We start from the raw sequence: 71,804 nt of genomic DNA, 5'->3' as shown, positions 1-71,804 counted from the left end.
CTAATATCTTTACTGTAATAACAAATCACAGTTATTTAAGCTGAACATTGCACAATGATCATAAATAGCATGCATGAAAAAGACTGTATTTTGTGTTGATCCAGTTGAGGAAACCTGAGAGGCAAAGCTATCATTTCAAATGTCTTTGTCTGCTTTTTTTCTCAATTACCACATTCTTACCATTGTTGATTGCAGGTTTACATGAGGGGAGTCCTTAAAACAAATAGTGTCTGTTTACATGAAAAGCTCAGTTTGGTTCACAGTTACAGCCTTCCTTAAAAGTGTGCATGCTCTCTTCGCAGCATGACTTTGCTGTGGAGAGAGCATTCACTGTAGCTGACATACTGGCTGTTACAGAAATGAAGACAATCAGTCCTTTCAGTCAGTCTTTCTTATAATATCAAATGTATATTGAATCCACCACCGCCGCCAATTCTATTGGAGACCTAGACTCCAACTGTCTCGTCTGTAGTAGAAGTGCTGTTGCAGGATGCACCCTCTGCTTCTATGTATACTTGTTGTTGGAAGAACTCTGATCAAAAACAGCAGACCCTAGAAAAGAATTTGAAATTGTAATGGTGAGCTATTCCATCCCATAAACTTCATCCGTACTTACCATGGATACAGATGGGTTATGACAATATTCTTTCTCCAGTCTATGCCTTTGTAAAAGTTAGCCATCCTCAAAGGAGATCAGTACAGTCTCGGGGGTTTCACCATTGCAAGATATAATAATACCTAAAGAGAACAATTTCCTGAAGCATTTTTTTCTCCTCCAAGATTTACCAGACTTATTTGCCAACATAATCAATTACCCCCCTCTGGCCCTGCTTCTGCAATCAAGCATTATAATTTTTGTTATATTTGAAATGTTCTTCCACTCAGTCAAGGAAACAATAGAAGTGAAATGGCACTGGTAGTATCAGGTTGGATCCTACCACCATTGCCGTTGGTGAAAGAAAATTAGGAGGGGACCCTGTGACCACACACACACACATGCACAAGATTATGCTGGGTATCATGGGATTTTCATGGACAAAAGCTACATAGGATGGGGGATGTAGTAAGAAATAGAAATGGCCAAGATCAAGCAGAAAAGCTAGTAAGACTTGGCCCATAGTTTCTAATACTGGATGCCTTATACCTAAAGATGGGAAGGAAAACCTAAGGCCAGAGTGTATCTTAGATCTTCTTTCCAGGACCAGTATACATTTAGGTAGGCTAGGAAATGGCCGTCACCTTGTATATTGTAAACTATAATCCTGAGAAAGTTCTAGCCTGTGGTTTAGCTCTCCCAGAGGCTTTTCATAGGCAGAGAGTTTTGAACTCATGGACAAAGTTTTCTCACCTTACCTCTCTAGCAGCAGCCTGAAATGCCCCCCTTTAGGCCTGTTCCTGGGGTCCCCTGTCCCTCAGGAATGAGATTTCTGGGGGCATTTCAGGGTGCTGCAGGAGGGGTAAAGTGAGAAAAATGCATTCCTTGAGTACAAACCCCTCTGCCCATGGAAAAGGTCTTGGGAATCCAAGCCCAGCCCTTTCCTTGCCATGCTAATTTTTGGCCTGGCCAACTCCCCTGCACATTGGAAACAATGAAATCAATCTACAGGAGCTGTGATTTTAAAAATCTGTTTATTCTTTAATTTGAAAAACTGCATTAATTTTAGTATGTGCATGCCAACTCCCCTCCTCCAAAATCAGTCAAGATTTATCTTAAATTAATTCCTCCCTTTCCCTTCAAAGTAGCCCTAAGTTCCAAATATACCACTTAGAGGTTTGCAAACCTACAGTAGTTTAATGAGAAATTTAGTCTCCAGAATTTTTAAATGGATAAACTTCTTAATACAACCCAGAGATAAATATCAAGTCATAAGAAGACCTACTCTTTAAGACTTCAACCTCCCTTACAAATAGGGTTGCCAGGTCCCTTTACCATCCTTGTACTCCTGTGGCACTACTCGTGCATGTGCATTGTGTGTGTGTGGTCCCGTACTGGTGCAATGATGTCACTTCTGGGAAGTGACGTTATTGTGCAAGTCTAGGGAGTAAACTCGCGCTTCACAGTGGGTCGATTTTGGCCCCAAATGGGCCCAATTTGGCAAGTTTGGGTTCCAAATTGGCTCACTGCAAAGTGTGGGATGGATCATTCTCAGGGTGGTGTGATTACATCACTTCCAACAGTAACATAATTGTGCAAGGCTGGGGAGCTCGCAAGCTTCACAGTGGGTTGATTTGGGCCGCAAATGGGCCTAATTCAACCCGTCTTGGGCTCAAATCAGCCCTCTGCAAAGCACAGGCACGCTCTTGGGGCAGCGAGATGATGTCAGTGATGTTGTTGCGCTGGCCCCAGGAGCACGCCCAGGAGGGCTGTTCCCCACCTTTCCCCCTATCTGCCAGGTAAGTGGTGGATGAGGGTGGAAGGTGGGAGAGGGAGATCATCCAGCTCCACTGGAGAATCGGATCCTCACTTACAAACATACACAACCACTGCAGTCATGTTCTAAGGCCCTGCTTTAAATGCCCTGTCTTTTGAGATTAGGTGGGTGGCAACTAGAGATGGGCACGATCTACATTATGATCCCAAAAACCCTACGATAATGGCGATCATGTAATCATGACTCAGCAGATTGTGATCGGCCATGGCCAACGATGCAGTAGTCGGGAGGGGGCTGGATCAGGGCTGGATCGTGCTCGGATCGGGAAGCCAGACACTCAGGCACCAGTCATCTATTCCCGGGGCAACGGAGCCAGGGGAATGCCTGAGCTGTGTTTCCCCTCCTTCTGTCGCCCTGGAAACCTGAATGGAAGCCCAGCTTTCCTTGATCAGCAAGGCTTCCTTCCAACCATGGAGCAGCAAAGCAGTCACCAATTGGGAGAAGACAGCCAGGGGAGGGAGAGGGAAGGGGGTGTTCTGTAGCCATGGGCACTCCAATCTCATCCCTGCAAACCCTGATAGGCAGCTCTGATGGCCAAACACAGACGGCCAAACACAAACACAGATGCTGCCGGCATTACCCACTATTCTTTTCTCACCAGCGCGCTCTTTTTGGCCTGGCAGGCGGGCACATGCGGAGTGCCGCCGGCGAGCGACCAGACCCCCTGTCCCCTGAGGGGAGGCGGCTCATCACCGTCTCCCCATGCCCGCCGGGCCCGGTGGCCGCTGCCAACACCCACCTTCCATATAGCTGGGAATAGCAGCACACCCTGCTTTGGCCTCCACGATCCACGGATCGGGAACGGGAGATGATTGGTGTGGATCGTTTAGTCGGGATTGTCACTGGCGCCGATCCATGATCAGCTGGATTGGCAATTTTTTTTAGATTGTGCCCATCTCTAGTGGCAACCCAGGAGAGGAACTTCTTGGTCATAGCACCAAGACTTTGGAACTCTCTCCCCAGGGAGACATGTCTGTCTCTTTCTAATGACATCTTTTCCCAGCAGATGAAGTCTTCTTGTCTTCTGCTGGCATTCTTTCAACAATCCCTCCTTTCTGCTGTATGTTTCCATTATTCATGTTTTTGCATGGATATTTTAACACTGGTTTTAATTGTTTTAATTATGGTTCTTGTTTGGTTTTAATGGGGTTCAAGCTATTTTATTTTTATTGCAACTTAGAAGTTAGTATATCAGTCTTCAGAGAAAGACGAGGGGATTGTTTAACAGTTCCTTTAAAAAAATTGCTTTGGTTTGATCCCACCGTTCATTGAAGGACGTTAGTAGGGTAAATAGTTCTCCCCTCCTCCCCATTATTGTCATAACTAAAGTTGACAACTCTGGTTTGGGAAATCCCTAAAGTTTGGCAGTTGTGTCTGGGGCAGGTGGAATTTGGGAAGGGGAGGGAGCTCAGCAGGAATGTAATGGCGTAAAATCCATCTTGCAGAGATGCATTTCCTCCAGCAGCACTCATCACTGTTGTATGGAGTTCAGCTGTAATTCTGGGAGAACTCCAGGACTTTTCTGGAGGTTAGCAATCATCACAACAGCCCTGTGAAATACATTTTGCTGAGAGAGAGAACGACTGGCCCAAAGTCATCCAATGAACTCCAAGGCAGAGTTGTGGTTTGGATGTGAGTCTCCCCAGTCTTTGTCTAATACTATCACCATAATACCACACCAGCTCTCGGGATTTAATTTGTTTCACTTCATTTATATCCTACTTTTCTCCCCACTGCAGGCCCCAGCATTTTCCCCTTCTCCTTTTCACCCTCACAAAACCCCTGCAAGTCTGGCTGAGAGTGTGTGATTGGCCCAATGTCACCCATTAGGTTTCCATGACGGAGTGGGGATTTGACCTTGCTTCCCCAAAATCCAAGTCTGACAGTTTGCTTATTTGTATAAGCAATTATTATGAGTAGAAAGAAGTAGGAAATAATTTCAACCAGAGACTGCACTGTAAACTGAACAGATTATTTCATAACTTATGTTAACTGTTAGAGAAGTGGCAACTTACATTTGTATAACAGTTACTTAAGGAACATTTTAATGCTTTTATTGGAGTAGTTTGGTATATTACTCATTTCTAAAGATTTTGAATAAAAACATTGGAAAGCTTAGCACTGTTTCATAGCAATGCCATACCTATTCAGAAATCATGTATTAACAATATATGAACAATATGATTAGGTAAATCTAATCTCAATAAAAAGAGCACACCCAACAGGAGACTGCAATAACATCTCAAGTCACAAGAGAAAGACAGAAAAACAGTGAAGAATTATATGGAAGGGGAGAAGAAAACAGATGAAAATCAACAGAAGTGTGCACCTGTTCCGATGGTGATAAGGAGCTGCACTTTGTCTACACGCTGCAGTACAAAAGAAACTATGCAAAATGCCAAGAGCTGGATCAGCCAGCTTTACTGTGGGTATGAAAGAGAGGAGTGGCCCACTTTGACCACCCAAAAGAGGCTATATTGGGGATCGTGAGACCTATACATACAAAAACTGGATGGAACAAGGGATTTTGGAGGGGAATTATACAAGACTGAGTAGAAAAACTGGCTGGAGCTAACTCTACAGTTGGAATAAAGCTTAGAAACACAAGAATTCCTTTTGCATACTGAATAGTACAGCTAGGTGTTTACTGGAAAAAAGGCATCCTTTTTAGTTGTCTCCCTAAGGCATCTTTGACTTCTTTGTTCCTTAGGCTGTATATTAGTGGATTCAACATTGGAATGACAATGGTGTAAAAGACAGACACTACTTTGCCTTGATTAGGAGAAGCCATGGCCCCAGGTTGGCCATACATAAAGAAAGCTGTCCCATAAAACAAGATTACAGCCATGATATGAGAAGTACATGTTGAGAATGCTTTGTGTCTCCCTTGAACAGAAGGTATGCGCAGGATTGTAGTAACAATATAGCCATAGGAGATTAGGACAATCGTGGATGTCACAACTATGATAAATCCACACATTGCTAGGAGTACAATTTCATTGACAAAAGTTTGTGCACTGGAGGCATGCATAACAGCTGGGACATCACAAAAGAACTGGTTGACCTCACCTGATTCACAAAAAGGCAAGCTGAAAGTGAGAGCAGTCTGTGTGCAACAATTTAGAAGGCCAAAGAAGTATGAAACAGCCACCAGAAGTGCACAGATTCTCTTGGACATGATAGAATGATAAAGCAAAGGGCTGCAGATGGCGCTGAACCTGTCGTACGCCATGACAGCCAAGAAAAAACACTCAGTAGTCCCAAAGAGAGAGAAGAAGAACATTTGAACAGCACACCCATTGTAGGAAATGCCCTTGTTCCTGGTTGCAAAGTTCAGCATAGCTTTGGGAGTGATGACTGAAGAATAGCAGATATCTAAGAAGGATAAGTTCTTCAGGAAGAAATACATAGGGCTGTGGAGTTGTGCATCAACAGTGATGATGGTGATCATTCCAATATTCCCCACCAAGGTGACGGCATAAAGCAGCAAGAAGAGGAGGTCCAGACCCAGCTGCAGTTCAAGTTCACCTTGGAATCCTACTAAGATGAACTGTGAAACCAGGGTGCAGTTCTCCATGGTTACACAGTTACACAGAGAAAGAAGGGTTTTGTTTTTTCAGATGAGCAGCGTTCCCGATTTATCCCAGTGCAATCATAGTCAATTTTGAGATTTCAGCAATTCACCACAGAAGCCCTCAACATTTTACAGGATATCCTATTGGTAGCTTTTTGAGGGGGAGGGGGGAACAGCTCCTTGGTGCAATAGTTACCTTACTTGAAAAATTTTCATCCCTGAAAGAGAAAAACAGGTGTGAGCAAAATCATACTGAGAGATTAGGTTTAGGAACTATCAGGAAGGGAAAGATTTCTAATATTATAATATCTGAAGAAGGGATATCTGAAGAAGGGAGCTTTGACTCTCAAATGCTTATACCCTGAAGATCATGTTGGTCTCTAAGGTGCCACTGGATTAAAAATCTGCTAATCTATATATATAATTGAGTAAGCATGTTTCAGACAACTCATTTTATACCCTGGTGCACCACCAGAGGGCGCTGCCACAAAGGAAAGCTCAGGTAACTCACCATATCGCTCCAGAAAACATACCTTGGTGGGAAGCCCAGGCAGGGAACAGAAGTGGAGCAGGTAGCAATACCTTCCCCATGCCTTAACCCAGCTGATATTAGGAGCAGAGCAGCTGGCAATGCCTGTCTCCAGCCTTAACACAGCCAGTAATAGGAGAAGAGAACTTAGCAATGCTCACCCCCACATTAGGTGTGGAGCAGGTGGTAATGCCCACCCCCCCTTCAGCCAGCTGGTATTACAAGTAGAGCGGGTGGCAATGCCCAACACCACCTTAACTCAGCTGGTATTAGGAGTGGAGCAGGTGGCAATGCCCACCCCCACCTTAACCAACAGGTATTAGGATAGGAGGTGGTGGCAATGCCGACCCTCACCTTAACCCAGGCTGGTATTAGGAGCAGAGGAGGTGGCAATGTCAACCCTCACTTTAACCAAAGTAGTATTAGGAGCGGAGTAGGTGGCAATGCTGCCCCTCCCTTCACCCAGCTGGGATCAGGAGTGGAGTAGGTGGTAATGCCTGCCCCTGCCTTAACCCAACTGGTATTAGGAGTGAAGAAGGTGGCAATGCCCACCCCACATTATCACAACTGGCATTAGGAGAGAAGCAGGTGGCAATGCCCCAATATCCACCCCCACCTTAACCCAGCTGTTAAAAGCAGAGGAGGGGCAATGCCAACCCCCACCATAACCCAGGTGTTATTAGGAGCAGAGCAGGTGGCAATGCCCACCCCTGTCATAACCCAGCTGGTATTAGGAGTAGAGCAGGTGGCAATACACACACCCTTCTTATCACAACTGGCAATAGGAGCTGAACAGGTTACAATGCCCACTCCTGCCTTATCACAGCGGGTATTAGGAGCAAAGGAGGTGGCAATGCCCACCTGCCTTCATCCAGCTGGGACCAGGAACGGAGCAGGTGGCTATGCCCACTCTCTGCCTTAACCTAGCTGGTAATAGGAGCAGAGCAGGTGGCAATGTCCACCCCCCCTTCACCCAGCTGGGATCAGGAGCAGAGAAGATGGTATTGCCCACCCCCTTCACCCAGCTGTGATAAGGAGTGGAGCAGGTGACAATGCCCACCTCGTGCCTTCACCTTGGTGGGATCAGGCACAGATCAGAAGGCAATTCCCTTCTTCCCTTCACCCAGCTGGGACAAGAAATGGAGCAGGTGGCAATGCCCACCCCTTTCAACCTACTCGAATAAGGCACTGAGCAGGCAACAATGCCCACCCCATCTTCACCCTGTCGGTATCAGGCATCAAGCAGGCAGCAATCTCTACCCCCCCCCCCTTCAACCTGCCATAACCAGGAGCAGAGAAGGTGGGAATGTCTGCACCCTCTTCACCCAGTTGGGATCAGGAACAGATCACATAGCAAAGGCCGTCGCCTGCCTTCACCTGTAGGGATCAGGCAAGGAGCAGGAGGTAGTGCTCACTCCTCCCTTCACCCAGCAGGGAACAGGTGGCAATGCCACCCCCTTCACCCAGCTGGGATCAGGCTTGGAGCAGGTAGCAATGCCTGCCCCCCTTCACCCAGCCGTAATCAGGTGCAGAGCTGAAGGCAATGCCCATTTTCCCTTCATCCAGCTGGGATCAGGAGTGGAGGAAGTGGAAATGCCTGCCCCTCTTTACCCAGTCTGTATTAGACGTGCAGCAGGTAGCAAAGCCCACTACTCCTTCATGTTGCTGAGATCAGTTGTAGAGCAGGTGGCAATGCCTATCTCCCGCCTTCACTGGTTGGGATCAGTGATGGAGGAGGAGTGAATGCCTGCCTGCCCACCCTCCCCTTTCTAGAGCCGATTGTATTTTTTCCCCACAACAGGCTTTGTTTCTAGTACTCTAATATATGCTTAAGGAGAGAGGGCTAACTAGCCTTATCACATTCTCTGGTGACCGTATCATATCATACACATTCACACTGCATAGGTTTGTCTGATGAAGGGAGCTCTGACTCTCAAAAGCTCATACCCTGGAAATCTTTTTGGTCTTTAAAGTGCTACTGGACCTGAACCTTGCTCTTCATCTAGAGAACAACATGGCTACCCACCTGGGTGGTCACTCATCCAAGTATTGTTTAAACGTTCCTTAAAAAAAATATTTTGGTTTTATCCCACCCTTCATTGAAGGACATTAGTGGGGTAAATAGTTCACCCCTCCTTCCCTTGTCACAATAATATCACTCTGGCTTGGGAAATCCTGAAGTTTGGCCGTTGTGTCTGGGGCAACCACCAAGAAAGACTCTGCAATGGCAGGCACTGGCAAACCACCTCTGCTTCTCACTTGCCTTGAAAGCCCCTTGTTGGGCCCCCCTGAGTTGGGTCCTTTTTTACTAAACCAGTTTTCCTCCTTCCTGCACCCCATCCCACATGGCTTTTGTCCGTGCAAGTCCAGCATAGTCCTTTTTGGGTGATCAACAAATAACCCTTGTTTCTTTAACTCCTGTAGGAGAGCTGATTGGATCCAACCCAGAATGTTTATACATACACCTTGATGTCTTAGGGCCAAGCTACAAGTGACGAATGGCACTTGAACGGCAAGTGGATTAAGTGGAGGGCAAGTGAACAGGGAGAAATAAACTTGCTGTTCAAGTGTCATTCGTCACTTGTAGCTTGGCCCTTAGAGTTTGTACACATCATCGAACGAAGAGGTACAGTCTGAATATTGGTGCTAGTTTTACTTGTTCAAGAATCCCAACACTTTTCAACACATGGGAAACAATACAAAATTCACCAAGCTGCTGTGTCATACACATCGAAATGACAGCATTCCTTACGGGTTTCTAGGGATATAAGGCTTCCGTATCAAAATATCCAGTTCAGGATTTATTGCATTGGGCCAAAGGCCATTGCAAACAATAAAAGTATCAAAATATCATGTATGTCGCAAAAAGAGACACTTTAGAACAACACTTCTTGAACTGTGGTGAGTCACACTAGGACTACACCAGCCATTCTTTCCCTGAAACTCCAAGAATTCTGAATATTATCTTTGGAAAAATAAGGGGATTTGCAACATTGAGGTAATATTTAGGAAACTTTCAAATTCATACGCCAGTGGGGGAAATAAGAATTTCCAATATAAGTGGTAAAACGTGATATGGGGAGATTCATATGATGTACCAATTGCTAAATAGTCCTTCTTCAAAGTGCAGGTTGAGGATTCCTTGCTTGATTGAGGATTTTCTGCTTCTTCATGTTTTAAAAAAATCCCTATCTACCCAAAAGTAGCACAGAAGGAAGAAACAGCATGTGAGTGTGTGCATGCACACACATTCGAATTATGTGATCCCTTACAAGCACTCTGGAGGTATATTCCAGTTGCATCAGGTAATTTTTCTGATTATTTCAGTTCTATGGCTTCAGAGACAGAACAAGATATGAGGGATCATATCACAATGAGTGATATATCCGAGTATATTTTGTAAGTGTCATATGTCTGTTTTCTTTGTGTATGCTGGAAGATGAGATAGAGTGGCTAGTGACTTCAAACTATGGTCCTTCAAAAATAGAAATATATATATATATATATATATATATATATATATATATATATATATATATATATATATATATATATATATATATATATATATTTCTATTTTTGCACATGCACATGCAATGCAAATATTATGAAAAAGTACTTGAATAATTGAAAGGAAGAGGAAGTGTAAATATGACAATATCTTTGGACAAATCGTATTCATTCCATATTTCTAATGATCACTGCAAATTTATGGGTACTTTTCTTTTGTGGATACATATTTTATATATATTTCATAAGTGTATGTACTATGGTCTGTACTTCCACAGTTCCTGAATAATGTTATGCACTTAAATGAGTCCAATGCATGCCCCCATCCTTTAAAAAATTGCAAACTCATGAAAAGAAAATGGGCGCAAAGAGTAAGCAATTCTGTTTCACTATATGAAAAACCTGGATCAGAGAAACACATTCTGGAGAAAAATCCAACAGAGCAGGAATTTGGAAACATCTCTAGTAATTTGTCATCAGAAGGATTAATAGTCCTCTGAAAAGAATTGTATTAGAGTTAGCACTAAATGCTGTGCAAATTCAATCTGTGATGGCTGAATCCCACATGCAGCTCATGTGTGTATGTATGTGCATGTACCATCAAGTCGCAATCTACTAATGGTGACCCCATCCAAGGGCTTTCAAGGCAAGTAAGAAGCAGAAGTGGTTTGCCAATGCCTTCCTCTGCAGAGTCTTACTTGGTGGCTGCCCATCCAAGTATGGACCCTGCTTAGTTTCTGGGATCTGATGAGATCAGGCTATATCATGCCACCTTCAGTGCAATTCATATATATCACATTAATTTTTTCTTCATTCAGAATACACACCTTCCCATCTAGCTGCTAAACCTAAATATGACTTTATAATATGACTAAGACTCACAATTCAACCTAGGACATCTAACATCGACAGCATGTACTGTTTGCTGATGATAATTCCAGATGGGTAACCATGTTAATCTTTAGTAGTGGTATAAAACAGACTTCTTGTGGCACTATAAAGATTTACAAAATTTATTTCATGAAGCTTATGCTGCAATTAATTTTGTTAATATTTAAGGTGACACTGGATTCCTTTGTTGTTGATACTGTTACTTTGTTCCAACCTCTGCATTAACCATTGAACAATGAACCCAAGAAGCTGAAATGATGATTGGCATGGTCTTCCTCTCCTGTTCTAACAGAGGCAGAAATGGGTCTAACTGATTTGTGGAGATAATACTAGCCTTTTTCCGAAGGCATCGCTTTCTTTCCTTCTACAACATTCAGAGCTTAAGAACTGAAGAACGCTGTGGTGTCTCTTATTTAAAAACACTGCAGCCAAGAATGTGGCAGAAGGTTTAGCTTTACAGTTTTCTTCACATACAAATGTGGCTGAGAGTACACAGCAGAGAATATTAACCAATTAGCTCAACCTGATAGATCCGTAGTTGTTTCAGTTCCATCTAAATATCTGCAGCAACACCTTTACTATTTTTGTTGTGGTGATGACACCATGATAGCAAATCATCTCTCACCTGGATTTCCAAATATTGGGATGGGGACCCTTGGTTCCTCCTGACATGTCTCAGAAGTATCATTCCTTCAAAGCATCAAACATCTCATAGTTGTGTCAATATTTTCAGAGCGAATATTGTCTTCCACTAAGATGGAATTTGTTTCTACAGTGTTGAGGTTCAATGAGATGTTCTTGCCACTTCCAATTGTTCTCAAGGTAATATTTACTCACTTCAGATTTAGCCCCTAGAGTGTTGACTTATTCTGAACTACAGAGCAGATACAATATTTCCCAAATGTGAAATTAGCATGCACAAAAGAGAGTGCATGTGTGTGGCAAAGTGAAAAGCACACTGTGAGAATGGCACATTGTTTAGGATGTGTATTTGCCACATAAGTAGAATGAATCACAGACTTTCCATTTCCAGATTCCAGTCTTTCATTTACAACTTATTTCAAAATATTAAGAAAGCATTGTATCATGCCATTTGATTCAGAAAATCTATCATATGGGTTTTAATGCATAACTCTGTATTTGGAAAAAACAAACTCTTTTTTTTAATTACATATGTCAAAGTAGTCATTATCTCAAGACTGGCATCCCTCCTTGGTGTGAGGAAGAAAACCTCATTTGAAAAGGCTTGCAAGCAGTTACATTATGGACTTGCAAGTCATTACATTAAAAATAAGCCTGCTGGACTCATTAAGGGAACTCATGTAAATGATCAAAATTTTGTAATGACTTAATTACTCTATGGGTTGGAGCCGACTTTTTTACTCAATCTCACCAAGCTTGCCTTCCTACTATATCCCCCCCCCCAACCCAAATGGCTTTCGTCTTTGCCTGTCCCATGACTAGGGTTCCCAACTCTGTCTCAGGAAATTCCTTTTGATTTGGGGGCAGTACTCATGGAGGGCAGAATTCAAGGAAGGGAGGGAGCTTAGTGGGGATGCAAAGCCATAGACACCACCATCCAAAGCTGCTGTTTTCTTTGAGAGACCCCCTAATGCCCTTTTTCATGCTCAAAGGGGATCTCCTCCCTTTTCCACCAGTGGAAAAGCTGGGCCGTTTCCACATGGCTTACCTTTTGCTGGAACACAGCATGTTCTTGCTCAAAATTGCATGATAACAGTGTCTTCCTGGCGCGATTTCGCGCATGAAGACACTGTGTTGTGGCAAAAGGTAAGTCATATGGAAACAGCCCTGGTTGGATCCAACCTATTTCATCCCCATTTACTGGCCAATCCTCTGCGTGTTTACTCAAAATAAATCCTAAAGTGGCATTTACATCCAATTAAGTGGAAATGCAGCTTTCATAGTGTAATCATCATCATAATGCCACATGATCATATCTTTTGCTGTCATAACTTTATATTGCTTGTTTATAATCATATAGCCATGTGATTCAATTTGATTCAATTCTATATATTAATAGCAAAGTGGCCCTGATCTGTGGATACTTAAATCTGGAGACTGGAGCCGTGAACAGACAAGAGATCTTCCTACACATCAGAAAAAATGCCCCAGGTTTGCACAAAAATCTGAAATCTAAAAAAAAAAAAATACATTGGATTTTTTTAAAAATAAAAAACTAGAATGATTAACAATAACATACTTTGTAAACCACTCTGAGTGGGCGTTAAGTTGTCCTGAAGGGTGGTATATAAATTGAATGTTGTTTATTGTTGTTATTGTTGCTGCTGTTGTTGTTAAAGGAGCCTTTGTAGTTTAAACAGCTGCCCTCAATGGCTGTTGCTAGGCAACCAAGTGACAGGTCATTATTTCAAGCTTGGTTTCTGACAGTAAAAAGCAGGGACAGGGCCCTTTACATAGCTGTTTTGGCCTTTTGAGAGAAGACTTATTGGAACCAGGCCCCAAAACAACCACCAGAAGACTTGATACCGCATGACTTGCATGACTCACCCAGGCCTGGCTTCTTGCTACGGTTCAACAGCAGCTCCCACTAAACTTAATGTAGTATAGTGGTTAGAATTTCAGATTAGGATCTGGGAAACCCAGGTTCCACTTTGCTGTGGAAGCTCACTGGGAGACTGATCCAAACACAGCCTAACAACTCCTCAGGGTTGTCTTGAGGAAAATATGGAGGCAAGAAGCATGATGTAAGCTGCTTTGGGTCTCCACTGTGGAGAAAGGCAGTATGTAAATTAAGTAAATTAGTAAATATAGATGAAGATGGGGGCAGATACAAGTTAAGATGTTTAGTGGAAGGAGAGGAGATATAGGGAAAGGTGAGAATACGGGGGCTGCCAAGAGGAGGGAAAGAGGAAATAGTGTGTGAAAGGGGATACAGGGAAAAGTTAAGTACTCACTGCAAGTTCTTACTAGGGATGGCAGACCCCCACACCCCGCCCCCACTTACCTCGCCAGTGGGGGGTGCACCTTCTGTGTGCACTCCCCTGCAGCGCTGCACGTTCCCGTGCACAGCAGCTGCCTGGATCGGGCCTATTTTGGCCTGGATTGGGGCCGCTGTGGTGCACGGGAGTGCTCCTGCCCTCCACAGCGGCCCCAAATGCACCCATTTTGGCCCAAATCAGGCTCATTTGGGGCCCATTTTGGCAAAGATTGGGCCCATTTTGGGCCACTCTGGAGTGCTGGAGTGCTCCCGCGCTCCGCAGCAGCTCAAAATGGGCCCGATATAAAACAAAATGGGCCCGTTTTGGGTGCTGCAAGCCCCTGTAGAGGGCAGGAGTGCTTCCGTGTTCTGCAGCAGCCCCAATCTGAGCCCCTGTGCAGTGTGAGCATGCTCCCAGGGGCCACATTATGACATCACTTCCTGGAAGTGACCCACCCCCCCCCCAACCCAGAGGTAAGTCCCCTGCTAGGAGCAGGTCCTCTGCCAGGATGTTGAGAGGGCCTGGCAACCCTAGTTCTTACAGTTTCCCTACTATGTTACTGGGCCCAGCACAGGTGGCAACATACAACTGGCAATAGGGGAGAGCCTGCCAGGGGGAAGGGAGAAAGGTGATGACAGAGGGAAGACCAAGGTTGGTGGAAAGGAAATAAGGAAGTAGGAAAATGAGTGAGAGGCTATGGGTCAGGGAAGAGAAAGAGGGCATGGTGCAGGAGGGGAACAAGAAGTGCCCCTTGTAAGTCCTAATCATGTTTTGCTCAAGTGGAATTAATAGTTCAAGATCTACAGAAACATTGCACTTTGTTCTTTACTTTGCTCTAAATTGAAATACCAAGTGCTTTGTAATCTCTAAGCAGCCTATCATTCTCTATTGGAATGGAACATTATCTTTATAAACACCAGATTGCCAAATTTGTTTGTCACAAAGGATGATATAGTATTGACTACATGGCATAGTCATTTATAAGCATTTCTAACCCAACTGTCCAGAAGCCCTCAAACCATTGCCTCCTTTCAGACATTTCATGTGGTAGGATATATATACAGGGCCTGGGATAGATATAGTTGTGGATGGAAACTTTGCTCCAAAGTGTATCCATTGGAATTGCATAGCTTGTATGGGAAGCAGCAGCATCTGCAAGTGACATTACATCTCACCTGGCACCCTCCCAGGAATCTGGGGGATGGAGAAGGAAAAGGCGCACCAGTATCACACCAGTGCATGAAGCCACTTCTGGCAAAAAACCCAGAAATAATGACATGACATTGGGGTGGTGCTCTAAGATTCACCAAAACTCTATGGGAGAGTGGAGTTTGGATAGGTCTCTTGCTCTATTGCCTGTTGGCACCTCCAATATCAGCAATGGAAAAATGGGGGTGGGATGGAAGTGATGTCATGGTGTTGGGGGTGACATTTTAGGATTTGCCAAAAACTCTATATGGTTTAACTTCATTTGGCACAAAATACAGCTGCTCATTTATTATCAGAAGCAAATTATTATGCATGCTACACTGACTGCTTATTAGTTTCCAAGTTCAATTTGTGTGCCTGATTCTTACCTTTAAAACCTTTTATGGTCTGGGATCTGTACACTTACAGAACCAATACAAGCCCACACATGAGATTTTTTTCATCAGTCTTTTTCTCTATCCCTTCATGCAGGCTGGTTAAAGACTTGTGGTAAATCATGGTGAGGAAACTGGGGTAGAATTAGGAAGATGTCTGTCTTTCCCTTCCAGTCCATTCATGCCTCCCTCATCCATATCCCTGCTAGCTAGCTTTGTAGTGTTAACTCACAGTAGGTTCTCGTGTCCTTGGACCATTAGATATTGTGCTATTATAATTCACCTCTTGCATTTTTCTGTCTGGACAGTGGTCAGCTGAACAGATTGTGTGGGCTTCAGTTGGGCTTAGAAATTCATGCCACAAACTGCCTACTTCCTTTCAGCTTAATCTGAGTAAAAAGTTCAGATAGGTTAAGATGAAAGGAAGTGGGTAGTTTACAACATACATTCCCCAGCCCATTTAACTGAACGGTAGTTTTAGTTACTTCTCATAATTTGCTGGTGTGATGTTACATCAAGGGTGGGACCTGGAAAGGGAGGGATTAAAATACCAACTGCCCATCCCCTACCATGCTCCTGGCACCATCCATTTCTACTCCCTATGCCAGAGGTTACATATTTATTGTGACCTCAGTTGCAATGATGCATCCACACTGCGTAGGGACTTGTTTGCTATTCCAAGATGCTCCAGAACATCCTGAAGATTGCAGCCTGACTGCTTTGGAAGTAGAAAGGTCACTAGGAAGTAAATTACCCTTTTAATTTCTACTTGCATAAGAACACACACATATAGCCCGGTTTTTCACTCACTCTACACAAGACACCTGGGCACATATTCGTCAAGTGCCAGGAGATGCAATGTTAGCCAAGAAGCATAATTTTAAATGACAGAGCCGGAAGAGATCTCTCTGGAGGGGATGGATTCTCTCACAGCCCTCTACTGCCTCTGGCATGCCAGACTGTCTCCCCTTCTGGAGCCTTTGCCCTGCCGCCCTCACTGCTTAAAACTTCAAATTAACTGAGCCTTGGCATGGCAAAGGCTCCAGAAGGGGAGACAGTCTAGTAAGCCAGAGGCAGCGGAGGGCTGTGAGAAAATCCATCCCCTCTGGAGTGATTGCTACCAGCTCTGTCATTTAAAATTACTCTTCCCAGCTAATGTTGCATCTTCTGACACATGAAGAACATGTGAAGAAAAAATACAGGCTCTCTATGTCTTCTGTATCTTGCTTGCTCTCTCTTTAAGAGCCTCTGTTCTAGCTAGTACATGAAGAACATGTGTCAAAAGTATTGTCTAGAGAGACTCAAAGTCTTACCCAGTTTTCCTCCTTACTACAGTCCCAGTCCCACAGGGTTTTTCTCTGTGCAGGTTCCATGATCTCCAGCATAGTATTTTTAGGTGGTCAAATGGGAACCTTCTTCCCCTTTCCACCAGCAGACATGTTGGTTGTATCCAACCCACTATTATGCCTACAAGGCTTTGCCGTACTCCAGATAACATCTGTTGTGAAGGCAAGAACTATATTGACTAAGAGCCAAGGCCTTTTCAGTAGTTGCCCCAAAGCTGTAGAACAGTGTGTCAGGGCCAAGCTACACATGACGAATGACACTTGAACGGCAAGTGTATTTCTCCCTGTTCACTTGCCCTCCACTCAATCCACTTGCCGTTCAAGTGTCATTCGTCATGTGTAGCTTGGCCCTTAGTTTCAATTGCTTGCCTCTTTTAAGAAACCAACAAGTGTCTTGAGGTGGAAGAAATGTCTCGTCTCCCTGTACTCCACACCACATTTACAGCTAACCTATTCACTGATCCTATATACACTGTAGCATTTGTTGAAAACCTTTAAATGAACCTATATAAGCATCTCCATGGTCTTCAAATACAAAGGAAGTGAATTTGGGAAGTGTCTATACGTGTGTAGTGTTAGATGTGCATGCTTAACTCAGGCTGGTTCTAGGGAGATTGTAAATGGCTTGTTTCAATCTCCAGCAATCTTACTGTATTGAGGCACCATTTGCAAGCTATTTTTTAAATGTGAGAATTGCAAAATGGTGTATCTCTAATCTGAAAAAGAACATGTGACTAACACCAGAGAAAGAACTCCCTCTCCTTCCTGCAGTGTTTGTTCTTCCCAAACATAGAAAGTTACCAGAAAAAACAGGTTTTGAAAATTTTGGAGCTGCTCAATAATTCATTTCTATATCATTTAAAAGTTGACCAAGCTGAGGAGAACCTTAGTTATAATGTTTACTCCTAAAAACTGTCCGCTTCAAAAATAGTTCCCAAAGAGTAGCTGTGTTGGTCTGTAGTAAAACAGAAAGATTTGGGGCCAGTAGCACCTTAAACACCAACTAGATTTCCAGCATATGAGTTTAGCTCCCTTGAAAAGAGATTTGCTGAGGTTTTTCTTTTTTTTTCAGTATCAAATCCATGTTGTTCCCTTTCATTTTTGCCCGATTCCATTGGCAATATTTTGGGTCAAGAGCCCTGGTTTCCTGAGCAGAGTTTTCTTCAGACCTTCTTTAACCTCCTGATTCCTGAGACAGTAAATAATTGGGTTGCAAAGAGGGACTACTACAGCATAAAGAACTGAGACCAGTTTGCTGGAATTGAGGGAAGAGATGGCCTTGGGGCGGGCATAGATGAAAATGCTGGCAGCATAGAAGATAACAACAACTGTGAGATGAGAAGCACAGGTGGAGAAGGCTTTCTGCTGACCCTTGGCAGAAGGGATGCGCAAGATGGTGGAGATGATGTAAATGTAGGATAGGATAGTGACACAGAGGGGAGTCAGGAGGATAAACAAAGCTAAGATGAAATCTGTCAGCTCAGACAGGGACATGTCAGTGCACGACAAATTCAGAAGAGGGGATACATCACAGAAAAAGTGGTTAATGACATTGGGGCCACAGTAAGTCAGCTGTGATATCAGGAGCACCTTCCACATGGAGATGAAGAAGCCGCTAATCCAGGATGTGGCTGCCAGCTTGACACAGAGAGTGCCTCTCATGATCACTGGGTAGCGCAGAGGGAAGCATATGGCAACATAGCGGTCATAGGCCATGACAGCAAGGAGCACACACTCAGTGCAGCCTAATGCCAGGAAAAAATACAGTTGCATCATGCAACCCACAAAAGAGATGCGCTTGTTCTCTATCAGGAAGTTGGCCATAGTCTTAGGCAGGGTGACGGTGATATACCAGACCTCTAGGAAGGACAAGTTGCACAGGAAGAAGTACATGGGCTTGTGGAGGTTGAAATTCATCCAGACAGTAACCATTATTATGATGTTCTCAGTCAATACCAAAATGTAGACAATGAGGAACACCACAAAAAGCAAGATCTGGAATTCCATAGATGTGGGAAAGCCCAGAAGAATGAAATCCCTAACTCTGGATTGGTTTTGTATTTCCATGATAGAAGGTGTGATCTGCGAAGAAACAACAATAATGATAGATAGTTACAGTGATTTTTGTCAGGAAAAAAATGTGCCAATACTCATAGATAAGGTTGCACAAGTTTCCACCAGTTCTGTCCCCCAGATCTCCACTAGACTGTTTCTTTTTTTTTTTTTTGAAAATTTTTTTTATTGGGTTAGAATCCGTTATTTTTACATTTACATTCAATTTTTCCCAAATTTTTCATTTCTAACCCCCTCCCTTTCCCCCCCCTTTTGTTGACTTCCAACAGCTTTCCCACCCTTTGTCCCTTTTCCCTTACTTCTATTAATTTCCTCTATCTAAAACAGATATACATTCTCCATTATATTAAGCAGTACATCCTTAACTACTTTTCTTGTTATATACCCAAACTGTAAGTCTTTGTTTCCATCTTGGATAAACAATTTATCCCATTTTCCATTTTTAAATATTTCTATATATCATAAACCTATATATCATAAACCATAAAAATCTTACATTTAAATCAAACAATTTGACTTATTCTCTATATATTACTCATTCTATCTTTTTATGGTAATTCTATATAGCTCATCACATAGTCAATCAATTTGACTCTTCTGTATATTCAGTTTGGTGCATTATATAGATCTTATCAAAGAAAGAAAATACTGTTGGTTACTCAATCCTTATATTTAAACCTTATCATTAATTATTTTCTATCAATGTTCTATCTATTAACCTATATATATATCTATATATATATCAATCTGTTAATCTAACTGCTTATAAATTCACATTTATCTCTTCCTCCCCCGGTAAAGTCACCCCCCTCTATTATACTTTTATTATACTTCAGTAGTTCTCAAACTGCCACAGTTTTCCTCCCACCTCCCATTTCTTCTCCAAATATTGTTTCAGCTTCTCCCAATCTGTGTTAAACTGCCCTGAGTCCAGATTTCTCAGTTTTCTTGATCTGTTTCTGAGGGTCCATTCTCTCTTTCTCTGGCTGAGCAGGGCGGGCCAGTGCACAAGGATAAGGACTTTGAAGAGCCCTCAAAAGGTGCTGGTTCTTAGTACCAGTGACAGTGAGTACTATCACACACACACAAAGTCTGAGTTAGTTACAAAATAACAAGAACAACTCAAACACAAAATTAAGGCCTTTTTAAAAAAAGAAAAGTAAAAAAGAGAAAGTATAGAGGCCAATTTTCTGGGTGAATCAGTAAATAAAATATCGATGGTTGTTGGGGGTTTTCCGGGCTGTCTTGCCGTGGTCTTGGCATTGTAGTTCCTGACGTTTCGCCAGCAGCTGTGGCTGGCATCTTCAGAGGTGTAGCACCAAAAGACAGAGATCTCTCAGTGTCACAGTGTGGAAAAGATGTAGGTCATTTGTATCTACTCAGGAGGGGTGGGGTTGAGCTGAGTCATTCTGTAAGAGTTTCCCAGGGTGTGGAATGCTAATGGCGGGAGGCTTCACTGTATCCTGAGGCGGTTCTTTTGCATATGGATTGGTGCTTGATGTGCTAATCTTCTCTGCAGGGCTATTGTCGGGTGTGGAGTGTTTTGTTGGCCTGGTGTTTTTCAGAACTGGAGCCCATGCTCTGTTCATTCTTAAGGTTTCTTCTTTCCTGTTGAAGTTTTGCTTATGCTTGTGAATTTCAATGGCTTCCCTGTGCAGTCTGACCAAGTAGTTGGAAGTGTTGTCCAGTATTTTGGTGTCCTGGAATAAGATACTGTGCCCTGTTTGAGTTAGGCTATGTTCAGCCACTGCTGATTTTTCAGGCTGTCCAAGTCTGCAGTGTCTTTCATGTTCTTTTATTCTTGTCTGGATGCTACGCTTTGTGGTCCCGATGTAAACTTGTCCACAGCTGCAGGGTATACGGTATACTCCTGCAGAGGTGAGGGGATCTCTGCTGTCTTTTGCTGATCGTAGCATCTGTTGTATTTTTCGGGTGGGTCTGAATACTGCTTGAAGGTTATGCTTTTTCATAAGCTTTCCCATCTGATCAGTAATTCCTTTGATATATGGCAAAAACACTTTTCCTGTGGGAGACTGTTTTTCTTTGGTTGTTTGATTCATCCTGGGTTTGATTGCTCTTCGGATTTCATTTCTGGAGTAGCCATTTGCCTGAAGTGCGTGGTTTAGATGATTAATTTCCTCATTGAGAAAGCGCGGCTCACATATCCGTCTTGCACGATCCACTAATGTTTTCATTATGCCTCTTTTCTGTCGGGGGTGGTGATTGGAGTTTTTGTGTAAGTACCGATCAGTGTGAGTTGGTTTCCTGTAGACCTTGTGACCTAACTGAAAGTTTGCTTTGCGGATGACCAAGGTATCCAGGAATGAGAGTTTTCCCTCACTTTCTTTCTCCATTGTGAATTGTATGTTCAGGTGGATGTTGTTGAGATGATTCAAAAACTCCATCAATTCTTCCTCCCCATGGCTCCAAATGATGAATGTATCATCCACAAACCGGAACCATACACTGGGTTTGTGGGGTGCTGATTCTAGAGCTGTTTTTTCAAAATGTTCCATGTAGAAGTTTGCTATAACTGGGCTGAGTGGGCTCCCCATGGCCACCCCATCCATCTGTTCATAGAATTCGTTGTCCCATTGGAAGTAACTGGTTGTCAGACAATGATGGAATAAGGCTGTTACATCCTCTGGGAAAATCTGATTAATCAGTGCAATAGTGTCTTTTACTGGAACCTTGGTAAACAGGGATACAACATCAAAACTGACAAGTATGTCTTGTGGATTGAGTTTCAGAGAACTGATTTTGTTGATGAAATCTGCTGAATCTTTGATGTAAGACGAGGTTTTCCCGATGTGGTCCTGCAGGAGATCTGCCAGATGTCTAGCTAATTCATATGTCGGTGAACCAATGGCACTCACAATGGGTCGGAGTGGGACTGAATCTTTATGTATTTTGGGGAGTCCATATAGTCTAGGTGGCTGTGCTTCTGTCTTGCATAGTTTGCTGTGCGTGTCGGGATGTAGTGAGGAATTCTTGATCAGCGCATCTGTTAGCCTGGTGATTTTGCAAGTGGGATCTCGTTTTAGTTTTTTGTAGGTGGAGGGGTCCAGGAGTTCCTTAATCTTCTTTTTGTATTCCTCCGTTTTCATGATCACTGTAGCATTGCCTTTATCAGCTGGTAGAATGATGATGTCTGGATCTACATTGAGGGTCTTGATGGCATTTCTCTCCTTGCGTGTTATATTGCTGCTGGGAAGCTTTGGCTTTCGTAGAATCCTGGCTGTCTCTCCTCTTATTTCCTCAGCTTCCTCTTCAGGTAGATGACGGATGGCAGCTTCTACATTTGCAATGATGTCTTCCACAGGAATTCTGGTGGGGGTGACTGCAAAGTTTCCTCCCTTTGCCAAGATGGAGGTTTCTTCTGGTGAGAGTTGACGGTCTGTCAGATTGATGACAATGCGTGCATTGTCGAGCATTGGGCTTGTCTGTCTTTTTTCCTGTAGTTTGTTAAACTTCTGCTTCTGTCTGGATGTGTGGTTGGTAAACACTTGTTCCATCTTCCTGTAGGTGAGATTATCGACCTTGTCCCAAATAAAATATCGATCAAGGATGATTCACTTCCCACCTGCAGCTCACCAGGTAGCCTTGGGCATTTCATTGACTGCCTCAGTTCTTCATTTATAAAAAATGAGGGATATTAGTAAACTGTTGCACAGAGTGGGTGTAGTGCATTGAAGATACATTATTGACTACATATTTATGTGGCACTGCTCAGGAAGTGTTTAATAACTAATATTTAAGCTTTCAGCAAACCATTGCTTTTGAGAGTCAGTTTGGTGTAGTGGTTAAGAGCGGCAGAACTCAAATCTGGAGAACTGGGTTTGATTCCCCATTCTTCCACATGAAGCCAGCTGGATTGGGTGACCTTGGGGCAGTCACAGCTCTCTCAGATCTCTCTCAGCCCCACCCCCCTCACAGGGTGATTATTGTGGGAATATTAATAACACACTTTGTAAGCTTTTCTGAGTGGGTGATAAGTTGCCCTGAAGGGCGGTATATGAATTGAATGTTGTTGTTGTTGTTAAAATATGACAAATTAAAGGAAGATGTTTACCTTTTTAAAAGAAACTTTAAAATAAGCTAATAATGCTAAGCTAGGATGCCTGCCTCTCATTGTATTTATTTACTTCTCTTCTTCATTTATAAGGCTTCTTTCTCCCTGAGAATCAAGGCAGATTACAAAATTTAAAACTAATGCAATAAAAATAGCATAATGCATACACAAAACAATGTAATAAAACTGAATTGTGTTTTTTTTTTTAAAAGTGGAATAAAAAGTATAATAATGCATTAAATTATGCAATAATATGGCGTTTTCCCACAGATATTAAAACTACTATACTATTCCCTTTATAAATGACCTCTTGAACATGGAGCATGGTGCTTGAGAACTGGGACTAATTTTCCCAGTCTGCTGAAAGGGAGACATTGGGAAAGGAGTATATGACCATAAATATATACTTTTCTTCTTACCTAGAAGATATCTGTTATTTACATGGCATTTACAAATAGGAAATCTCTCTATGTCTCTTTGTGCAACTTGTATTTTTTTCTGAGACATAATGACTTTTAATTCAAAGGTGCGCACCAGTCCATAGGGTGATTATATGATTCAGACCTTAGTACAGGCCTCTTCAAATGCCCCTGCCATTTGGGAGGAACTTTGTTGCAAAGCCACAAATAATGGCCACCCATGCTAGATTCTCAAAAATGTCAGCTGCTTAGAGGTGCTGGGTAATCTAGAAGACTAAGAGGTCACAATTTATTGCTAAGAGCATCATATTGTGCATAAAATGGAATATAATGCATAAGAACTTTCAGTGCCTCTAATACACATCCAGAAAGTCTATGCAATTCAGCTATAACTGAAAGCCACTAAAATACATGTATCATTTGAAAATGAGTCTGTAATCTCATATATGTCCCCTTTAAATAAATTCCACAAAACTAGTCAAGTCATACTGAAAAATCTTAGTGATGTTTTGCTATTAGAAATCATATTTATGATTTGAAGGGTATGATTGACTTCAATGGCCTTAGACTGGAGTAACTCTGCATATGATTGCACTGTAAGATTATGGGGCTTAGATTGGAGTCACTCTGCTTCAAATTTCACTGTTAGAGGGTGAAGCTACAAGTGACGAATGACACTTGAACGGCAAGTGTATTTCTCCCTGTTCACTTGCCCTCCACTTAATCCACTTGCTGTTCAAATGCCATTCGTCACTTGTAGCTTGGCCCAGAATCGATTTGTTTCAGTGGAGTATAGATTGTATTGGCCAAATCTTAAATGCACTGCATTAAATCTAAAGACCTTTTTTTTTTTACTAAGTAGGGATCTTCTTTCAATAGAGGAAGCCTCCCTTCCTCAGACGGAGAACAAATTTCACTTAGCAGAGGGCTCTCTAGATGTAAGCCATTGTTTCCCCCACTGAGAACACCCCATACACACTATTTTATGAATGAAGTCTTTTTGATTATTTTAATCACTTGATTTAGGTATAGGTTTAATCTTATTCTAATCAGGGTAATGTTTGCAATTGTGTAGATGGATATTAAAAATTGCAGTCCTGTGCATACTTGAAAAGTTGGGAGTGAGCCCTATTGAATTCAGTGGAACGTACTTCCAAGTAAATATGTAAAAGATCATGCCAAACACGTCTTTCCTCAGCACCCATCTATTATTCCCCTGAGCAGAGAAAATGTATATCTGTAAAGAAACATCACTTACCATTTTCTGAATTTTGTGTTGAGGGATTCCATCAAATAGGGAGTTTGCACAGCAGCGGATGGAAATGCAGAAAAAAATGGTGTGTTTTCCTTCCTAGTAGTAGAAAGAGTGGACTGAAATAACAAACTGTTTCTACTGTATCAGGATTGAGTAGTTCTAAGCTTGAAACACAGTGTGAGTAAAACCTAGCGGAACAGTTGTGGTGTTAGGTGCTTTCATCCTGCATGGATCTAATAGTCTTTACTAACAGTCTTACTCTGTACTTCAGATTTCACAGTTTAGGTCAGCTGGGACAAGATGAACGGACAGTTCCTAGAGGTAGGCAACAACATATGTTCCGTTTCCAGGGAATTAACTGGAAAACTTTTCCAAAATGTTAGACCTGTACATGATTAGACTTTTTGGACTCACTGCAGTGAGTCAGTGAAACAAAGTGTATAGGGAGGTATCTAATCATTGAAAAAGCTGTGTTTCTCTTCAGATGGCATGCAAAACCATGGCTTAATTAATCAAACCATGGTTACTGCACCTCTGAAGAAGATGGCTGTAATCAGCAAAAGCTTAAGCTAGAATCAAATATTATTTAGTCTTTGGGGTGTTATATGATTCTTGTATATGTATGCTGTAAAAGACAAACATGACTACCCTCTGGAATGATGGTTAGTGTGGCATTGGTTATGCAAATATAAGCAGCAACACTAACCATAATTAGTTAAGTGAACTCAAACCAAGATCTTAAATGATGGTTTCAACATAATTAAGGTTCTGAGTGGCATATGAATGTGGACAACCTGATTTAAACCTTTGCGTGATGGGATTGTCCTCATCTCAATGCAGGCTGGAGCACTAGCCAGGGTAATGCAGGGAAGGTTGGGTAAAGAGAAGGTGATGAAACCAGCATCTGTCCAGGCAAACCTGAATTGTAAACATCCTTTGTAAGCTGGATGCTGGTTCCACAAGCTAACAATAGTTAAAATATGGTTTTGCGTTATGTCTAAACCAAACCTGTCCCTTGCTTCATTTATATAAACATGAGTCTTCATTTCTAATTGATGAATTTCTTGATATACCTTTTCTTATTAGAGTTCATTGTTAACAGAAAGGAATATAAGTTGAAATAGATTGGATCCAAGCAGCTTTTCTGGTGGGGAGGGGTCCCTTTGACCCCCCAAAATGGCTACGCTGGGGACCACTGGACCTGCATGTACAAAAATCATTGTGGAAGGGGTTGTAATAAGGAGGGGAACTGGGCAACATCGTTAGAAAAAGCTGCTTAGATTGAACCCAGTGTTGATTTCAAACAACCATATGGTATGTTTAGAATGCATTTGCCTTTCTAAAAATATATTTTAATTGACAACTGACATTTTTCTCCAAAAGTAATTTGGGGTGTGCATATCAGGACAGAGTAGGGGGAGAAAACATTGATTCACTTAGAAATATAAAAACATAAAGCTGAAAGGAATCCACAAAGGTTATCTAGTCCTACCCCCTGCACAATGTAGGAAATTCACAGCTATCTCTCCCCCCCACCCTTCACCATCCCATGCCCCCTACTCTATGCCAGAAGAAGGCCAAAAAACGTGCAGGATCCCCAGCTAATCTGACCTGGAGGAAAATTCCTTTCTGATCTCAAAGAGGAGATCAATATTACCCTGGTCATATAAGAAAGTACCATGACAGTCTAGCATTGGCTAATCCCTTCATGCCCTCCCTCTCCCACTCTGTGTACATTCATATTGAGTCATAGAATCATCATAGCTGTCAGGTGGCCATCTAGTGTCTTCCTAAATACCTCCAAAGAAAGAGAGCCCACTTGAAGGTATCAAATGTACTGTAACCTGAAATTCTGTGGTTGGTCAGATAGCTCATCTTGTCAAGTTAGATCCAGTTGACACACCTGAACAGCCCTAGATACCTCAGATTTTACTACATACCATGGAATAATCCTGCCATCTGAAAATTAAAATACTTTAAAATTTCCCTACTGTATGGGCAATATCAGCATTAAAAAAATCTTGACTTTCTCCAAGGGGAACATTGCACACTCCTGAAATCAAACAGGAGGGAGTTGGGGGAGCCCATTAAGTTACTATCTACCATACTTAGATGACGTTCTCATGTTCACCAAGAGTGTTTGGAGGTTGGTCCATTCCTGATAAACCAGGCAGACTGCGCTGGTAGAAAATGAGAGGAAACAACAAGGTTCTGCAGTTACTCCAAGCAATTAACTATCTATGTCGTGTGGTGGAGTGGTTAGTGAGTCAACTGAGACAGGCAAGATCCACATTCAAGTCCCCACTCAGCCCTGAAGCTTACTGCATGACCTTGAGCCCATTACTCTCTCAGCTCAACATAACTCACAGGGCTACCATGAAAATAAAATGGAAGAGGGGAGAAAGAAGAACGCTGTGTCAAGCTTCTTAGATAAAGGGCAGGATAAAACTTGATAAGTAAGCTTGTGCATACAGAATGGCTAAAGCCGGTGCATACAGAACGGCTAAAGATCATTTCTGGAGTTCTGGTATCTGTACCTGGGCAGAGGAAGCATTGTCAAGAGAAATGTTCTTAATTCTTCTCTACCTAATTTCTCTCTGAAATCCAACAAACCTTTCATTTTTTTTTCTTTTTAATAATCCAGAGTCTGTTTCCAATATATTCCATTTTGATTAAAGAGAAATTTGGAGATAGGAGGGGCAGGAAGGGAAGTTCTGCAGAATTTCAGAATTTCACTCTGTAGATGGTCAAAGGCAGACAATGTCTTCCCAAGATTTCCTATCATCCTGCTAAAGCACCATTCTGTGGTGTGTAACATGAAAACAATTGCAAGGACTGAAGCTAGAAAATGGAACATTAATTTATCTTCAAAGAGAAATCAACAAGAAATGAAAGAGAAGTTCCCTTTTTAAAAGAAAAAAAAGACTAAGAGGCATCAATGGCTATATTTTAAAAAAGAATTTTGGAAAAAGAAATTTACCTCCCCGTAACAATGCTAGCCAGAAGTATTGCCCTGCAATTTCACAAATTTGGCCCCACAGTACTAACTTTAAACAGGGTAATGATTTATAATATTTTATTAATTATCAACATAATGGACACTTAAATGCCATAAATGAAATCAATTTTCAAAACCCAGTTTTTATTTTTATTCACACAATAGTTAGAACCTTGTACACTTTTTGTTTGAACAACAACCATAAGGATAATATTAATTATAATGATAACAATAATAGCCAGCCAGGAACAAACATGACTGTCCCCCAATTGTCAAAATATTGCCAGAGCAACCCTATTCACTTCACCTAAGACTGGTGTAAAAGTATAGAGACTTGCCTACAAAATTCTCTGGAGCTCATGGCTATCTTTGATAAAAACAGTATACGAGTACAAAACATTTGGGATCTATTTCTAAGTAGACAGTGTCTTCCACAAGGCATCCTTGACTTCTTTGTTTCTGAGGCAGTATATGAGAGGATTCAGAAGGGGCACTACAACTGTATAGAGCACAGATACCAATTTGTTGGAGTTGTAAGCATACATGGCTTTGGGCCGTGCATAGGTGAAGAGTGTAGTAGAGTAGAACAGCACCACAACTGTGAGATGAGAACTGCAGGTGGAGAAGGCTTTCTTTCTGCCTTCAGCTGAAGGGATCTTCAGCACAGTCAAAATAATGTAGATGTATGACATCACAACAATGCAAAGTGGGACCATAATCACCATAAGAGCCAAGATGAAATCCACCAGCTCAGCCATGGAAGAGTCAGTACAGGAGATATTCAAGAGGGGTGAAATGTCACAGAAGTAGTGGTTGATCTTGTCAGTTCCACAGTACTTCAGCCGGCCAATGAAGCTGAGCTTGATGGCAGAGGTAATCAAGCCACATGTCCAACAGCCTGCTGACAGCTGGGCACAGAAGACATTGCTCATGATAGCTGGGTAACGCAATGGGTTACATATGGCCAAATAGCGGTCAAAGGCCATGACAGCCAGAAGGATATACTCACTGCACACAAAGGTGACAAAGAAATACAACTGTGTCAGGCAGCCCTGAAATGAGATATGCTTATCTTGTGCGAGAAAATCTGACAGCATTTTAGGGACGATGACTGTGATGTACCAGATTTCTAGGAAGGAGAGGTTGCACAAGAAAAAGTACATGGGCTTGTGAAGGTTACTGTTGAGACGGATGACTAAAATGATGATTAAGTTTTCTGTGAGGGTCAGGAGATACGCTAAGAGAAACAGGACAAAAAGCAGTACCTGAAGTTCAGCAGAGGTGGGGAATCCCAGAAGGATAAAATAACTGACGTTGGTCTTGTTTGTTTCATCCATTCTCTGAAAGCTGAATGTATTCGTGATTGGTAAGGACAGAAAGATACATACAATGCAATATCATTTGATGGTTTGCATTCTCTTGCAATTTTGAAAGTACAAAATTATATATATGTTAAATATTAAATAATATGAATTTAAGAATTTCATTATTTATGTTTTGAATTTCTGAATTATTTAATTTTGATAAAAGGAAGACAAATGTTTTTTATGTTTTTTTTTCATTGTGAGTTGCATGCATTTTCTTCACTTGACATCCAGCAGGTTTTCCAGGAACACAAGTCTATCCAACTGACCATCCATTACTAACCCTACTGACTCGCATATAGACATCACTGGCTTTCATGTAGATATGAAATAGATTCATTAGGTAAACTACTCAGCAAATTTAAACATTTCACTAGCCTATATGCCACACCCACCGAGTACATGTTCCTTCTGTACACATGTAGGTCTTCCAATCAAAACACTACGAGCAATTATGTAAACGAAGAAATAAAGGATCTTACCTGTTATATATGAGGGTGGGAGGGTTTTTTGCCCTTGTCTTGCTACACAGTCACATGCAATGTGTGTTAGAGAAGTAGATTTGTTCTATTCCATGTACGCCTACCTCCTTATCTTCTCATCTCCCCACCTTGGGACTAGGCCTGAAAATTAGCTTTTCAGTCCCAGGGGTCATAGCCTCAGAAGATGTCCTCACCCCATTCGTTTGCTATATTGTTGAGAATTCAGATGTGAACAGCTAGAAGCTATTATTAGGAAAGTTGATCTAATTCCTGATCACAGCAAAAGGAACTGACCCATGAGGGAAATACAGGGTTTTTTTTTTAATGAATTTGTATAAATAAAAATAAATTAGGATATTGACTATGTTTTCTTAAAACCACTGCATTTTGTTTGCAGTGTTTTCCAGTGCTTTGTTATTCATCAGTCGAAGAAAAAGTATGTGTTTCTCTTCCTTGTGTAAATTAAATAAACAAAGCTAAGTAGCTTAGAGAGATTAGCAAGGCCGGCATCATCATTGAGATGGTGAGGCAGGCACCGCAGTGCTGGGGGGCCAGAAGGGCTGCCAGGGGGGAGGCATGCACCACGGAGCTGGTGTGCCTGGCCTGCAGCTGTTTCAAGCCAGCCAGCCTCATGCCGCCGCAGCCATAGGCCTCCGGTTGGGCGCAGCAGCCGCAGGCCAGGCACAGCAGGCGACCAGGGCTGCGTGAGGAGCGTGGGCAGCCTCAGTGTGCAGCCCCAGCCACCTGCCAGCCAATGGGCCTGGCTTTGCCGCATGATGACATCATCACGTGATGACATCATCATGCAGTTCGTGGCATGCACGCACACACTCACTGCATGCATGCACACATGGGGCTGGCTGTGGGTGCCAGAAACCCGGCCGTGGGCACTGGCAGTGGGGATTAGGAAGTTTACTGGCAGCCAGTTGTGAAAGTGTCCAGTGTAGGGTTCACTCCTCTTGCTTCTCTTCAGCTTGGCCGCAATAACCTGGTTTTATTTCTAGGTATTCTGTCCACAGCGCTTGTGCAAACCTGTGTCCACACTCATATAATTTGCTTTGCCCTTGTGCATCTTTAGGTATTTCTTCTGATTGACTAATGACTGAATGTCAGGTGCTTGCCATTACCTGTCATGCTCTGGCTCGGTCCCTTATGCTTTATATCATGATTGAACCCTGAAAGTGTAGTTGGACTAGACTGCGCAAGATGGTAAACTTACTGCTCGGACTTGCGATGGGGAAATATGTAAGAGAAATGTTTGCACTCACCATTATCTGTACCCTCCCTTTTCCTTCCCAAGGAGAGACACTGGCATGACCTTGAACACTCCACCTCTCCTTCCTCCTGTTCCTCCCTGCTTGGATGCTTTCTTGCTGAGTGCTAGATGAGGTTAGATGGGGGGAAGGGCTTGAGTATTGCCCACACTGTTCAACTTATATCTATTTGATGTGTATCTGTACCCATTATTCCTAGCAAAGATGGAGTGAGTGTATGAAACTGGCAGCTTATCAATAAAGAAAACTTCTACTCCTGCAGTAAAGTCTATTGAGAGTTGCTCATCATCCTTACACTAAGTAGCTTCCATCTCATACCTGTTTCGTATTCAACTGAGGGCCAAGCTACACATGACGAATGACACTTGAACGGCAAGTGGATTGAGTGGAGGGCAAGTGAACAGGGAGAAATACACTTGCTGTTCAAGTGTCATTTGTCATGTGTAGCTTGGCCCTGACAAGCCTATTTAGGTTCTATTTCTTTGCTTGAGGTTTCCATAACCAGTGCAGGTTCAAAATTTAAACATGATCACTTGAATAAGCCAAAAAAAAATCAAGGTTGTAGCAATTATCTGCTCTTAGAAGTGAACTGCTGGCATTTTTAGGATTGCCAATTCCAGGCTGGGAAATTCATGGAGAAGCAGGGGAGAGCCTAGAAAGAGTGGAGTTTGGGGAGAGAAGAGAGCCCAGCAGGGATGTGATGCCATAAAGTCCACCCTCCAAAGCGGCCATTTTTTCCAGAGGATCTTTGTAGTCGAGAGAGATCAGTTGCAAGTGACCTGGAGGTAGCCAGCCCTAGTCCTTTTGTGTGTGGTTGAGGACAAATATACTCATCATTTTTTTCTGTATCTGCACAGTGTGCCAAATAAGGCATGTTGCTCATTTAAGGAAACTATATTAAGTGCCATGTTTTGGGCTGCCAAGGCTTTCTGCTGTGGTGGGAGGCCTGCCGCCGGCAGCCCTTATTGCTAGGCATGGCCTGGCAACCTTAACTGTGTTAGATATTATATGGAGATTTTTGACTAAGATCTCTCAGATTCTTTTACTTTTATTATTTTTTAACTTTGTTTCTATCCCACCTTTCTCATCAATGGGACCCAAGGTGTTGTCTTTTCCTCCATTTTTTCCTTGCAACAAACTCTGTGAGGTAGGTTAAACTGAGAGTTTTTATGTCCCCAAGGTCACCTAGTGAGTTTCCATGGCACAGTGGGGAATCAAACCTGGGTTGCCCGGATCCTAGTCCATCATTCTAACCATTACACCACACTGGCGTTCTTCTTTTAAAGGATAAAAGAAATTGTCTTCAATTTCAATCAAGCCCACTGAGTTGGGGAAGGGACAAATGAGCCTAAATCTTTTTTCTTCATGTTATTTTCCCAATATAAATGCTCTTCCCACCCTAGAGATGTTTCTAGGGTTGCCAGCTGACTTCTTCACTACAGCAGAAGCAAAAAATGCAAGGATGAGAGGTTCTACCCAGAAGTGACATCACAATGCTCTAGGAATCCCCCCAATCTCTATGGGAAAAACCATAGAGATTTGGGTACAATACCTCTATAGCAAAAAACATAGAGAGCTGGGGCACTCCTATAGCATCATATCACTTCCAACTCCATATTTTTGCTCCAATTAGAGCACAGAGTGGTGACAAAGGCTGGAGCCATGGTGAGCCATCTGGTAAACATAGATTTTTCATGCCTCATGGGCAGAGACATACATCACTCAATTGTTATCCATATGTTTTCTCCCAGGGGGCAACTTGGCAGGTGAGAACTGCAAAAATGGTACACAGGAAAAGATAACCACAGCTCTAGTCCAAATTCGTCCTCATGTCTGTTCATAGCTTTAAAACAAAATACTTCCAGATTTTTTTAAAAAAAACAACATTTATTGTTTGTTCCAAGATGACCCTTGATGAACCATGTCTGAAAACTTTGGGGCCAGTTTGTTAGCCCTAGGGCCAGTTCCAGATTTGTGGGGAGGGCTTGGCAAGATGTCATTACATGGCTCCCATTATCTAGTGTCCCCCTCCTACAAAGCATGTACAGGACACTAATGCACTAAGGGAGAGAGAAGACAGACTGAACTGTGAGAGGAAAACCAACAATAATGTCCCATTGCACTCCTTCATTTACACACACCTCTCTGCCATGAATGAGTGAATAGCAATGTTGCCTAGGAAAAAACACCTGCTCATCATATTCAGGGCAAGTAGCCAGCCAGGCATAACAGAGGTATTTCTTCCTTTAAGTTTAACATGTACAGATATTTATTGAGAGAGCTACATATTGACTAAGTTTTATAATAACTGTTTATTGATACACTAGGATGTGTCAATTGGAATAAATTTACATTGTGAAGAGACACCATTTTAAAAAATAGTGTTGTGCATTAAGAATTTTACCTGATTAGTATAGTAGGTCATTCAAAAGGGGATTTGTACGTGATGGTATATATGTCTTCTTGTAATATACATTGATTGATGTGAATGTACTAACCAAATTTGTTGCTGAAATGTGTTGGTACAGTTTTTGTTTTTGTACAAATATATATATATATATATATATATATATATATATATATATATATATATATATATATATATATATATATATATATATATATATATATATATATATATATATATATATATATATATATATATTTTCTGGCCAGAGAGACCACATACGGCAAATCTTTATGGCTTTTTGATGAGACTTTATAAAAATTGTCTTATTTCCTATCCTGTCTTTTTTATCCTTTTGGTTACTCATTCAATTGTTTTGAGTTTATTTTTCTTACTTTGTTTTTGGTTTCTCCCAATGTACTTTAATGATACTGCTCATAGAGCCTATTCAGCTCTGAGCAGTGCCACACTAGAATTAGAGTTAAAATAGGGGGGAAAGTCTTTTAACATATAGTCTATATAGTCTTAAAAATTTAATAAGTTTTTTTCTTAGTATTAAAATCCACCCTGGCTAAAAGAAGCCTCAAATTGTCCTCTATACTTCCTGGGTCATGGATATAGGGCTTAATCCATCTGTCTCTTGCGGCATTTATAATATTACATTCAAATAGACAGTGTTGAAGAGTGTCTATTTGGCCAGAGCCACATTGGCAGAGTCACTCAGAATAGGGAACCCTATTTAAGCGTCCCAGCAACTCTCCTGATGGAATGGCATTCAATCTGGCTAACATAAATAATCGTCGATAACGTGGAACTGTCAAGAAATCAAAATAAGCTGGAAGAGATTGTACTACTTATATCCTGAGAAGGCGTAGGGCACTTAAAAAAAAAAAGAACGTTATGAGCATTCTGCCATAGTATTAATATATGTTGGTAATCTAGTTATACTTAAGTACATCAGCACTTTGACTTAAGTCCACTGTATTCCCTTTGCATGAACTGGATGCAACCAGTTTTTGCAACGGTGAAAAATTGAAGTGGTTTCCCGTGGGGGATGCAGTATGGAGAAGAATTGAGTGACACCAACTGAAAAAAAAACTGGTTGGATTTATTTGATTTTTATTGAGATATTTATACTCACTGTGGGAGGTCGGTTAGGCTAAAAGAGTGTAACCAACCCAAGGTCACCCAGTGAGCTTCCATGGCAGAATGAGGATCTGAACCTGTATCTCCCAGATCTGTTTCTCCTGTATCACTCCTGTACCACTGCACTGCTCTGGTGATCTTGTTGAATCAAAGTTTATGTCTTTGGCAGAGTACCACTAGACTCTGAAATTTTACACAAGCAGAGAGGCAGGCTACCTCTTCAAAGAAAAGGACCTGTGTACATTGTTTTTGTTTGTTTGTTTGGTTTAAAAAAAATAAATTTAAAAAAAAGAAAGAAAAGAAAAGAAAAGAAAAGGACCTGGGTGCAAAAGCCTTCATTTTGTTTCATCTAAGCCACATAAATATTGCATTACATTTATCAAATCCTGTCAAATACTAAAAAACCATTACATAGAATTTTTGCCTCTCAATACAGCAGGCACAAAGTCTGAGTGGCGCATGTATGGTCCACCTCACATGTGGGTTAAAACCCTGTTACTCAATCTGCCAATGTTATTTTCTTCTAAGTAATGCTTTATGAACTCTCTGTTTTGGACTGTAGCTGCTACAGAACCTCATAAAGAAAGGATTGGATAATATAGTCCCACTCACTATCCGGAAGATCCAGAGCTTCTTGAAGTTTATATTGTTGCCTTCCAAGTAGAATTCCATCCCAAGCAGCAACTGTTTTTTTGAAGGCCAGTCTGATCACTATGAATTCTGATCACTGTAAATCCATTCATGAAGTGTTTACAGATTTACTGAAATATATGAGCAAGCTGATCCACTATTTACACATGATATGAAATTAAATTAATAAAAGGAAAGCTGAAACCAGAGATCCACATGAGGAGTGAATCTCTTGTTACTTTAGTGTTTACTCATAAATGTCATTATCACTTTCCTCTTTCCCATTGGCTGATCAGAGTTTCCAGCCACTAAATACACCTATTAAATGCAGGAGGGAAAGCAAGTGAATAGCTTGTTGAGTTCCATTGTGGTACATTGAAAAAAATGTGAAGTCTGTGTCCTAATCTCAACTTCGTTACATAGACTGAATACCACTTCTCAGTCTATTCTACCTTACAGGGTTGTAAGGATAAAAATAGTACTGATTAGGAATACCTGCACATAAATACATAATCTTAATGTAATATAAATTTCAATAAACTGTGTGAAAAAAGAACACCAGGTCCAGTGTGGACTTGCATATAGGATCCAGCATTTATATATCATATTTATGATATTGGGATACCTTGGAGATTCATTATAAGGAATAGTAAGACAATCAATACAAAATATATCTGAATCCAGTTTCAGCAGATAGCATCCCCCTCCCCTTTAGCTCCCAATGAGGCTATCATAGTGAAAGGCCATTACAACCAGATCCAACTCATATGACAAACTCCTTCACAATGAATATTTAAACAGAACTTCAATAGTATTTGTATCTCTATGTCCTATAAATTTCTTGTGGAGATAATTTTGGCTGTGATGAATAATCATTAATAATTTATAAATGAATAAAACACTGTATACAAAGATTTTATACGTACTATTAAAATGGTCAGTAGTTGGCCTCAACCTAAGGCAAGCTGAGCCAGCTCATCTCAGACAGCAAATGCTGGGTTACCATTTAAAAGTAGCAAAATCTTAGGGCCAAGCTACACATGACGAATGGCACTTGAACGGCAAGTGTATTTCTCCCTGTTCACTTGCCCTCCACTCAATCCACTTGCCATTCAAGTGTCATTCGTCATGTGTAGCTTGGCCCTTAGTTGTATAGTTAATTATGGCTCTTTTCCCCATCATGATGACTATTTGGGTTTTCTGCCGTAAATCCTCCCACCCAAATGCAACCACCTATCCAGCAAGATAAAACAGACAATCTCTGAGGATATTTCTGAGGAACTCAACATTAATGCCTCATTCAGGATTACTGGTGGATGCTGCGATTTTGGGGAGACCCCTAGAACTACACAAAGTTTTCATTAGAGCTCCCTTGACCTCTTGGTTCCTCAAACAGTAGATGAAAGGGTTCAGCATCGGAGTGAAAACAGTATATATGACAGATACCAATTTGTTCAGATCAAAAGGGTGGATCCTCTTTGGCCGGGCATACATGAAGAGAGTGGTGGAAAAGAAGATAATGACCACAGTGAGGTGAGATGCGCAAGTGGAGAAGGCTTTCTTCCGCCCCTGAATAGTGGGGATACGCACAATGGTGCCAAGAATGCAGATGTAAGAAATAATAATGACTGAGAGTGGTACTGACAGAATAAATAAAGCCAGGATGAAATCCACGAGTTCAGCCAAAGTCCTGTCCTCACAGGCCATATTTAGCAAGGGTGAAAGGTCACAAAAAAAATGATTGATGATATTAGGGCCACAAAATGGCAAGCGTGAGATAAAGACAGCTTTCACCATTGAGATCAAGAAGCCAGTCAGCCACGAACCTACAGCAAGTTGCACACAAAGGTGTTGTGTCATGATCATTGGATAGTGCAGTGGGTTGCAGATAGCCACATATCGGTCATAGGCCATGACTGCAAGAAGGGCACACTCTGTACATAAGAGGGAGCTAAAAAAATAAAACTGTGTCATGCACCCTTCAAATGAGATGCTTTTCTCTTTAGTTAGGAAGTTGACCAATAGCTTGGGGATAATTACAGAGATGTACCATGTCTCCAGGAAGGAGAGGTTGCTGAGGAAGAAATACATGGGTTTGTTAAGTTGAGGGTTGATTTTTATTACAGCAATTATAATGATGTTCTCCAGGAGTGTCAAGATGTAGGCCACAAGGAATATCACAAATAGAAACACTTGTAGTTCCATGGAAGTTGGAAACCCAACTAAGATGAATTCCCGAACTTTAGTCTTATTCTTGTGGTCCATAGATCTGCAGCAATGGGAATGAAAAATGTGAGATAATGAGGAGAAAGCAGGTAAACCATTAAAAAAATGAGAAAAGGCAATATGGTAGGGAAAAAATTAAAGAAGGAACCTTGAAATATTGAAGAGAAGAGATACGGATTTAATGAAACCTGAGCTTGTTCATTTCAAATTCACAAAATTCAGCAACAGTGGTTTGCATCCTAAATTTTGCTTTCAATCATGCTATACCTTTTTTTTTTTGCAGAAGGGACCCGCCAATGTGGAACACATTCTGTTGGCCTTACATGTAAGACCAGCCTCATTCAATCTACTGAAAAGTACTGAGCGCTAGAAGAAAATGTTTTTCAGTAAAGGACCACAGTAGAGACCTGACCAGGCTGCCCCTTTGACTTTCTAAGATCTGAGGAATCTGTTGAAAGTTTCTTTCAGCTCTTAATTTTATGGCTGTGCAGCCTCCACATTCTTAAGCACAATTGCCAACAACTGTGCTCATTTTTTAAATCAAGCCATACTATAACTATTTGGGAAATGGAAAATTAGATTCACATTCCTTGTATTTTAAATCACCACCATCACCCCATAGCTTCCTACTGTACCTGAAACATAGAACTAAATAATTCAGTTGAAGAATAAGCAGTTGTTGAAATCTGAGGCCAATCCCCCCAACACACATGTGCGTGTGCACACAGACACACACACAAACAAATCCAGCTTCAGTTCTTTCCTCTATCTCCATGTAGTATGACACAGCAAAAAGGGATAGATGATTTGCTATGGTGGCAGCCTGAGGAAGCAAGATTCTGCAGTAACAAATGATTCAAGGAAGAAATACATTGACTATGACCCAGAGAGCTGTAGCTGAAAGATAATTTTCCTTAAATAGTATCACCCCCTGTTTTATTAGGTACAGGGGGATACTTTTTTTTAAAAAAAGGGAAGAGTTTGTAATCTAGTCCAATGATTTTAGCATGTATTATCCTGCTCTTACTGCATTGCCTTCTACTTCAGTAATTCCATTTTCTGCAATTCTTATCATATATTATGTCTGATAAATCTTCCTTATTTCATTGCTTTTGCTAACTTTTGCAATCCTAGTCCTGTTGCGTTGTCTATTGGATGCTGTGTGACTACACTGCTCTATATCATGTGATCCACCTTGAATCTCACTGGAAAAGCGGAATGAATTAAATAAATACATTTAATAAAGGATTTTTTTGTTTAAAATCACATTTGCAGCTGTTTCAGGTCTGATGATTTTCAAAATAAGAATAATAATCCAGAGGCACCTTAAAGACTAACAACATTTATTTCAATATTAGCTTTCATGGGTCACACAGCTCACTTCTTTAGATATGGGTATAGAATGCTTCACTGGATCAGAACTAAATTCTTTATTCCCATGTCCCTTTCTTTCCATTTCATCCTCAATCTCCTCTGGAACTTTTAGTGGAATCTACAAAAACCAAAGAAACCCAAACCAATAGAACGTGACCTGTTACCTGAACTGCAGGGTGAATTTCAATGAGCTTTTTCAAATTAACTTGTTTCTGGTATTCTTTCGGTTCAGTGCTGAGGAATTGAGGATCCTTTTAGTGAACCTGACAGCTACTTTGAAGACTGTTCCACTCCATCACCCCATGTTGTCTTCGGCAAATGAATTGTTCAGCTAATTATGTACAAGTCACACCGTGATATAACCAGAAATAGAATTATCAGTAAGAGGCTAAGTCTCAGTGGTTGAGTAGATGTTTTCTATATGTACAGTCTTCATTCCCAGTGAAAGGATCTCAGCTAGCAGGAAGGCTGTTCTCTGGGGCCCTGGGAAGTCACTGCAAATCAAAGTAGCTCATATGGAGCTAGATGGATCAACGGTCTGGCTTTTTATAAGGTGGATACATGTGATAATATATGGCTTGTAATAAAAAGCACTGTGACTAGCAGGCTGCTGTATAAGAATTCAGATGACAGTATTTTGGTTGTAGAATTGCCAAGGGAGCTAAAACTTTCCACTTTATACTCAGGGATTTGCTGGCAAAACACTCTTGCAAGCACAGCTGCATAGATCTTAATTCCCAATTACTCTTGGTTATTTGACTTATCCAGATCACAGCCTTTACAGATGGGGTTTGGTTGCAACATAAAGCCCCTTAATCTCAAACATGCATAGTATTTCAGATCAGAACCCATTTAATTAGTTGGGAGTTGTAATGTGCTTTCAAAAATGATAAAGTTTTAACAACAACATTCAATTTATATAACATCCTTCAGGACAACTTAATGCCCACTCAGAACGATTTACCAAGTGTGTTATTATTATCATCATGGCAATCACCCTGTGAGGAGGGTGGGGCTGAGAGAGCTCTGAGAAGCTGTGACTGACCCAAGGTCACCTAGCTGGCTTTAAGAGGAGGAGTGGGGAATCAAACTCAGTTCTCCAGATTAACTGAGGGCCAAGCTACACATGACGAATGACACTTGAACGGCAAGTGGATTGAGTGGAGGGCAAGTGAACAGGGAGAAATACACTTGCCGTTCAAGTGTCATTCGTCATGTGTAGCTTGGCCCTGATTCCCATTCTAATTTTTCTACATCTCTTTATTCTAAATCTATAGAGTCTTATTCCAGATCTACAGTTCTCATTTCCATGAACAAAGAAGCAGAAGCCAATTTTTACTACACATCTCAAGTGCCCTTATCGGACCACTTTTGATTCACTGGTATCTTGTAGGGAATTCTGAACACGACCCCTATCTGCATACCATTCTGGTGCACTGGCCACTGTGACATGCTTGGACGAAGGGGAGATCCATATTCAAATTCCTGCTTAGCTATGAAGCTCACAGCATGGCTGTGGACAACTCAAATATCTCACTTAACCTACTTCAGAGGGTTGCTGCAAAACTAAAATTAATGTTTATCACCCTGATCTATACAGAAGATTACTGCCATAGGGCTCATCTCAGTGGTATAGGTGATGTGAGCCATGTTGGGGATTCCCCAACCCATCTTGTAGTCACACCAGAAGGACTCATCTTTAAAAGCAGCCTAGTTGTTCGGTGCATCATGTGATTGAGGCTATGTGGAACCCAAGGAATGGGCAAACAGCCCCCTAAGCTGTTTTCACTATGGAAAGGTCATGGGAGGGAAGGCAGAATCCTCCCCCCTCCTATATTGCTGTCCGCTGCACCAAGAGCTACAATGATTTTTAAATGTGAATCCCCACAGTACAATATGACTGCAGGATGACTCAGTCAGGAGACCTCCAATATGGCTCATATCACTCCTGTCATTTAGTTGAAGCCATAGAATTCAAATGATAAAAGTCTGCACTTCTGCCTATGGGTTCCCAACACTTTTGAGCCTGCCGGCAACTTTGGAATTTTGAGAGGGGTGAGTGCTACTCCAAAATGGCTGCCAGAGAAGCAGAGCAAAACCAAAAAATGACTGTTGCAGTAGGTTGAACCAAATGGAATACCCACCTCCTCACACCTCCTGGAAATAAGACAAGCCTGGCGAGGGAATGAACCACACGCTGAGTAAGGAAAGCCCAGGTGCAGTATAATGTACTTTCATAAAACTCATTTAGAACAGGGTGCAGGCCATAGATTATAAATGATGATTGTAGAATATAAGTAAGGGGAACCATTTTGGTATAGTAGTTAGAGTGCTATGATAGTACTGGAGTGCCTGGTCTCAAACCTCAGGGTACCATTAGACTAGTCATCAAATCACAATCTAAGTTCTTTACAAGCCCGGAGCTCCTTGGAGGAAGATTTTTTTTAAGAACACCTAATCAACCTCATCACAGAAGTGGCAGTCTATAAGATATTCAGGACCAAACCATTTAAGGCTTTGAGAGCTAGTGTAGTGTAGTGATTAGTGTTGGACTAGGATGGATCCAGAAAACTTGGTATCAAACTAGGGTTCCCAGGTGCCCGCCAGTGGCGGACACACTCTCCGGGATTTGCCCCCTCGTCTGCCAATCACTGGGAAGTTGGTGGGAGGGGGCAAGCTCCCAGAGCTTGCCCACCACTGACAGGCACCTCAGGGGTGTGTGTTGTGCACATGCTCCCTACCAGCACAGCAATGTCACTTGTGTAAGTGATGTCATTGCGCAGCCTGCGGGAGCATTTCCGCACTTCCTTTGGGGCCGATTTGGGCCCCAAACTGGCACAATCAGCTCTGTGTGAAGCATGGAAGTGCTCACACAGCCGGCATGGTGACATCACTTACGGAAGTGACTTCATCACGTCACCACTGGAGCATGCACAAGGATTTAAAACAGCCTGGGAGAAGGTAAGTGCCAGGTCTCAAATCTCCCAATGGGAAGATAGAGGACCTGGCAACACTATATGAAACATCTACTCCACCACAAAACTTGAGTCAGTTCCATTGTCTCAACCTAGCCTTAAACAAAAGGTTGTTTGGAAGACAAAATGGGCAGGTGGACACTGTATGCAGGGCTCAAGCATTATTTTGGGGAGCTCAGTTGAAAATTGTAAACCCCTCCTCCACACATGAACACCATAATTCCTCATCCCATACATACAATCTCCTGATACATCAAAGACGTTTTAATTATGAAATTCCTATTACATGTTCTGTGTTTCTGAAATATGGCAGGTTTTGCAAATGTGTTCAATAATAACACCCAGCCTAAGAGACCTACCAGCTTGCTAACTATTTCATAACTTTTTGGTCGCCAAAAAGAGATTAACCTTTCAATGTCTTTTTAAAAAGCCCGAATGGACCAATGTGGCTGCAAAATTAGACCACATTTAACTTAAAGCTTAATTTTCTGGTCTTTTGTCTTTGAAAATCATAAAAGGCCCTCAAAGTCCATTTCTCTTGCAAGTTCACGCTCAATAGACAAAAATGGCTAGGTGGCCAAATTTTCTTGCCCCTGCAGTTTTTGCTGAAACTCTTCTGGTTTATTACACGATCACTGGCAGTATGCAAAGAATCCATAGGGCTATGCTCACTTCATGGAAAATTAGTTGCCACTGACTCAATCTCTACATTGAAATCATTTTCATCTTGATTTTGTTCATCTTCTTCCCTAGTTTCTGTATTGTTGCCTGACTGCAGAAAGGCCTTGTCTGATCTGAAAAAAAGTTGAGGATAGATTGGGATTCTTTGTGTTCCCTTTTTACCTCCTTATGTTTCTGGCTACCTGGTTTGTATTTATACTGCCACCAGACATGGCAGCAAGGAATGTGTGTGTTTGTGACTGTGAATCAATTAGACGCATGCATACATTTTGCAAATCCTACCAGAAGCAGCAGCCTCATTTTCTCCCACTCTTTTATGGTGCCATGCTTTGCCCTTCCCACCAGGAGTCCCTCCTTCCTGCCTATGCAAAAGATCTCTGGAACTTGTAGTTCTTAATATGAACTCCCACCCAGAGGCCCAACAGTCAAGCATGTTGCTTGAGGCTGCTGCTCTAACACTGCTTCTGACTGACTCCTCGGATATCACAAGATCTGGACAACAGATACAAGGAAATAAGTTTCTATAAATACGACCTACAGTTTATCCTTAGCTTTTTCCTCATAGCTGAAGCAGGTGTTTCTAAATTTTCAGCAACCTAAGTGATCTCTTATCTTACATTATGAAATTAATATTATATTGACATGTAGAATAGAGACTTGTTCCAGTGATCCTCCAGCGGAAGTGAATCAACAGATTACTGTGTCATTGACTGGGACCAGAGTGGCCAGATCCATATGCTTCCTTCTGAACAACTGAAGACATTATACATTAAAGATACTTAGAATTCTCCCCTGCCAAATGCCTCCTTGGTCTCCTTTGGGGTTCTGAAAAGCCAGGATTTTCTTTTGTTAATTAGAATTATATCATCATTTATATTATTCTTTGTTTTTGTGAGTCATGTTGAGAAACAAATTTGGCTGAAAAATGTGATACGATATAATATATGCAGGCTCTACCATTAATCAAGTTGAGGCTACTTACCTCAGAAAATTTTGTTTAACAGAGCTTTTCCTATTTATTTTTGTTACACAACAGCCACTCAAATAACTGAATATTGAGTATTGAACCATGTAACAGGAGGTGTACTTTTCTGATTGTTGTATGTAATGTACTATGTTGTTAATTGGTACTTGTTGTTTTAAAAATATTATTGAAAACGTTGAATAAAATATAATTTAAAAAAAAGAAAATAGATTTTAGTTTACCATTGTACAGCAGCAAACTATCAACGATACAGTTAATTATTTCATTTTTGCCACCATAACGACTTTAAAAAAAAAAAACTTTCTCAGGTGCCAATCCCTTTCCTTGAAATCCTTGTCCTTAATGAGCAAATTCAACTAAAAATGAAAAAAAATCCAAGAATGTTTCTGAAGACTATCTGTCCCACTTAGTATTGGTGACAGGAATTAAAGCTTTGGGGAGAGACCAGGTACTCATGAAAGCTTTCTTTAGTGCTCCCTTGACCTCTTGGTTCCTCAAACAATAAATGAAAGGGTTCAACATTGGTGTGACAATGGTATATACAACAGATACCAGTTTGTTGAGATCAAAAGGGTGGATCCTCTTTGGCCGCGCATACATGAAGAGAGTAGCTGAGAAGAAGATGACTACCACAGTGAGGTGAGCAGCGCATGTGGAGAAAGCCTTCTTCCGACCCTGCACAGTGGGAATGCGCAAAATGGTGCCAATAATGCAGATATAAGAAACAATGGTGACCAGGAGTGGGAACAACAGAATGATCAAGGCCAGGACAAAATCCACAATTTCAGCCACTGTCATATCTTCACATGCCATATTTAGCAAGGGTGAAATGTCACAGAAAAAGTGGTTAATAATGTTAGGGCCACAAAATGGCAGGCGAGATATGAAGACAACCTTTAGCATTGAGGCCAGGAAACCAATTAGCCATGAACCCACCGCTAGCTGCATGCAGAGACGCTGGGTCATGACAGTTGGATAACGCAATGGATTGCAGATAGCTACGTATCGGTCATATGCCATGACTGCAAGAAGGACACACTCTGTACATATGAGGGAGCTGAAAAAGTAGAGCTGAGTCATACACCCTTCAAAAGAGATGCTCTTGTCTTCCACCAGGAAGTTGACCAAAAGCTTGGGGACAATCACACAGACATACCATGTCTCCAAGAAAGAGAGGTTACTGAGGAAGAAATACATAGGTTTGTTAAGCAGAGGGTTGGTTTTTATCACAGTGATGATAATGATGTTCTCCAGCAGTGTCAGGGCATAGATCACAAGGAATATCACGAACAGAAGCACTTGCAGATCTGCTGTGGTTGGAAACCCAAGTAAAACAAAGTCCCGGACTGCAGTTTTATTTTTGTGAGCCATAGATCTGCAGTATTGGGAATACAAAAGTGAGAAAATAAGGACAGTATACAGTAGTAATGAAGAAAAAATATATCAATTCATAAAGTGAGCATGAAAAATAAGTTTAAAGATAGAAAAGGAAACCTTAGCAATACAGAGAGGTCACAATATATATTTATTTCCTATGCTACATGCCATACATCTTGTTCGTTTTTAGATTCACAAAGCTCAGTGACAATATTTGAAATGCACTCCATATTCATACAGTTTACTGCAGTTTTGTAATTTTTGTAATCTTGTCTCAAGTATCTCTACAAAATATCTGGTTGTGAATTTTTCTGAATTTATCTGAATTTTGACGGAAGGCTTATTTATGTATTTATTATTTATTTAAAACATCTGTTAGCTACCTTTGCTCCAAAGGTGCTCAAGGTGGCTTACAGTATAAAATATAAGCATCATAAATATATTTTTAAAAGTTTTTAAAAAAGAGTTTAAAAGCTGTTTAAAAACTGTCCTAAATGAAAAGTTAAAAAGCTATTCAAAATTAAAAGCTGTCTCCTGAAGGTGAAGGGGTCAAGCTCAATTCACTGGGGAGATTGTTTCACAATTGTCGGACTGCTACCGAAGTGGCCTTCTGCCATGTACCCACCCACCAATCAGAATTCTTTGTTTGATGGGACAGTCAGAAGGGCCTCTCCCTGTGATGGTGTTGGTAACTCCAGGGGAGGAAATAGGGAAAAAGACAGTCCTTCAGATACCCTGGTTCCAAGTCATGTAGGGTTTAAAGGCCAAAAAAACACCTTGAATTGTGCTCAGAGTCAGGAGCAGATTGGTAGCCAGTATAATTGCTGTAATATCAGGATCACATGCTCTCAGTAGCTTGCCCCAACCAGCAGTCTAGTTGCAGCATTCTGAACTCGCTACAGCTTCTGAACTGACTTCGAGGATAGTCCCAAGTAGAAAGCATAGCAATAGTCCATTTGAGAGGCATGGATCATTGTGGCTAGAACTGGCTGAACTAGGAATGGACACAACCGATGCACCAGCAGAAACTGGGCAAATGCACTCTGAGCCACAGCAGCCATCTGGCTTTCTAAGGTGATCACTGTGTCAAGCAGTACTCCTAATCTGCAAATATGAATTTTCAAGGGGAGTGTAACCCCATCCAAGACAAAGGAGATCTCACATCACTGGTCAGCCTTTCTACCAAACCAGAGAACCTCTGTTGGGCCATGATTAAGACATGGGTTATTTAAAGTTTTTTCAAGCACTGGTACCTTATTCTCAGACTCTTCCATTTTTCTAAGAGCATTTTGAATATACTTTGAAAGTATTCAGTAAAGTATTTTGGAAGTGTTTATGAGTAGATGGAACTGCCCCTTACCAAGTCAGCCCACTGTTGCATTTCCTTCAGTATGTTTGGATTGGCAGCAGTTCTAAGGTGTATTGGCGACAATGGTTGTTCTCAACATTTCCTGTTTTAACTGGAGATGCCATATATCAAACCTGGGACCTTCTACACATACAAAATGTTTAGTCTGCTACTGACCTACAGTATAATGGTTAGAACATCTGACCAGAATCTGGGACACCCTGTTTCAAATGTCCACTCTGCCATGGATGCTCAGTGAATTACCTTGGGCCAGTCACATGCTCTCATTCTAAATTAATTCATAGAGTGGTTCTTTCAAGGAGAAAATGAAGAAGGGAGAACAATGTTGTAAGCCTCTTTTGGCTTCAATGGGGGAGAAAAGTGGGGTAAAAATAGCTAAATTATCCCTTCTACAAGTGTCTCTCATCTGCATCATTTATTGAAAAATTAAAGCTGTAAATCCCCCCAGCCTGAGCAACTTTTTGTGAAAATGCTTTATTAAGAAAACACCCTAAATAACAACATGCTATAATATTTTGGAAAACCTACAATCTTTCTTCTCAGAATGAGATTCTTGGAATTTTCACTCACTGCTGTCACCAGACTGTGGCTTCACCATTGCCAAAATTAATGCAAAAACAATTCCCTAAAATCTAGAGGCATATCTTAAATTTGGGAAGTTCTGTCAGATTTCCATTTACCAAAATGGGAACTTACACATAAAGAAATTTAATGGATGTCAGTAGAAGAAAAAAACCTTCCCCCTGCAATTTGTGACTCTTTTCTCACCACATTTCCCTATTACTGTTTGGGAGCTGAACTAACCGTGCCGCATTTCAATCATTTTCACCATGTCGTGTAATAGAGAAGAAGCAGGTACATTTATTACAATTCCATGCCAAGTTTTATCCAAGAAGCTCAGTACAACACAGCATAAATACTTCTCTTGACCATTTGTCAAGTGTGGTAGCTTAAACAGGCTGAGAATGACTGACTCAGGGTCACTTACACTACCATCCTCCACTGATTTCAGCCAATTTAGACTAAAGTAACTTTGCTTTGGTACCCAGATTCATGGATACGTGAAAACATGAACGCAGGTCTCTCCAGTCCTAGTCCTATGTTCTAGAAAGCAATCCTAAGCAGGTGTATTCAGAATCCTATTCAAGTCTTTTCAGTGGTGCTTATTCTCAGGAAAGAGTTCTTAGAACAGCACTGTTATTTACCCTATCACACTGATCAGTAAAGGTACATAAGATAGCCTCATAAGTAGAAAATATGAGGGATAAATGTTCCACAGTTCTGTACAACAAGGTAAGTGTGTGCACATAAGCTGATACAAATATTCAAGTACATAAATATTGTGCCCAGTCTAGAGAAGTGCAACTGAAAGACCAGCATACAGTCCCTCCAAACATCTGCCAAAATCATATTTGCAGCTGTTCAAACACAATTGCATTTCAAAAGAAGACTTGCAATATTATATTGGACATCAGGTAATTTAAGGAAAAAATAAAATTCACTCTGTATGCAAAGAAAGAGAGAAACTCTTGCTCATGTTTATGATGTTTCTGTGGATTTGGGCTTTCTCACTGAACCACTGTTTCAGTGTCCTTTCTTTCCTGCTATCTTCCATCTCTTCTAGAGCATTGTATCCAGTGCCAGAAGAAATTAAGGATCTCGACTGACATTTTCAAAAATTGAATCAACAAAAACAAATGACAAGTAACTGAACTTTTACCTGAGCTCAAGATGAACCAAAACAGGCCTTTTCATGTAACCTGCTGGCCAGTCCTTTTTCATTCCAGTTTTTGCAGTGAGATTTACAGATGTTTGCAATGCATTTCAGTTTGCTTTTTCCCTAGTTGATTTTACTTCTGACAGAAAATGAGACACTTCAGGAAGAATCTATTAGGAGAAATCACTACAACTGCCTGAACAGAAATAATTAAGTTGTTATGAAGTGGAAGGTGCCTGCCAGAATTATCTATCTGCTGTATAAGAATTCAGCAGAATTTCTCTTGACTGTAAAAATTACCAGGGGAACTAGAATTTTTCTTTCTGTGTTCAGGGATTAGAAAGTTGAGCTGCCTAGATCTTTGCTCATTTATGCCTTTTGACTTTTCCATACCACAGTTTGCAATTATGGTTGTAATTTACAGCACCTTATACCTTAAATGTGAATAACTATTCATATATGTACCTATTTAACAACTGGAAAGTTGAGACATTTGAAGCTAGTAATTAAGATTTCTTATTTCAGAACTACAGAACTCATTTCCATTCACACAGAAATCAAAGGTATTTTCACTACATATCCTTGTTCCCTATACTGAGACTTTTTATTTACAGGATCTTGGGGAGGTACTCTCTGGCACATTGGCCAGAATGGTATGCTTAGATGAGGGGGGGGGGGCACATCCAAACTCCTGTTTAGGTACCAAGTTTACTGAGTGACCATGACCAACTCACAGTCTCTCTCCTAGCCTACCTTACATGGTTGTTGTGAAGATAACATGAATGTGCTGCAAACCACTTGATTTCCTTAGACTGTCAGTGCAATCCTAAGCAGAGTTACTCCAGTCTAAGACCATTGATTTCAATGGGCTTAGACTGGAGTAACTTTTCTTAGGATTGCACTGAAAGAGTGGTTATGTGAATGTCTTTAAGTACCCTTGAGCAGATGAGAACAAACTAATCGAGATCTCTTTCCGCACCTGCTAGCATCTAGTTTGGTCTCTGTCACTGCCTCATCTGCCATTGCATGGTATTGGTCGGGCTGCTGTGACTATTTGTAGCTGCAATGTTTTTTTTAAAAAGTATTTTATCACTTATGTTGCATTATTTTTTAGAGAACCATTCTGGTGTAGTGGTTAAAGTGTCAGACTAGGGTCTTTGAGTCCCAGGTTCAGATCCCCCATCTGCCATGGAAGATTAGGACACATACACTCAGTTCTAACCTACCTCACAGGGTAGTTCTGAGGAAAAAATGGAGCAGAGAATGACATAAGCCACTTTGGGTCCCCAGGGGGAAACAACGGTGTGGTATGAGTGAAGAAAATAAATCAATAGTATAATAATAAATAATATTTTATATGATGCTTCCAGTCATATTTGAAAAAGAAAGAAGCATATAGATATTTTTAAATGAATAAATATAAAGAACAACATTGACATAAGGGTAAATTGATGCATTCATCCAATTCAGTCAGTTACACAGCTCCTATCACTTCGATGACTGTGTTGCTGTACACAAGAATAAGTTTTACATCAAAAATTATAACTAAATTCAGTGATGGAGCATAATAACCCAATATTTTACTTTATTTATTTATGTAAAACATTGCTATGCTGCCTTACCATCAAAATAGGGCTCCCAAGGTGGTGAACATCAAAGCATTAAAACACTTCAACATTAAAACAATATTTAAAATAAAGTATATATTATACTCCATTTATAAATAGAGTCTCTCTTTTCTTCTTCATGGTGACAATCTGAATATTACTGACCCTTTGGCCTCTTTCCTGCTAGTAACCCAGCATAAAATTAAAACCAAAACACTTTTATAATTAGAGAAGGCCTTGTAGTACCACCCCTACTTCCCCACCCTGAATTAGTGTGGTTAGACTTCAAACTATGGCTACTAAAACTGTACCATTAAAGGAAAGGAAATACAGTGTATATTAAATAATTCAACAGAAACTTGTAAAGACACATAAAATCTAAACCAGAGAGGAGGGCCAACAACAATTTTGCCAGAAAAAAAAAGTCTTCATCTACTGGTGAAAGACAATGATAGAGGGAGACCGACTTGGAGAGGAAGTTCTGAAGTGTTGGTGCCACAAACAAAAAAGTCCCCTTTTTGGGTTGCCAGTTCCACCCCTCTAGCCTCAGATGGCAGGAGGGAATCCAAAGCAAGGCCTCCAAAAAAGTGGATGGATAGATTCATATGGGAGAAGATAGTCCTTAAGTTATGTTGGCTGCAATCTGTAGAAGGTTTTAAAGGTCAATATCAGCACCTTGAATTGGGTCCAGAAGAAAACTAGTAACTAATGTAGATGGAACAGAGTGATATGGTCCTTATGACCTACTCTAGTCAACATTGTGGCCACAATATTCTGTACCAACTGTCGCTTCCAGACAGTTTTCTAGTCAATAATGCTGTTACATTCTCAAAGAAGACTATAAAGTTTCTATGGAACTGTCCACCTGCAGCATTCCACTGTGCACTGAATACCTTTTACATTTACTTCATATTTTATTCCCTCTCTTAACATTTCTGTCACATTGATATACATCATAACAGAACACTCCAAAATTAGTTACTATGTAGTTCAGTTGTAATCACAGATTTAGGTGATTTATTTCACACACACACCTTAAAACTTCCAATTTAACATTCCTAGTTTTAAAGGTTCTTCCATAAACAGAGAGGTTATTAATTTTCTCCACTTGCAATCGGATAGTATCAAGAGCTTTGAAATTGAATTGTAATTAATTTTGTGGGGGAAGGAAATTTCAAGTAAATTTCCCTCATTTTAACTTGTTTTCTCATATGATTGTCCTCCCAGTTACAGCAGGACTGAAAAAATAAAGACTTCACCTGAAGTTGCTTGAGAAAATTTTATTGGGGGCAGGGGTGAATCCAATTTAAAGTGTGCCATGAGGTCAAATTTTGTCTTAGTTTTGATTTTGCAACATTCTTAGATAAGGTCATTTTTATTTCTCTGTGCTCATTTTCCTCAATGTTAATAACATTTGAATCAGAAATGATTTAATCTTGCTTTGGTACGAGTAGTTGTTCACAAGAAAATAATGAATATAAAATTTAATTCCAAATGGTTCAGCTGGAGGTTTAATTCTAGTTTGTAGGTTGTTTCTAAGGCTGCTTTGCCTCACATTGGATAACATTGTTTGCACTATAGCAATCATTTGCAACTGGATTTTGCTATGTTAAACAGGAAAATCCAATTGCAAACTCTTGATATAGTGCATTGAGAGTGCCATTACCCAACTCGTGTGAAAGCAGCCTTATGCATAAACCGTTAAATGCAAGGACTATGGTTTGGATCTAGTCCATGTTTCCACTCAATCTCATCCAATTCTGCTCCATACTACAACCTCGATCCAACGTGGTTTTTGTACCTGTCAGTCCCATGATCACTAGCAAAGCATTGTGGGATGGTCCCACAGCTGCTTGGATCCAACCCTTTACCTGTCCAACTATTATCATTATAATCACTACTTGTAGTAGTAAACTGGGTGGCTCATGCCACTCTCAAAAGCAGCATGCCAATTTCCCCAGTATTTCTAAATACTCAGGGCCAAGCTACACATGACGAATGACACTTGAATGGCAAGTGGATTGAGTGGAGGGCAAGTGAACAGGGAGAAATACACTTGCTGTTCAAGTGTAATTCGTAATGTGTAGCTTGGCCCTTAGAGATAGGCAGAAAAAAAATACAATTTTGTAAATGAACCAAAAAAGGGTAGGATGTCCTGATAATGACTAATCATGCTGGAAGAGGCATAGTATGTTGAGAGTCAGTTAAAGAAGGGAAATGAAGGATAAATTAGCCTGGTCAAGCTCCTGAGAGCTGAACCCTGGAGTGGGAGATTTGGGTATGTAGTATGTGTGTGGAACGTAGGTGGAATTTCTCAATCATAATTTCCCCCCTACCCAGCACAATTATTTGTGAACTCTTTATAAGCCCCGCTTGCATGAGCCTAGTGATCACTACTCATGGAGTCAGCGATCAAGCCAGAAAAAATCTTTTTCAGGGCATCCTTTACTTCCTGATTTCGTAGACAGTAAATGAAGGGGTTCAGCATAGGGGTAACAATAGTGTATACAACTGACACAAACTTGTTTAGATTAAAAGAATGAATTCTCCTTGGTCGAGCATACATGAAGAGGGTAGCTGAGTAGAAGATGATAACTACAGTCAGGTGTGAAGCACAGGTGGAGAAAGCTTTTCTCTTGCCCTGGGCAGTGGGGATACGTAAAATGGTACCTATTATGCATACATAGGAGACAATTGTGACTGACAGTGGAATTAAAAGGATGATGAGGGCAAATACAAAATCCACCATCTCTGCTACTGTCCGATCTGTGCAAGAGAGGTTGAGCAAAGGTGAAATGTCACAGAAAAAGTGGTTGATGATGTTGGGTCCACAGAAGGTCAGGCGGGAAATGAAAAACACCTTCAGCATAGAGATAAGGAAGCCAGCAAGCCAAGATCCCACAGCTAGCTGCAAGCAGAGCCGAGCAGTCATAATGACTGGGTAGCGTAATGGGTCACAAATGGCAACATAGCGATCGTAGGCCATAGCTGCCAAGAGGACGCACTCAGTGCAAACAAGAGATATGAAGAAATAGAGCTGGGCCATACAGCCTTCAAAGGAGATACTTTTGTTTTCTGTGAGGAAATTAACTAGAAGCTTTGGGACAGTTACAGAAATATACCAGGTTTCCAGGAAAGATAGGTGACTAAGGAAATAATACATAGGCTTGTGGAGATTGCTGTTTGTCTTGATCAAGGTCACAATCACAATGTTCTCTAGGAGTGTCAGGATGTAGACCACAAGGAATATTACAAACAGCAGTACCTGAAGTTCCATGATGGTGGGGAATCCCAGGAGGATAAATTCCTGGATTCTGGTCTGGTTTCCTAGTCCCATGTCTGTCAGAAAGATCTGCAGAAACAAGAGAAAACCAAATCATTTGAAAGGAGTAGGCTATGTCTGTAAAACAAAGCAATATTGTAGATAATGGAAGATGATGGGAAGATAATGGAACAGAGAATAAAATTATAGTCACGCTAGGGGACATGCAACTAAGAAATGCAATAATCCCTACAGAAAGAATCTGTTGCAGAATTGGTATTTTTAGTGGCTTATTTTTACTGTCACCGATTGCAGGTTGGGCCCAACCATCTGTACTGCTGGTGAAAAAGGAGATAAGGGTTCCCTTTGATCACTTAAAAAGGCTTTGCTTATGGTCATTGGACATGTGGGTATATAAACCATGTGAGGCAGAGGCTCTAGTAAGGAAAGTAATTGGGTAGGGCTGAGTGAAAGAGCTGGCTGGATCCAACCCACTGATTACTAATAAAATCTATTTCATTGGTTTACTTAAACTTGTTGGAGGCTGTTTCTCTTACTGCCCATTCCATGTATCTGCTGGGAAGACACATGTCTTGGCACTAAGACAGACCACCTGCTCTCTACAGCTCTTTTCTGCCTGCAAACACAAGCTGGAAAGCAGGGACTAATGAAGACTCTCCTGCTCCATGTGCGTGCTCAGGAACCTGTCCCCCCGAGACTCACAATTTGGAAGGTGAGTGTGGTCAGTCATTAAACATGGGTTCCCCCCACCCACCTTGTGTTTCATGTCTCATGTAATCAGACCCTAAGCCTCAAAAGTATTTATCATTGTGTGAACCATGGCCTGCTTCCAAAAATAAGGCATATCCTTTTTGCTTCTTCATTTGATATGATAACGTCTCTTTAAAAAAGCAGGATCCAGCCAGCTTTTTCACTCAATAGTGGCAAACTCCTTTCTACAGCTCCTATTCTACATGAAATTGGTCCATATGGATCCCCTGATTCCCAGCATAACTTTTCGGCGTGGTCAAAGAGGATCCATCCTCCTTTTTTTTCACCCGCAGAAAAACTAGTTGAATCCAACTCAATAAGTTTTTTTAAAAAAAGATTTTTAAATACATTTTGCTAACTTGACAAATAGAAACAATTTGGCAATAGTTATATGAGTGTTGTCAAGTTGCAACCAACTTATGGCAGTGACTTTATCAAGGGCTTTTCAAGGCAAGTGAGGAGAAGAAGTGTTTTGCCAGTGCCTTCCTCTGCAGAGCAATCTTCCTTGGTGGTATCCCATCCAATTACCAACCAGGGCTGATCCAGCTTAGCTTCCAAGATCCGATGAGATCAGGATATACCATGCCACATTCCCACCCGAGTTAGCAACATAACCTCATACTTAGTAAATATAATAATATTGAGAATAAATGTAAATCAAGTTTGCTTGTTTGAATTATGTCTTGTCAGCCAAAAACACTCTGAATTGAATAGAAATGATCTTATTTGGGTTTCTCTCATGTGTGTGAATTGTGTAAGCCTCACCATTTTTGCTATATAATTAGCCTTAAACAGATTTTTTTAAAGTACCCCCAAAAAAGAAAGATCACAAAAATTATTGCATTTAATTGAACCTAATGAATGAAATATTCCATATTAATGAAAATAAAGTTAATACTCACAACGTATAAGGGATTTGAACTGCTGAAGCTTACATGATGTCTTCGAATGGATCCCCCTCAATCTTGTTTGCTTAAGTGTAGAAACTGACAATGGGGATAGAATACTAAACAGGAGACTTTAGAAACACAAGGTATAATGCCAACCATTTATGACAGTCTAAAATATAAAAATGTTCAGAAGAGGTTCCTTCCTTCTTGAACTGGAGATGTCTCAGAAATCAATTCAGAAAATACCAAGGTAGAAGATAAAATTATAACATCCACTATCTACTAGATTAAATCTTGGAAGTTGTGAGCTATTCTCCATTCCATCCTTTTGTTTTCTCAGGAAACTATAGAAATTAACTCTGATCATACCAGTGAGTATGTATTTCATTCCTCCAACTTAGAATTGCCTTGTCTCTGTTGTGGCTCAGTACATTTAACTAGGCAACTACTGAAATGTCATCAGGGACATGACCCTCAAAACTTCCTTTATTAAACACTTGTTATTGAACACTTTATTGACTACTTGTCTGTAACTTTTTTCCCTCTCTTCGCAGCAACAGTCTAAACTAGAGAGTATAGCTGTGTTTTATGTTTCTTCCCCAGCCGAAAACTAACCCGAGTCTTGTGGCATCTTAAAGATTCATATATTTTTCATTATCTCAGTTGACCTAATGGTCACAATTCTTCAGCTAAAAGGGCAAAACTGATGCATTAGAATTCACTGAGAAATTTTGATGCACTTCCCAAGGCTTGATCAAAGATCAGGTATTTGCCACCCCAGACGGAAAGAAGAGACAAACACCAGTTTTGGGGATCTAAACAGGCCATATTTACATGTCATATTTACGACATATATACATGTCAAGGGCCTAACTAGCGGTATAGGTCAGGCCCTGGGGTCACTACTGGACCTCTGCCCTGACCTGTCTGGGCGAGTCCCGCTGCCCCGGGCACAAGCCATCCACGCGCATGGCACCTTGCCATAAAGTAGGAGGGCATTACTTGTCTAGGGGAGCCGTCAAGCAGTACAAGGGAGACTATGATCGCTACTGTTGCTATGAATAATCAATGTACTTACCTCATGTTTAAATTTTACATCATAAATCATGATTTTTGCTTCTCATATTTAATGACTTTTGTTGAGATTTTTTCATGTCACTGTGTGTGTATATATGTCTGCTTACTGACTGTCCATTATCATGCATCTGATGAGGTGTGCTCTAGCCCACAATTAAAATCATGTCACAGCAATAATGTTTTAGACTTTAAGGTGTTGTATGTCTTCAATTTAAATTAGAGTAATATAGAATAAAATATATTCTGGATTACTTGTGTCTGGTCTGATTCAGAGGTAGGGGTTCCATACATCTGCTGAGATCTTACAGCTTGGCCTACCAGGAAAGGGAGCATCTATGCAGTTGTCAGTTAAAAATCAACTATTTCCTGCCTGTTTGTCCCCACTCCCAGTTATCTCCCATTTCCATTATTACCTATGGGGAAAACTATGGAGGCTATCTAGGGGGATGGGGGTAGCATTTTGCAAAATATATCTACAAAATTTTCAGCAGACCTACTGCTAGCTATCCTCTAAAGACCCCTGCCCCTAGTTTCAGGGAGACTGGACATTGGGGAGGGCATTTTAGGATTCCCCAAAGAAGGTGCCATTAGCCACCCCATTTTTTTCCTATTGTGCAGAAACACTGACAGCAACCCATAGATCATGCCTTTCCCAGGGTCCAATCTCCCTGAATCTTGGAGGGTCTGTAGGGGACAGTTAGGACTAGCTCCCCTGAAAATATGGTGGATTTTGCTTGTAAAATGCCACACCCATTCCCCTAGATAGCTCCCCTGGTGTTCCCCACAGAAAATATTGGAGGTGGCTGGGGGCACCTTCTTTTGGGGCCTATAAAATGCCCCCCTGAAGTCCAAGCTTCATGAAGCTTAAGGAGCGTTTAGAGAACAGCTAGAAGTAGGTCCCCAGCGAATTTGGTAAAATTAGGTCCTAAAATTCCCCCCAGACCCTCTCGGAAACCCCCAAATTGCATTTCCCATTGGGAACAAAAACCAAATTTAGCCAATTTGCTCTGTATAGCCAAGCCGAACTGGAGAATGAGCCCCACCTTTTTCAGGCACATGTATCAGGCATGTTTCTGAAGTTTTGCTCAGATGCTTAATCCTGTTGCCATGATCTTTCTCCCCACCTCCTCCTTATCCCGACTGAAGATGCTGCATGGAGAGGAAAAGGAGGAAGTTAAGGGGGGAGGAGGGTGCAGGAAAGAGGAGTAGGGAGATGGCAGCATCAACTAGAAAATGGAAGAATTAAAAACATACCAGATTAAAAGGAAAACTGTTGGGGGGTAAGCCAGATCTAAGGGCAAAAAGAGGGGACAGGGAAGCGGAAGCCACTCAGATCGATGCTCTGCAATGATGACTTGCTGATTATGACCATGGGCACTTGAAACCGTGACTACGGGCCAAGCTACACGTGACGAATGACACTTGAACGGCAAGTGGATCGAGTGGAGCAAAAGTGGAGGGCAAGTGAACAGGGAGGAATACACTTGCCGTTCAAGTGTCATTTGTCACTTGTAGCTTGGCCCTGAATCAGTTCTCCAACATGTGTACAGACTAGGGCTACAGGACACATGTTCACTGGGGGTAAAATGGACACTGGCATGTAGGAACATACATGATTCTAGATACTCACATAACCTCGTGTAATTTGTTTTGTCTAGTTTGGCTCTCAGTGGAAGCTTCAGAAAAGTTGGCTTGATACAACAAAATATAACTACCAACAAGATAAAAATACACAACATAAAAACTCAGCCAGATTTGCCGGAAGAACTTGTCCCCCTCCAACACCTCTGAAATGAAACCATATTATATGTCCTTTTGAATGGAAAAAGAGAAAGTGCCCTCCAGATGCACTCTAGTAAGCCATTCCAAATCCCTGAACAAAGAGAGGACACCACAAGGAGAAGGCTGTCTGAAGAAGGCTGTCTGAAGAACATGGCAGAGTACTATCTGGAAATAGTGTCAAGTGAGTAGCTGTGTTGATCTACAGTAAAAAAGAAAGATTCAGGTCCAGTAGCACCTAAAAGACCAACTATATTTCCATGGTGTTAGCTTTTGAGGGTCAAAGCTCTCTTCTTCAGATACATTTAGAAATTGAAGTATGTAGGGTTTTATCCAACCAGAAGGTGGGAGGTGTATTTAAAGTAAGGGTGTAAGCGATAATAATACTGTAATTAGCTTGAGAGAGTTGGGGTGTGATTGAAAAGCAGAAATTCTGCATCTATACTGCAAGAACAGCAAGATTCAGGTCTTTGGTGGGGGGTGGGGGTTCCAATGTTCTGCATTTGCAAATAAACTCAACTTCAGCAATCTTGCATTGCAATTTTCCTTTGAAATTTCTTTGCTTGAAAACTGCTGCTTTTAGGTCAGCAATGGAATATTCTGGAAGACTGAAATATTCTCCCACTGGTTTTCAAATGTTGCAAGTTTTGATAACAGATTTATGTCAATTTATTCTTTTGTGAAGGGATTGATCTGCTTGCCCAATATAACAAAGTTAAAGAATATTGCTGACACTTGATGGTATACATAAAATGCTGGAAGATGAACAAGCGAGTAAGTCTGAAATGATATAGTTGGTGTTGTTGGTTCCAGTGATTATATAGTTAGAGTGAATATAGGAACAGAATTGGCATCTTGGTTTATTGCAGGCCTTAGTTCCAGAATTCATGTCCATGTTGGGAAGTGCATTGTTATGAGTGAGGAGTTGTTAATGGCTGAGGGCTGTCTTTGGGCAAGACAAGGGTTGCCTTCCAATGCCTGTGAGAGAACAGAATCATTGTTCAGCATAGGCGGCAGGTCATTAATGATGAGTTGAACTGGTTTGAGCTGGAAACTATACCAGTAGTGTTCTGTAACCGTTTTGTTTGGGCTTATCTTGTAGCAGGCCATCCCTTGGTATCCTTCTGGTTTTGTCGATCTGTTTTCTTACTACATCCAGTGGGTTTTGTAATTCCAGAAATCTCTGTTGAAAATTTTGCAGATGACGATCTATTACAGAAGGACTGGAGAAGATGCTGTTGTAGGGTAGAGCTAGGCTGTAGGCAATGGATTGTTCGGTGTGTTTGGAAAGATGACTGGAGGCATGTAGATATGTTTGGTGACCAATAGGTTTTCGGTATAAGGTAATCTGGAAATGTGGTTCAATATATCCTGGTCACTACAAAAATAAAGCTTAGCATTACTTAAATAATACAACAAACTGAGTTTTGAGATGACCATATTTGCTGCCAAAACCCAAAAGAATTCTATAAAGTACTGCATATTAATTTTTTAAAAAACTTTAAAATTGGTTGATGCAAATCACCTTCCCTATAACCTTTGCTTCAGTGCCATAGATTTTGGAAACTTTCTAACATGTTCCAAGCTGGAATATTTCCTGCTTGGAGCATGTTCAACAGACACTTCTGGATTCGCAACAGTGAAGACAGGCAGCTGTGAATCAGCATGTAAGTCAAATGTGGCCCTTTCCTGGCATGCAGCAATGCTGCTGAGCCAGGGGCCGTTCATTGCCACGCCAGAGGGGGAAGACGGCACCCCCCTTTCCTAATAAGGAGTGGCTGGGAGGACGGAGCAAGTGCCTTTGGAGGCTGCTCTGCCCTTCCCAGCCATTGCAGCTAGTTGCTCGGCCCACCCGCCTCTCCCTATGTTGGTGCAGGATTAGCCGGCTGCTGTTTCCAGAGCCAGGTAGGAATTTTTCTCCCCTCTTTCCGAATTGGCATAGGTTAGGGGTTTTTTTTGCCTACCTTGCACCGATGTCTGAGGATTGAGGTGATTGGCTATGGGTGGTGCCTGTTAAGAGTGTCCTAGCTGGTTTGAGTTGGAGTAGGGTGTGGGCCGGTGAGCACCCTTGGTGCTTCCCTATGGTGGGAAGAGGGGCCTGCGTAAAGGGCTGGTACTGCTTTGACGGCTGCCAGATGCAGAGGCAGGCTGCCTTCAGGAACCCCAGTCTGCAAGTCCTTCCCTCACTGCTATAGGGCTGAGGTGTTCAGGAGCTTAAAGGGGGGTGACCAAATTGCCTGGCCAGCTGGGTCCACCCCATCCAGCGGATGGGTCCGCTTCGGGGCTCGCCCAGACAGGTCAAGGCGGTGGTCTATGGGGACCCCGTGGCTTGACCTGTACCGCTTTAGGTCCTTGCTGCTGTTTGGCTTGTTTTAATTGTGTATAGTTAATAAAGTGGCCCTTAAATCCAGCTTGGTGTCTGTCTCTTCATTCTGACTGGGGTGGCAATTCCCTTCTTTTCTCTGAATCCTCAAGCAGAGTCTGGTTTTTTTTTCGCTACTGACAGAGTTGTCAGGTCCCCCTGTCCCCAATGACATCACTTCTGGTTTAAACTGGTAGCGACACGGTCTCAACCGTGTTTTCTCTGTGTTTGGGACCAATTTCTAAATAATGGGCCCTAATGAGACCTGCTCGTTTCCAGTTTAAACTGTTAGTGACATGACTGCGGGCCTGGGGAGTGCATGCACACCATTTTGCCATGTGCTCTGGCCAGCCTCCCCATACCTTGCCCCCTACCAGCCAGATGAGCAGTGCTGGGGGCTGGGGGCTGGAGCAGGGGACCCCGTCCCCTTAGCAGGGGGTTGGCATCTCTAGCTAGAAAAATAGAGCACGGAGGCCAAGAGCTAAGTCACATGCCCTTGCCTGATCTTGTGCTCCATTTCTTTCAGCATTTTTTCCTTCAGCCCTATTGATTTTCAATTTAGGAACATTTAGTTCTTTTATCCTACTTCTTATACCTAAATAAGTGACTTAATTTTTACTTGTTGTAAGTGCGCTACATTTTTTTTTTGTTTAGATCTCAAACACATATACTACAAACCTTTTGGACAAGCTCCTCAGAATGGCAGAAGAAGATTTAATCTATCCTATCAAAGAGTCTAGAATTGGAGGAGTTTCCTGTTCTGGAATGAGTCAGCAAGTAGCTGTACAGTCTGCTAATTCAATGAACTTTTTCTGTACCTCATTTGTCCCTGGAGTTTACTGTTCTAGGGCCAAGCTACACATGACGAATGACACTTGACTGGCAAGTGTATTTCTCCCTGTTCACTTGCCCTCCACTCAATCCACTTGCCGTTCAAGTGTCATTCGTCATGTGTAGCTTGGCCCCTAGAGGGTCTCTCCAATCCCTTGTACCTTACCATCAGAGAAGGGCTACTCCCCCAGAATTCCACACATATAATCACTTCTTCAAAAAAATTAAATTTACATTGTACACAGTTCACTATATTAGGTGAAGAATTCCTCTTCTGCTGCTCCTGCTGCAATGTAATGCAGAGCTAAGGCCATCTTGCCAATATCTAAAGCCAGATATTACCAAGATTTTTTATGCTTTACTTTCTTCAGAGAATTCAGAATTCCATAAACACACACACATACCATTTACTCTTCAGCTCTAATGAGGGTGAGACTAATGAGGCCCTAAGGGACAACCTACAAGTGATGAATGACACAGGTTGGACACTTGTCAGCTTCCCTCAAGTTTTGATGGGAAATGTAGGCATCCTGGTCTTGCAGCTTGCCTCCCCAACTGCTGTCCAATGGACTTTTCAACTGTCACTTGTCCAACATTCCGCCAAGCTGCCTACATTTCCCATCAAAACTTGAGGGAAGCTGACAAGTGTCCAACCTGTGTCATTCGTCACTTGTAGTTTGGCCATTACTGGCTGGAGATCACACAGTAAGCTGTATGACACAGGGCCAAGCTACAAGTGACAAATGACACTTGAACGGCAAGTGGATCGAGTGGAGAGCAAGTGGAGGGCAAGTGAACAGGGAGGAATACACTTGCCATTCAAGTGTCATTCGTCATTTGTAGTTTGGCCCATAGTGTGGATTTGAACCCAGGTCTCTCCAAGCCTAGTCAGGGATAAAAATATCACTCACTGTCTCTCTGTTAATTTGGTTATTATATGGCATTAAAATTCTGAATTTGCATGTAATAATTCTTCCCCTCCCCTCGCCCCTTAGAATAAATTAAAAAAATGGGATGAGAAAATCCCAGCTGGAGTTGTTATTCTAATCTTTTGTTTAAATATCTAAAATCAGTCACACAGAGCTCATGTACCTACAATGATGGACTAAGATAGGCAAATGTCTCTATTATTTTTCTGAAGGAAACAACAGATACATCACTAGAGGCTAATGTACAAAGTGTGTCATACTTCCAGTGGGCCAATGTACCTTGTTAGATTATTGTTTCCTCATACCTCAGGAAAATGGCCTATCCTTAAGGAATATTATTCCCTGAACCAGGAGTCAGGAACATGCAAAAGTTTCAGAATTGTCATTTGGAGGATACAAAAGGAAAACACAGTACAAATCAGCTCAAATTCAGCTGAGATTCTGTTTTCTTACAGTGAACTGATACTTCATGAAGTTAAATTTGATGAAGAAAATACTGGCACTTCACAAGCAGATGAAACAAAGCACAGCTGGTAAGTGGATTCATTTTCTAGAATTGATTTTGGATGCATCTGTAATGGTGTCTCTTGTCCTGTTTCTTTTTTTTTATTTGTTGCTCACTATCTTATGGTTGCTATACTTAATTTGCTACAATTATGGAATAGCATCAAACTAATGCTGTGAGGTACTGAACACTTTATGGATACTAGATTTTCAGTTTTGTAGAAGAACCTTTACACGACCTGCAGAATTTTGAGAAAATGTATGGAAAGGGCACAGAATTTGAGGAAGGTTAGAAATGTCAGAAATAATCAATTCTGCCATTACTCCAGCATTGTATGAATGTGGAACAGTGTCCATTTGGTACATAACCACTCTAATATCCACATAGCACTTCTGCTCGCTGCAAGTTCCCTTCAAATCTGTCGAAGTTCTTATTCGATTAGGGCAATTTAAGTTGAGATCAGCACAGATGTTTCCTTCGCACTCCTTTGCTTACTTGTGTAGCATTATGGATCAAGCTTTCTGGCTAGAGAAACCATTGTGGTAGTGAGACTGTTGTATTGCATAATCCCCACCAAGAGGATTTTCTTTGACAATGTAAGGAAGATAAAAAAGGCTGCAGTTGCCTGTAGAGTACATCCCCATCTCAGTAATCTGAAGTTATCCATAATTTCATAAAAAGCTACTAGCAACTTGATAAAGGTGAAGATAGAGGCACTTCCCTAACATAAAAATCTATATACCTCAAACCTCGGGAAGAATTCTTCATCTGTCTGTCTGTCTATATGTATGTATGTATGTATGTATGTATGTATGTATGTATGTATGTATGTATGTGTCTTATTCCACCTTCCTTATCAGGATCTCAGGGTTGCATACCCAACCCCCATCTTTTGGTCGTAACCCCCTCCCAAACCCTGTAAGCTGAGTATAGCCGGCCCAAGGTCACCCAGAGAACTTTATGGTAGAGTCAGAATTTAAACTCAGACCTTAGTCTGCACTTCTAACCACTAAACCACAATGTTCTAGTCTTCCTGAGGTCTCTTGTTTGTTTTCAACACTAGGGAGAAATAGGAAAAAGAAAGAAACAATAAGAAAGAAAGGACTCAAACGAACTGAGAACACTGCAAGGTTCAGTGGACATTAGTCAAATTGACAGGTAAGCTTCCAGTCCTCCAGAGAATGTCACTATTTGTTGCGACACTTTGGACAGGGAAACATGTAAGAAGATTTAAGAAAAAAAGAATCTTCAGCGTTGTGCTAAAGGGCTCCTTTGCCATACCGTATAGCTACTTCAAGCTCATGGTTGCAATAAGAGTCTTAAAGGCTAAGGTTTGCACCCCATAGTTTGGAGTCTGTTTTGAATCAATTCTGTTTTGATCCAAAGAGAAATTCAAAGAGAGGAGGGATAGGAAGGGTCGTTCTACAAAATGTCAGAATTTCATTCCACAGATGCTTAGAAACAGGCACTGTCTTTCCAAACCTTCCTACTCTCCTGCTAGAGCACTCTGTGGTGTATAATAACAACAGCAAAACCCTATGAAGACTGAAGGTACAAAAGAGTGCATAATGTAGCAGAAAACTACAAAGACGTCGCAGAGAAATTCTTCTTTTGAAAGAGGATAAGAGGAATTTATGACTATATCTTAAATGATTTTCGGAAAAAGAAATTTTATTCGCTCCTCATAACAACTTTACCAGATACCATTATGATACCAGTTCCAGTTCCAGATTGGGAAATACCTTAAGATTTTGTGAAGAGAGACTGGAGAGGGCACAGAGAGCTCTTCGGCAACCCCGATAATCTCTCATGAAGCTCAATCCAGCTTCATGTCAAAAGCATGTAATACCACTGCTCTCTTTCCTTCCTTTCAAGTGCTGTTTTTTTTGCAGGTGAGTGCTAAATGGGGGGAGGAGAGCGGGGAGGGGACACGGCGACAAGAAACACACAGACACAGTGCTGGAGGTAAAGAGGCCACAACTTTATTGAGATTACAGCTCAGGAGCAAAGGCGTGCATAGGGCACAGATCCGAGCATCGGCTAACCCGCCTGCCAAGCCGATGAACCACACGCCCCCTCAGACCCCTGCTGAGGGGGGGAACCATGGGATGACAGTCAGTGGGATGCCAGGTGGGTGTACACCCCTGTGTGGATCATCCCCTGTCACCTGGGAGTGAGGCGGACTGACAGCCCCCGTCTGGGCATGCACCGGCCATTCCTCACTCCCCAGACCCCTTATGGGGATCCCCATAATAGGGAAACTAAGCCTGAGGGCCCTGTTTCCCCCCAAACGGATCGGTGCCCAATGCCCCAATCCGCAGCCTGCGCAGTCCGAAGTTGTGACAAAAGGGAGGGCTGGGCGGGATGCCGCCATGGGCCAAGTGCTGAGGGGTGGGGAAGAGCCCTCTGACCAGGGGCCCGCGCCGGATGTGCCTGGGCGGAGTTACCTGGCCCCTGGACACTCTCCACCCCTCCCCAACATGGCGGCCACCATGCTGCTTCCCCGCTCGCCTCCCCTCGCATCGCCCGCAACTCAGGCCCCCAGGTGAGTCTGGGAGCCGTTATTTCCCTGTAAAGTGTTTCATGTAGTCCTCATCCCAAACTGAAATGATTCTATCCTGAGCACTGCCAGCTGAATTTGTTGCTCCCACCAGTTCCTGCTAACCCTACTGTATCCCTCCCTGCCTTTCTTATTTCCTGCCACATTTGAAGTTTTGATTGACAATTCTTCGGGGCAGTGGTCTACCTTTTTGTGCATGTGTTAATTTGCAAAATGTTATAATATTAGTCAGACACCCTGTGCTTCTGTGGAACTTCTTAGAACACGTGTTTCAATTTTGGCAAAAATTCTACTTGGTAGCTCTTCTATTAGAAAGTCTAGGTTTTCTCACTTTGAACCTTTTTCCTCCACCCATCAACAGATTAAAAAAATGAGAAGAAACCAGAGCATGGTGAATAACTTCCTGTTGCTGGGATTCTCTAACCTGCCAGGTCTAGAAGGTTTGTTCTTCTTTGTTTTCCTCACCATCTATCTGCTGACTCTGACTGGGAACAGCCTGATAATCATGGTTACATTGACTGATCAGACACTGCACAGCCCCATGTATTTCTTTCTCAGGAACTTGAGCTTTCTGGAGATCTGCTACACCTCCATTACTATCCCCAAAATGCTTGAAAATCTCCTGTCAAAGGACAAAACCATTTCATTCTTTGGCTGTGCCTTTCAAATGAGCCTCTTCCTCATCACAGGGGCAGCAGAGTGTTACATTTTGGCTGGCATGGCATATGATCGTTATGTGGCTATTTGTCAACCTCTGCATTACACTCTTATTATGAGTAGTAGAGTATGCTATGAACTGGTTGCAGCCTCCTGGTTGGTTGGTGTTCCAGTGCAACTCAGCCAGACTTTCTTAGTGTTCACCTCTTATTTTTGTAATTCCAATGTAATCAACCACTTTTTCTGTGACATCCCTCCAATGGTCAACCTGGTCTGTGGAGACATCTCTATAAATGAGCTTGTAGCCCAAGTGGAGGTTGCCTTACTTGCAGTAATCCCTTTTGCTTTGGTCCTCATGTCATATGTATGCATTGGGTCCACCATTCTGAAGATACCATCTGTAGAGGGAAGACGCAAGGCCTTTTCAACATGCTCCTCCCATCTCATGGTGGTGGTGGTTTTCTATGGCTCTGGAATGACAGTGTATTTAAAACCAAAGTCGAGCCATTCTCTGGATATGGACAAATTCCTCTCACTCTTCTATACCATCCTGCCACCATTCATTAATCCTCTTATTTACAGTTTGAGGAACAAGGAAGTCAGAGTGGCACTTGGGAAAGTACTTCTAACTCTTCACTCTCAAGAAACAAATGGACACAGAAAGAATGAGCATAGTAAAACACTCGGTGATATTCCTACTCATTAAACCCTGATTATCATGTCCTCTGTTAAGTTATGTAAATGTGTCGTGCTGAAAGCCTATCTCCGTAACAGCCATTTTACTTCCAAAATATTTCTCCCTTTCCTAACATGAATTCTTGGAATTGTGTATGTGTATAAATTTACGTGATTGGTGAAAATGTAATGTTTTGATGCCACTGTATCTCATCTGAAACGTCGCTCCCGAGTTGTTAAATCCATGCAAGAGGACCAGTCACACCTCTCTCTATGACGTTTCTGCAAAAACCCAGAGAGCCCCAAGGGTATGCTGAACAATCTATTTTTTTTAAAAAACTCACTATTTTGGGACTGTTCAAATGACAAGAATTAAACCCATGTTCATTTCACCCCCTTTTGGCGTTCCCATAGTGACCACAAGGCATGCTGAAACCCCCACACCTTGTAATCTGGCAGCTTGCATGCCAATGAGGAAGATGCAATTGTGGCAGTGGTGAATGTGGGAGGGGCAACAGCATGTGCAGGTAGGGGTGTTGATGGGAGGGGACAACAACAGCAATCAGAAGGAGGGAGAAGATGCAGCACAGGCAGGAAAAAGTAAGGGAGTGGAAACAATAAATTTCCTCTGCTGAAATACCTTGTGAATCCCTCATTTGCTCCATTAGAAAAAGAAACACTATATTTGTGTGGATGGATTATATATATATATATATATATATATATATATATATATATATATATATATATATATATATATATATGAGTGTATATAATTAGAGTGTGTGTGCTATTTCTTCTATTAACTTATATTATTTTAACTACTGTTTATTGAAACTTGATTCTTCTACTGTTGTAGTAGGTTTGGGGATTATCTCATTTGATGTTTGACAGTTTTATACTGCAGACTGCATTGCTTTAATATATTATGGCTGTAGCCCTAACAATATTTTCCTGAGAATAAACACCATTGAAAAAATGAACATAGTACACCTGCTCAGGATTGTGTGTTTTAAATGGCTTTCTATTGTTTTTCCAGGCAATATGTGCTTTTATGGTTGAGTATTAATCTATTTATAGTCTGTTATAAACTACCTTGAAATTATAAAATAAAATTAAAAAAATAGGTTTGTTCTGGGCCATATGCAGTTAAGCACTTAGAAGCTGGAAGGTACAAGCACCCACAGGATTTGAACCCTGTCCTGAGGATTTATGTGTGTGTGTGAATTTTATTTTTTTGCTTTTACCTGTTTGATTAGTATAATACCTGTTTGATTAGTATACCGGGATGATGACATACTTCTATTTATTTATTATAACATTAATAGCTAGGTTGATTTATGGTCTGTTATATTATTTCAGCCTTTTTTAAAAAAAAAATCAGCAGTCATTATTATTACATTGCTTGGTGATAGAAAATTTGCCTTAGAATAGGTTCAAAAGGAATTAGAGACTTCATAAATTGGATGATCATAAATTTAAGGTACAAGAGGAGCTGCTGGAGCCCATATGAGTTAAAAGGCACAATTTCATGGAATTTGTGTACATAAACCCAGGACCTTTGGTGGTCAAAAAGAAACATGTATGGTAGACGTGTCTGTGTGAAAGTGGTAACTTTCTCATCTGATTTAAAATCATGTATGTTGGAAACCTGAGTTTAGAAAATAATCCTCTCTTTTTCTATCTCTTACTCCTATTCTAAAAGGATTTGCATGCTTAAATGTTAACATCCCTCTTTGTAGGGGATGAAACATATACAAATTCTGAAGAATTGTTTAAACAACTTCAATTCCACGAGTCCCTGAACAAGGTGGTCCAGGGGGCAGCTTCACTCATCTGGACAGGTCCTTCTGCAGATATCAGCCTGCAGCTAAGCAAAATCAACATCTGCCCATTACACATACATTCTCTGTGGTAGCTCCTTCTTTACGTAATGGCCTGCCTAAGGTCAGGAAAGCTCCCACTCCCCTGGCTTTCCACAAGCTATGCAAAACTGAATTATTCAGGAAGGCATTATACCCAGATTATAGGGCTGTGTCATAATAAGTAGCTCAGAGAGATACCTTGGTAAGGGACAGGGACTGTAGACTAGGCTATTGGGTACTGTCTGCTGATGTAGACATGCACCTACTAACAAGTTTTCCAAGTTGCTAAATATGCCATGAAAATTAGTTACACTTTATTTCAGAAAGATTTCATCTCTAGGCTTGACTTTATGCTTGTTTTTCAATTATTCTTCTACCATTCCCTATTGTACCTCTTTCGCTGAATATCCTTGAATGTTCTAGCTGTTGTTCATTATTTTTTGCTCAGTGAATGTCCTAGCTATTAATTATATTGTATTTTCACCTGCACTGTGTAATCCATCTTGGATCTCAGTGAGGAATCATAACAACAATAATAATAAGGGCCCTTGTGAAAAATCCTGAGCATGCTCAGGGGCACGTAGACTTCAAACCATTTGTTCAATTTGCTTGAAACCTGGGGGTTCTTTGGAGGACAGGCAGAAGACACTCCACTGCAAGTTTGGTGATATTAACAAACAAAGACTTTACCACCACCCCTGATATCCCCCATGGGGAATAATGAAAGTGCAATGATGGCTTGGGGGGAGGGCATTCTGCAACAATATCCTACCTCACTTTTTGAAAGGAAACAGACCACAAACCACAAGGAAGGAAGGCAATGCAGAGTTTTCAGTGGAATGGTTAAAAAGATTTTATTATGAGTCACTGTAAGTGTAGGGAAATGAAATGAATGCAGACTGGGCTTTGTTTCTTAAAATGCTGGTGGCTGGCTGAAGCTGACCTGCTGGCTGCTGCTTGATGGCCATTTTATGAATTAGTAAAGATAACTTAGTATGGCTACTCAGTGAATGACGTATTTTGAGGATCTGTAAAATTGTGCCCGTCTATTCAATCTGGTTGAAATTAAATGGTTCTTTAGATTAGAGGGAATACCGTGTTCTGTGTGATTTTGACGCCGTTAAAAACAGCTGCCCCAGAGCCTCCAGTTAGTCCTCCCTCCTCATATCTTTTGAAAAGAACAGCCACAAAAATCATGAGAATAGGAAAAACCTAAAAATTTTCAAGTCCAACCTGGCAATACACCACTGGAAAACTACCCAATTGCATTAAACATTTCATTCAACAGCACCAAATATGAAACCACAGTGAAAATTTTCTAGATGCATGCCCCTAGTAAGCACCTGAATGTGAACAGCTATGTGGATTTATTGGGGTGGTGTTTTTCGCAAAACCTGTGTTGCTGTAAGTATGAGCCTACTGGTTAGTTTATATGTTGTTTAATATGTCAGTCTTTGAATTGCTTTTGTTCTGTTTCAGCATTTCTTCAACTCTGTATTAGATTATTGCTAGTTTTAAAGCTTCGCAAATTTGCATTTATATACTTAATTACATTGTTTAGTTAAATGCGTTTGAAATTAACTGTACTGACACACTGTGTAATCTACCTTGAGTCTCAGTGAGAAAGGCAGACTGTAAATAATGTAACTAAATAAAAGAAATTACAAATAAAAATATATATGGAAAATATACCTGGAAAGGAGGAATTTAGGAAACATCTATTACTGATGAAGAGAACTGACGAAGAGAACTGTGGTTCTCAAATGCTTATGCTACACTAAAGTTGGTTAGTCTTAAAGATGCTACTGGACCTTTAACTATTTTGCAACTACAGACTAACACAGCTAACTCCTCTGTATCTATTACTAGAAATCTACCACTGGATCCCATCCAATTCTCCCTTCACATTGCAGACCCCTCATGTCATTCTTTAGGGTCCCCTCTTGCTGTTTCCAGGGGTTCCCTGTCTCTTAAGAACAGTACTTTGGCCTACAGCAAGATGAGGGAGATGAGAAATTCCCAACTTCGAATAACATAGAAATTTACATCACCTGCACAGTTTTTGTTTATGTTTATAATACACCCCAAAGGAACTTACAACTAATAGCAATATAAGTATTGTAATTGTATTTATATAAGATTGCAAACATCATTTGGGGCAGAATATATTACATTTTATACTTTTACAGTGTATAATTGTCAAATATTTTATTAGTATAGCTTTATAATTATATTAAAAATTTTCTTTAAGTAATTCACATACATTGATCCAGGTATTGTTACAAAAATATCATAAAATAGACAAGAATATTTTGGAGGCCCTATATGGAGTTCATTGTTGAAATGATATTTGAACTAAAAATTTCTTATCTCTTTTTCTCATTCAAAATGCTACACTAGTTCATTATCTGGGGAAAGCTGAAATCAGTATAATAATAATAACAACAACAACAACATTAGATTTATATACCGCCCTTCAGGATGACTTAACACCCACTCAGAGCAGTTTACAAAGTGTGTTATTATTATCTCCACAACAAAACACCCTGTGAGGTTGGTGGGGCTGAGAGCTCCAGATAACTGTGACTAGCCCAAGGTCACCCAGCTGGCTTTAAATGGAGGAGTGAGGAATCAAACCCGGTTCACCAGATTAGAGTCCTGCACTCATAACCACTACACCAAACCAAAGACTTGCATTCTATGCAAGTTTTGTGCCCTCTCAATAGTCTCTGCCACAAATAATGCTTCCTCCTGTGCTAATACTTCTTTTTGTACAAGTGATCATTGAAAACAATTGATCTTGCATTAATGGGGACACTGGCAAAATAGCACCAATTTTAAGAGAAATTCTCTTAATTCTTTCCCCAATTTCTTCCTTAAATTCAACAAACTGTTTCCTTTCCTCCTTTTAGGAATATGGAGTCTTTCAAATCAATTCCATTTTGATCAACAGAGAAATATGAAGAGAGGCACAAAAGGGAGGTTATATAAAATTTCAGAATGTCATTCTGCATATGCTCAGAGGCAGGCAATGTCTTCCCTTCCCTTCCTTCCTACTCTTCTGCAAAGTGCATCCTGTGGTGTGTAACATCAAACACAAACAAACAAAAAATGCTGCAAGGGTTGAAGTTACAAAAGGGGTGCATAGAAGTTTAACAGAAAACTACTAAGAGAAATCAAAGAGAAATGAAAGAGAATTCTTCTTTTGAACGAGATAATGAAAATAAGTGAAATAAATGGCTATTGCTACATCTAAAAAAGTGAATTTCAGAAAAGAAATTTCTCTTCCCATAATAACCTTTCACAAGGGGGAAATTTCAGGTGGGTACCCATGCTGGTCTGCAGTAGAACAGCAAGATTTGAGTCCAGTACCACTTAAAGACCAACAAGATGTTCAGGGTAAAAGCTTTTGAGAGTCTAGCAGGGCGATTCTAAGCACTAAAAGCTCACATTTTCAGATTCAAAACCTGATGAAGGAAGCTTAGCTTTCAAAAGCTTATGCACTGAAATTTTTGTGGGTCTTTAAGATACTACTGGATGTCCGGGGTCTGGGTCCCAGCCCCCAGACTTGGTAGGAGGGAACAGCAGGTCAACTGGGCGGACAGGCATACAGAGGGGGCAGCCAGCAGCCAGCAGGTCAACTGGTCGGCCGGCTGACAGCAGGTCAACTGGTCTGACTGGCTGGCAGAGGGGGCAGCTGGGGGACAGCAGGCCAACCCCTCCCATGGGCAAATGGGGCCAGAACCTGCCAGGGGCAAGGGGCAAAGGCCCAGGGCCTCAGGAGGCAGGGGGAGACAGAGAGAGGCCAGCGAGTCCCACTCCCCTAGGAAAAGAAAGGGGACTAAGCAAGGCGGAAGGGGGCAAGGGCAGAGAGATTGGGGGCCCAGCAGTCACCCACCCAAAGGCCTTACCTGAGGAGGAGAAGCAGCAGCAGCCCCAACAACCCAAAGCCACGCCCCAGCTAGAAAACAGTAGCCTGGCTCAGGAGTTGCCAAAAGCCAAGCCACTCCAGGTGGGGCTAGTGGAGGCACTCGGCATGAAGCCCTGGGCAACCAGCCAAGGAGCCGCAGCTGGACCCACCTTCAGCCATCAGCTCAGCCAGGGAGGCCGGGCTGCTAGCCAGGGAACTGCAGCTGGACAGGCCTTCAGCAATCAGCCAAGGCAGGGAGGCTGGGCAGCCAGGGAACAAGGCACAGCTGGTGCTGGTCAGTGGGGCCAGATCAGCTACCCCAGCTGCAACTGCTTGGTGCAGCCCAAGACCAGGCTGGAAGAGGGGTGGGACAGTAGAAGGAAGCCCTATAAAAGCTGGCTGGGAAGAGCCCTGAGGTGGTGGGTGTGAGTGAGGAGTGATGATGTGGAGTGAGAACGGTGCAATGCAAGAGTGG

General features: G+C 41.4%; 7 protein-coding genes across 7 annotated transcripts; 1 reads left to right on the top strand and 6 right to left on the bottom strand.

The window, feature by feature from the left end:
* Nucleotides 1-5,076: 5,076 nt before the first annotated feature.
* LOC129339210 (olfactory receptor 12-like) lies at nucleotides 5,077-6,009 on the bottom strand. Its single transcript, XM_054993807.1, has one exon. The coding sequence runs from the start codon at nucleotides 6,007-6,009 to the stop codon at nucleotides 5,077-5,079; it is 933 nt and encodes a 310-aa protein (XP_054849782.1).
* Nucleotides 6,010-17,920: 11,911 nt separating this feature from the next.
* On the bottom strand, nucleotides 17,921-18,892 carry LOC129339209 (olfactory receptor 6A2-like). The gene has a single exon (XM_054993806.1). It carries the CDS (start codon nucleotides 18,890-18,892, stop codon nucleotides 17,921-17,923), a length of 972 nt encoding a protein of 323 aa, XP_054849781.1.
* A 9,163-nt stretch (nucleotides 18,893-28,055) lies between these two features.
* On the bottom strand, nucleotides 28,056-28,979 carry LOC129338480 (olfactory receptor 6Y1-like). Its single transcript, XM_054992753.1, has one exon. It carries the CDS (start codon nucleotides 28,977-28,979, stop codon nucleotides 28,056-28,058), a length of 924 nt encoding a protein of 307 aa, XP_054848728.1.
* A 7,262-nt stretch (nucleotides 28,980-36,241) lies between these two features.
* LOC129339207 (olfactory receptor 6B1-like) lies at nucleotides 36,242-37,210 on the bottom strand. The gene has a single exon (XM_054993805.1). It carries the CDS (start codon nucleotides 37,208-37,210, stop codon nucleotides 36,242-36,244), a length of 969 nt encoding a protein of 322 aa, XP_054849780.1.
* Nucleotides 37,211-43,579: 6,369 nt separating this feature from the next.
* Nucleotides 43,580-44,557, bottom strand: LOC129339206 (olfactory receptor 6B1-like). Its single transcript, XM_054993804.1, has one exon. It carries the CDS (start codon nucleotides 44,555-44,557, stop codon nucleotides 43,580-43,582), a length of 978 nt encoding a protein of 325 aa, XP_054849779.1.
* A 5,321-nt stretch (nucleotides 44,558-49,878) lies between these two features.
* On the bottom strand, nucleotides 49,879-52,593 carry LOC129338477 (olfactory receptor 6B1-like). Its single transcript, XM_054992751.1, has 2 exons — nucleotides 51,685-52,593; nucleotides 49,879-49,908 (listed from the first exon to the last, which is right to left on the bottom strand). The coding sequence occupies exons 1-2, from the start codon at nucleotides 52,591-52,593 to the stop codon at nucleotides 49,879-49,881; spliced, it is 939 nt and encodes a 312-aa protein (XP_054848726.1).
* Nucleotides 52,594-64,592: 11,999 nt separating this feature from the next.
* LOC129339205 (olfactory receptor 10C1-like) lies at nucleotides 64,593-65,585 on the top strand. The gene has a single exon (XM_054993803.1). It carries the CDS (start codon nucleotides 64,593-64,595, stop codon nucleotides 65,583-65,585), a length of 993 nt encoding a protein of 330 aa, XP_054849778.1.
* Nucleotides 65,586-71,804: the final 6,219 nt, after the last annotated feature.

Source organism: Eublepharis macularius, chromosome 12, assembly GCF_028583425.1.
Source record: "Eublepharis macularius isolate TG4126 chromosome 12, MPM_Emac_v1.0, whole genome shotgun sequence".
Taxonomy (NCBI): Eukaryota; Metazoa; Chordata; class Lepidosauria; order Squamata; family Eublepharidae; genus Eublepharis; species Eublepharis macularius.
This window is presented reverse-complemented; position numbering and strand designations above follow the sequence as displayed.

Coding starts and splice junctions, on each gene's coding strand:
- LOC129338480 (XM_054992753.1), bottom strand. CDS start 28,979: ATGGATGAAACAAACAAGACCAACGTCAGTTATTTTATCCTTCTGGGA.
- LOC129339210 (XM_054993807.1), bottom strand. CDS start 6,009: ATGGAGAACTGCACCCTGGTTTCACAGTTCATCTTAGTAGGATTCCAA.
- LOC129339207 (XM_054993805.1), bottom strand. CDS start 37,210: ATGGACCACAAGAATAAGACTAAAGTTCGGGAATTCATCTTAGTTGGG.
- LOC129339205 (XM_054993803.1), top strand. CDS start 64,593: ATGAGAAGAAACCAGAGCATGGTGAATAACTTCCTGTTGCTGGGATTC.
- LOC129338477 (XM_054992751.1), bottom strand. CDS start 52,593: ATGGGACTAGGAAACCAGACCAGAATCCAGGAATTTATCCTCCTGGGA. Junction 49,909..51,684: donor TAAAGGATGCCCTGAAAAAG/ATTTTTTCTGGC, acceptor GACCTTTAAAAC/CTTCTACAGATTGCAGCCAA.
- LOC129339209 (XM_054993806.1), bottom strand. CDS start 18,892: ATGGAAATACAAAACCAATCCAGAGTTAGGGATTTCATTCTTCTGGGC.
- LOC129339206 (XM_054993804.1), bottom strand. CDS start 44,557: ATGGCTCACAAAAATAAAACTGCAGTCCGGGACTTTGTTTTACTTGGG.